This window comes from Crinia signifera, chromosome 9 (assembly GCF_055691185.1).
Source record: "Crinia signifera chromosome 9, ASM5569118v1, whole genome shotgun sequence".
Lineage (NCBI taxonomy): Eukaryota > Metazoa > Chordata > Amphibia > Anura > Myobatrachidae > Crinia > Crinia signifera.
The window spans coordinates 166038352-166102027 of NC_139225.1; the positions used below are offsets into that span (position 1 = coordinate 166038352).

At 52.4% G+C, this 63676-nt stretch overlaps 1 protein-coding gene across 2 annotated transcripts; it reads left to right on the forward strand.

The window, feature by feature from the left end:
• The first annotated feature begins 3655 nt into the window (after positions 1-3655).
• GNG8 (G protein subunit gamma 8) lies at positions 3656-41650 on the forward strand. 2 transcript variants are annotated; one of them, XM_083160399.1, is made up of 4 exons: positions 3656-3852; positions 24147-24242; positions 27524-27608; positions 41441-41650. In XM_083160399.1, the coding sequence occupies exons 1-4, from the start codon at positions 3824-3826 to the stop codon at positions 41567-41569; spliced, it is 339 nt and encodes a 112-aa protein (XP_083016525.1). In that variant the 5' UTR covers positions 3656-3823; the 3' UTR covers positions 41570-41650. The 2 variants fall into 2 exon arrangements, with proteins under 2 accessions (XP_083016525.1, XP_083016526.1); XM_083160400.1 differs by having other exon boundaries at positions 3656-3848.
• The last annotated feature ends 22026 nt before the right edge of the window (positions 41651-63676 follow it).

Here is a 63676-nt window from a genome sequence, read left to right on the forward strand (position 1 = left end):
TGCTCTGCACTGCTACATGGGGCTCTGCACACAGATGGTGATGTCACTGACATGCTCTGCAGTGCACACAGATGGTGATGTCACTGACATGCTCTGCACTGCTACATGGGGCTCTGCACACAGATGGTGATGTCACTGTCATGCTCTGCGCTGCTACATTGGGGCTCTGCACACAGATGGTGATGTCCCTGACATGCTCTGCGCTGCTACATGGGGTTTTGCACACAGATGGTGATGTCACTGACATACTCTGCGCTGCTACATTGGGGCTCTGCACACAGATGGTGATGTCACTGACATGCTCTGCACTGCTATGCGGGGGCTCTGCACACAGATGGTGATGTCACTGACATGCTCTGCTACATTGGGGCTCTGCACACAGATGGTGATGTCACTGATATGCTCTGCACTGCTACATTGGGGCTCTGCACAGTGGTGGTGATGTCATTGACATGCTCTGCAGTGCTACATTGGGACTCTGCATACAGACGGTGATGTTACTGACCTGCTCTGCGCTGCTACATTGGGGCTCTGCACACAGACGGTGATGTCACTGACATGCTCTGCGCTGCTACGCAGGGGTTCTGCACACATATGGTGATGTCACTGACATGCTCTGCACTGCTACGCAGGGGTTCTGCACACAGATGGTGATGTCACTGATATGCTCTGCACTGCTACGCAGGGGTTCTGCACACAGATGGTGATGTCACTGACATGCTCTGCACTGCTACATGGGGCTCTGCACACAGATGGTGATGTCACTGACCTGCTCTGCACACAGATGGTGATGTCACTGACATGCTCTGCACTGCTACATTGGGGCTCTGCACACAGATGGTGATGTCACTGACATGCTCTGCACTGCTATGCGGGGGCTCTGCACACAGATGGTGATGTCACTGACATGCTCTGCACTGTTTCATGGGGCTCTGCACACAGATGGTGATGTCATTGACATGCTCCCATATCCCACAGTATAGAAGTCACCCACACATCTCTGTCTTGCACAGTAAAGTGGTCACACACACACACGTCTGTCTTGCACAGTATAGTGGTCACACACACACGTCTGTCTCGCACAGTATAGTGGTCACACACGTCTGTCTCGCACAGTATAGTGGTCACACACGTCTGTCTCGCACAGTATAGTGGTCACACACACGTCTGTCTTGCACAGTATAGTGGTCACACACACACGTCTGTCTTGCACAGTATAGTGGTCGCACACACATCTGTCTTGCACAGTATAGTGGTCGCACACACGTCTGTCTTGCACAGTAAAGTGGTCACACACACGTCTGTCTTGCACAGTATAGTGGTCACACACGTCTGACTTGCACAGTAAAGTGGTCACACACACGTCTGTCTTGCACAGTAAAGTGGTCACACACACGTCTGTCTTGCACAGTAAAGTGGTCACACACACGTCTGTCTTGCACAGTATAGTGGTCACACACACGTCTGTCTTGCACAGTATCAGTATAGTGGTCACACACACGTCTGTCTTGCACAGTATAGTGGTCACACACGTCTGTCTCGCACAGTAAAGTGGTCACACACGTCTGTCTCGCACAGTATAGTGGTCACACACGTCTGTCTCGCACAGTATAGTGGTCACACACGTCTGTCTCGCACAGTATAGTGGTCACACACACACGTCTGTCTTGCACAGTATAGTGGTCGCACACACATCTGTCTTGCACAGTAAAGTGGTCGCACACACACACGTCTGTCTTGCACAGTATAGTGGTCACACACACACGTCTGTCTCGCACAGTATAGTGGTCACACACGTCTGTCTCGCACAGTATAGTGGTCACACACGTCTGTCTCGCACAGTATAGTGGTCACACACACGTCTGTCTTGCACAGTATAGTGGTCACACACACACGTCTGTCTTGCACAGTATAGTGGTCGCACACACATCTGTCTTGCACAGTATAGTGGTCGCACACACGTCTGTCTTGCACAGTAAAGTGGTCACACACACGTCTGTCTTGCACAGTATAGTGGTCACACACGTCTGACTTGCACAGTAAAGTGGTCACACACACGTCTGTCTTGCACAGTAAAGTGGTCACACACACGTCTGTCTTGCACAGTAAAGTGGTCACACACACGTCTGTCTTGCACAGTATAGTGGTCACACACACGTCTGTCTTGCACAGTATCAGTATAGTGGTCACACACACGTCTGTCTTGCACAGTATAGTGGTCACACACGTCTGTCTCGCACAGTAAAGTGGTCACACACGTCTGTCTCGCACAGTATAGTGGTCACACACGTCTGTCTCGCACAGTATAGTGGTCACACACGTCTGTCTCGCACAGTATAGTGGTCACACACGTCTGTCTCGCACAGTATAGTGGTCACACACGTCTGACTTGCACAGTATAGTGGTCACACACGTCTGTCTCGCACAGTATAGTGGTCACACATGTCTGTCTCGCACAGTATAGTGGTCACACATGTCTGTCTCGCACAGTATAGTGGTCACACATGTCTGTCTCGCACAGTATAGTGGTCACACATGTCTGTCTCGCACAGTATAGTGGTCACACATGTCTGTCTCGCACAGTATAGTGGTCACACACGTCTGTCTCGCACAGTATAGTGGTCACACACGCCTGTCTCGCACAGTATAGTGGTCACACACGTCTGTCTCGCACAGTATAGTGGTCACACACGTCTGTCTCGCACAGTAAAGTGGTCACACACGTCTGTCTCGCACAGTATAGCGGTCACACACACACATGTCTGTCTCGCACAGTATAGTGGTCACACATGTCTGTCTCGCACAGTATAGTGGTCACACACGTCTGTCTCGCACAGTATAGTGGTCACACACGTCTGACTTGCACAGTATAGTGGTCACACACGTCTGTCTCGCACAGTATAGTGGTCACACACGTCTGACTCGCACAGTATAGTGGTCACACACGTCTGACTCGCACAGTATAGTGGTCACACACGTCTGACTCGCACAGTATAGTGGTCACACACGTCTGACTCGCACAGTATAGTGGTCACACACGTCTGACTCGCACAGTATAGTGGTCACACACGTCTGTCTCGCACAGTATAGTGGTCACACACGTCTGTCTCGCACAGTATAGCGGTCACACACACACGTCTGTCCCGCACAGTATAGTGGTCACACACGTCTGTCTCGCACAGTATAGTGGTCACACACGTCTGACTCGCACAGTATAGTGGTCACACACGTCTGTCTCGCACAGTATGGCGGTGACACACACACACATCTGTCTTACACAGTAAAGCAGACTCACACACACACAGACATCTGTCTTGCACAGTATAGCAGACTCACACACACAGACATCTGTCTCGCACAGTATATCGTCACACACAGTGCTATTTTTCAGCAGGAACAAGCAGGAACTCAGTTCCTGAACCTCTAATTAAATATGACATCATCAGGAACTAAAAATCTACTTTTCATAAGATAAGTTTTATTTTAAAGCCACCTGTGAGTGTCTTTGTTTCTAAATACAATATATACATCTATCTCTCTCTCCCTCCCTCCCTTTCTCTATTATATATGTTTTTTATTTATTTAATTGTTCCCCCCTCAGACCTGGAGTTCCTGGACCTATTTTTCCAGAAAAATAGTACTGGTCACACACATCTATGTCGCACAGTATAGCATCACACACATCTCTCACTGCTGGCCTATACCACACGGTATAACAGTCTCGCACAGTCTCACAGCTCATTCCCTCTGTCTCTTTTTATTCCCTTGTCGTCATGGAAACTAAAGAAAGATTCCTGTCCAAATATAGCACAGAACGTGATTCATGTTCAGGGGGAGCGGGAGTACAGGTGGGTGAGTGACCCCCTAATCTCAGAGTTAAAGCAGGCTGCACTGTGGGGGGCAGCTGTGGGGAAGGGTCTGTATATACCCTGTGGGGGGCACTCGTATCTGCGGTATACGCTAGCACGACGTGTGCACCCAGCGATGTAACCATGCTCCCTGCACAATGTGCACTGTGGGGGGCAGCTGTAGGGAAGGGTCTGTATATACCCCGGGGGGGGGGGACACTCGTATCTGCGGTACACGCTAGCATGACGCGTGTACCCAGCGATGTAACCACGCTCCCTGCACAATGTGCACTATTTCATTACCCACTGCATTGCCAATGCGTACCATCACTCCCAAGTTCATCCCATGTAGTGTGGGGCATGCCCGACTAACTGACCCATGAGAGTGCGTGATTGCGGGTTCACGCTGAGTGACGTGGCCGATATATCGGTCTAATTATGTATTGCACTGATATATCATCCTGTCAAAGGTGTAGCTAGGTGACATGGTGCCGGGAACAAGGGTATGTTTGTTTGTAATAGTAATGCCCCTATACCACACACAGTAATGCCCATTACACAATATGCCACACCCCGTAATGCCCATTACACAATATGCCACACCCTGTAATGCCCATTACACATTATGCCACACCCTGTAATGCCCATTACGCCAAACCCCGTAATGCTCATTACACATTATGCCACACCCTGTAATGCCCATTACACATTATGCCACACCCTGTAATGCCCATTATGCCACACCCTGTAATGCCCAATATGCCACACCCCGTAATGCCCATTACACATTATGCCACACCCTGTAATGCTCATTACACATAATGCCACACCCTGTTATGCCCAATAAACATTATGCCACACCCCGTAATGCCTATTACACATTGTCACACCCGCACTGGGTGATGCTGTATACTCACTGTTTCCTGAGCACCGGATGATGCTGTATACTCTGTGTACCCCGGGCACCAGGTGATGATGTGTACCCTGGGCACCAGATGATGCTGTATACTCTGTGTACCCTGGGCACCAGATGATGCTGTATACTCTGTGTACCCTGGGCACCGGGTGATGCTGTATACTCTGTGTACCCTGGGCACCGGATGATGCTGTATACTCTGTGTACCCTGGGCACCGGGTGATGCTGTATACTCTGTGTACCCCGGGCACCGGGTGATGCTGTATACTCTGTGTACCCCATGCACCGGGTGATGCTGTATACTCTGTGTACCCCGGGCACCGGGTGATGCTGTATACTCTGTGTACCCTGGGCACCGGATGATGCTGTATACTCTGTGTACCCTGGGCACCGGGTGATGCTGTATACTCTGTGTAACCTGGGCACCAGATGATGCTATATACTCTGTGTACCCTGGGCACCGGGTGATGCTGTATACTTTGTGTACCCTGGGCACCGGGTGATGCTGTATACTCTGTGTACCCCGTGCACCGGGTGATGCTGTATACTCTGTGTACCCTGGGCACCGGTGATGCTTTATACTCTGTGTACCCTGTGCACCGGGTAATGCTGTATACTCTGTGTACCCTGGCACCGGGTGATGCTGTATACTCTGTGTACCCTGGGCACCGGGTAATGCTGTATACTCTGTGTACCCCGGGCACCGGGTGATGCTGTATACTCTGTGTACCCCAGGCACCTGGTGATGCTGTATACTCTGTGTACCCCAGGCACCGGGTGATGCTGTATACTCTGTGTACAGCGGGCACGGGTAATGCTGTATACTGTGTACCCCGGGCACCGGGTGATGCAGTATTCTCTGTGTACCCCGGGCACCGGGTGAGGCTGTATACTCTGTGGGCACCGGGTGAGGCTGTATACTCTGTGTACCCCGTGCACCGGGTGATGCTGTATACTCTGTGTACCCCGTGCACCGGGTGATGCTGTATACTCTGTACCCCTGGCACCAGGTGAGGCTGTATACTCTGTGTACCAAGAAGTTTGTATAGGTCCACAGAGATGGCGCAGGAGCAGCACAGCTGATATAAATAATCTGGACCCTTGAAGGGATAGTTAATTAACCAGAAGAATTTTATTGTACATATACGGTATACCAGGGGTTCCCAATCTTTTTTGAATCACGGCACCCTAGAGTATCAAAAATTTTTCACGGCACCCCTAGGCCAAAAATAAATTTATTAGATTGGGTTTATATGTGATTCTTTGGGTCAGGTATGTGGTAAAGGACAGGATTTGCTTCTGTTTGTACACATTTTATTAATGGCAGCCACCAGCATTGCTTTTGCTTATAAATAATTAACCATTAATAGTTTGAGTTGGTCCTGGACTACCAACCCAGGGCACCCCTGCATGTGTCCCGAGGCACCCCAGGGAGCCACGGCACACAGTTTGGGAACCACTGCGGTATACACAATTTTAAAAGTGCAGTTGCATCAAAAATTCATACGAATAAGGTATAACAATAAATACCACAAAATACAGTTCATATGAAATGAGATAAAATAACAGTTTCGGTACCATATATGGCGACGGGGGTGGATGACAAATTTATTGATCTCACCGTTTGTGGTGGGTGCGGTGGGCTTGGTGCTTGTAAATTGATGGTAAGTCCCGGGGAAGCAACGGGTCTGCACCACCGCACAGGCTTAATCAATAACGATCCCAGTTGGATAGTCTCCCGTCAGTGTATTGGCATCCAGCGTGACATGTTTCGGAGGTAACTCCTTCTTCAGACGTGGATGCCAATACTCTGAAGCGTCTGGCTTTTAAGCCCTTACAATTAGGTTCCATCTCCTTCACGTGTGCGGCACTTCCGCATTCAGCGTGAGGACGGAAATTATGTTTTTAGATGTGTCTCCGTTTAAGTCTTCCTCGTCCAATGGTATCTGTATTCGGACGCGGTGTTTCCGGGTACTGCACACCGGACGTGACGTTTGCGTTCCGGTGCGTCTATTCTCATGCGTTCCAGTGTTTTTATTTCCACAATAGGACACCGGCCAGACTTGGTTGTTTAATTCCCCGTGATTCACCCTTTGTTTCAGCACGGTAAGCCTTCAAGATGGATGCTTATTTCTGTGCCTATACGCCTTATGATATTTTTCACTCATTCTTTTATATCTGGCATATGAAGCACGGTCCGCCATCTTTGAAAAGGGCACATATGGATTGTCTTCATTTTTCACAGCAAATTTTCATATTTTCATGTAGAGAACCTAACATATAGGATGTCACATCTAAAAACTAAGCCCTACTTTATGTTCAGGCTATGTCCATCCCTATATGTGACATCCTTTTTCCCATGTCCATTAGCTCTTATATAAAAATATAAAAGAGAAATAAAAATTGCATTAATAACAAGAATAAAAGGATATTAAAACAGAGTGTAATATGATAAATGATTATTCTAAAAACCATTTGAGTTCAAACTCAATGTTAAACCCATTTGGAACCAAAGTGTCTAGTGCAAATATCCAACGCATCTCACTTTGGGCCAAGCGTTTTTCCATATTTCTGTCTTTCCAATTACCCTTTATAGTCTGAATCCCTAAGAATCTTTTTTTATACATTTTTCCTTACTGCCATGTTTTGTTTTAAAGTGCTCTGACACTGAGTGACTGCTGAGGCCTTTTCTTATGTTATAGATGTGCTCAGCTAGTCTCACTTTCAGACTTCTTGATGTTTTACCAACATAAATGTATCCACAATTACATTCAAGAAAGAAAATCACATTTCGCGTGTTACATGTTATGAAGTCTTTTATTTTATAGTTTTTTCCTTTAATTTTAAATTCTGTGCTTTTTCTTTCAATTTCAGGTTTTGTTGTTGTTTTGCACATAAGGCATTCTCCACATCTGTGGAAGCCAAATTCCTAGTGCTGGGTATTTTCTCTTGTAGAGCACTTTTGACTAGTTTGTTCTTCAGGGAATTTGCTCTCCTATAAATGAAGGAAGGTTGTGGAGGTTTAATTTGCCTATAACGGGGTGATCTCTTAAAATATTCCAATTTTTGTGTATTGCATATTCTAATTTTTTATGATGACTCCCTTATTGGCTTATATAAGACCACTCATGCCTCTTACTGTCATTTACAGTTTTTTCTCTCTCTAAGTAAATGATCTCTTTCTACTTTCTCCAACTCTATAATGGCGTTATTTAAGTCATATTCTTTATATCCCTTTTGTTGGAAACAACCTTTCATATTTTCCAGTTCTTCTTTCAAGATGGCTGGATCAGCACAGTTCCTTTTTAATCTCTTGAACTGGCCCAGAGGAATATTATTCAACCATCTCTTATGATGTTCACTTTGGACATCTATGTATGAATTCGAGTCTGTGGGTTTTTTGTATGTTCTTGTGCATATCTCGTTTTCTTTTATATATATCACAAGATCTAAAAAATTGACTTCAACTTGACTAATATTAAAAAGTTAAATTAATATTAAAATCATTTTTATTTATAGTTTCACAGAACATATTCAGACTCGTATCATTTCCTCCCATCATTTGGGACGGCAAAGGAAACCTTTAAGAATGAATGGGATACCATTTTAAAGAAATGCTCCCACAGTCTGATCGATCTCATTATTCGAGAAAGAGGATCAGAAGCAGTAGCGATTAATCTAGAAATAGAGAATCTTAGAAAACTTTTTGAACCTGTGATGGAATTAGAAGATGTCAAGGAAAAAGAAAAACTGATTATTTCTAAACTAGAAAAGGAGTCTAGAATATTAAGAATAAAAAAAAAAAAAAAAAAAAAAAGAGACTCCCCATCCATCCATTGAGAACCAAGAGAAGGAGGAGCCAATATTAGTGGTAAATACACCCACCCCAAACCCCAGGAATAAACAGTCAAAAAAATTCCAAAGAAGGAAAATAATTGGGAACAACCTAAATTTCATAAAAGGAGATATAATAAAAATAAACAAGATTATAATCAGAGAAATAATAGACCGTACCCTCCACAAAAAACCTATCTACATAACAACAGGAATGATTATGTATACCAGCGCCAACCAGAATGGCGAAATAGAAATCCACATAATGTGGAGGAAAGTCAAAACAGATGGGAAAGTAGAAATCCTTTACCATTAAGAAATAAATTTGACCCCTTAAGAAAGTCCATTAATGTTGACAGATCTTTTTTTAGAACAAAAATACAGGACACCACAAAGACCAAAGTAGGGAACTCATGCAGAATATCCCCCTTGACACACAAAAAAATCCACAGAGGGAAAAGAGGGGGTGCACAAAAAAGAAGAAATCCGATAAAAAGTTTAACTGTACAAAAAGACAATGCACATAATCCAAGAGAAATTGAAAATTTTTTCAATTTAAGTGAACATAAACTCACAGAAACTGAAAATAAGGTGCTTCAAAAAGGGTTAAAATTCGCGCCCACATCACAGGTGATCCCTTTTGAACTCTACGTAGATTTACAGAAATTTATTAGAAAAATGACAGTAAATTTTTTTTTCGAAGCTAAAAAGGGAGAAGAGATAGAACCACAAAATACAGGGGATATAAATATAAAATTCAAAAGAAGATCCAAGTTCTATCCGAAACATGTGAAAGGCAATCAGATAGAAAGTTTTAACTCAATTGTCACAAAAGAAATAAAGAAAATCACTACTAGTAAAAAGAAAAATATTACTAGAAAGGAAGAACTTGCAATCGAATCACTCCAAAAAGACCCAGATCTTGTTATAAAACCCGCCGATAAAGGCGCGGGGGGGTGGGGGGGTGGTTCTCCTTAGTAAAGAAAAATATATTGCCGAAATAAATAGGCAGTTAGAGGATCACACTACATACAAAAAACTAAGAAGTGATCCTCTAATTAATATGACCAAAGCCCTACAGGAGTTATCAAAAAAGGAAATGGATAATGGAGCAATAACACAAACAGAAATGGAGTATTTAAATCTAGAATCTCCTTCCACTCCAACAATATACATTCTCCCAAAAATGCACAAGCACCTTACTAACCCGCCTGGAAGGCCCATCATTACTGGAACTAATAGCCTCACCTCCAACCTATCAGCAATGATATATTTTTATTTACAACCCTTGGTGAATAAAACCATATCACACCTGAAGGATACTGGAGATGTCCTTCGCAAACTTAAATTATGTAAATGGGAATCTTCAAACTTTTTAGCCACTGCGGATGTGAGCACTTTATATACCATCATAGAAAATGACAAAGGCCTCCAGGCCATTAGATGTTTTTTAGAAAAAAGTGAATATTCTGTTGGTCTTAAAGAATTTTTATTGGAGGGAATAAAATTTATTTTAACCAATAATTATTTCTATTTTAATGGGACCTTTTATCTCCAAATCAGAGGAACCGCCATGGGTACCAGGTTCGCCCTGAGCTATGCAAATCTGTTCATGTCCTATTGGGAGATGATCACCATCGATGAACATAGGACATGCGGGGCGAGCCTGGTGTGCTGGTGGCGGTTCATAGATGACATCTTTTTTATCTGGGGAGGAAATGATACGAATATGTAATATGAAATACTGGAGGTTTCCAAGGCGCAAAGGAAACAGAAAAGCAGCTCAATATAACCTAGAACTTGTTCAACCAAAACAAGTAAAACAATGGTAAATAAAACAGGGGTAAGGATATATTCAAGCGCTGTCTGTATGTGTTCTCTTCACTTCTCCCGTCCTCGTGAGTCGATATGCGGAAAAAGAAAAAAGAACACAATGTGTGGGACTGTATTTTTACTTTAAAACATACAAGGGAAATGGAAGTAGAACGTACCACACTCACAAAGGGAGTGTGTATTTCAAATACGTAAAGGTATCTTTTTTTCAACGATAGTATAGCCTTCACCAAGTCCACCCTGGTGTCCAATGGAAATAGATTGGGCGTACGTTTTCACTCACAAGATAAAGATGTTCTAATACATATAAAGGTTTCTTTTCAAGGCAAGCGTACCAATAACTCACAATTGGCAGGAATTTGCAAAGCACATCTGGGTTTCTTTAGCTTGAAAAAATTTATTTATAATGCCAAAAAATTATTAAAATACACTTAGACCATAGGTACACTGTAAAAAATCCAAAGGTGGGTGATGGATGTTGATTGAGACTCAAACTAAATATACACCAAAAAACTCTCCAGATAAGCTTAGAGATGTCGGTGAGTGAACACCCGGTACCTTTGTTTCAATGTCCAGCATAGAATGGTCCGAAGTTTAAAAAGGGGGGTTGTGCAGATCCAGAAAGCCATCCAACGCGTTTCGATTTAGAATCTTTTTCAAGGCTTCAAGAAGCCTTGAAAAAGATTCTAAATCGAAACGCGTTGGCTCGCTTTCTGGATCTGCACAACCCTCCTTTTTAAACTTCGTGTAGAAACCCAGATGTGCTTTGCAAATTCCTGCCAATTGTGAGTTATTGGTACGCTTGCCTTGAAAAGAAACCTTTATATGTATTATAACATCTTTATCTTGTGAGTGAAAACGTACGCCCAATCTATTTCCATTGGACACCAGGGTGGACTTGGTGAAGGCTATACTATCGTTGAAAAAAAGATACCTTTACGTATTTGAAATACACACTCCCTTTGTGAGTGTGGTACGTTCTACTTCCATTTCCCTTGTATGTTTTAAAGTAAAAATACAGTCCCACACATTGTGTTCTTTTTTCTTTTTCCGCATATCGACTCACGAGGACGGGAGAAGTGAAGAGAACACATACAGACAGCGCTTGAATATATCCTTACCCCTGTTTTATTTACCAGGAAATGATACGAGTCTGAATATGTTCTGTGAAACTATAAATAAAAATGATTTTAATATTAATTTAACTTTTAATATTAGTCAAGTTGAAGTCAATTTTTTAGGTCTTGTGATATATATAAAAGAAAACGAGATATGCACAAGAACATACAAAAAACCCACAGACTCAAATTCATACATAGATGTCCAAAGTGAACATCATAAGAGATGGTTGAATAATATTCCTCTGGGCCAGTTCAAGAGATTAAAAAGGAACTGTGCTGATCCAGCCATCTTGAAAGAAGAACTGGAAAATATGAAAGGTTGTTTCCAACAAAAGGGATATAAAGAATATGACTTAAATAACGCCATTATAGAGTTGGAGAAAGTAGAAAGAGATCATTTACTTACAGAGAGAGAAAAAACTGTAAATGACAGTAAGAGGCATGAGTGGTCTTATATAAGCCAATACGGGAGTCATCATAAAAAATTAGAATATGCCACACACAAAAATTGGAATATTTTAAGAGATGACCCCGTTATAGGAAAAATTATACCTTCAAAACCTTCCTTCATTTATAGAAGGGCCAATTCCCTGAAGAACAAACTAGTCAAAAGTGCTCTACAAGAGAAAATACCTAGCACTAGGAATTTGGCTTCCACAGATGTGGAGAATGCCTTATGTGCAAAACAACAACAAAACCTGAAATTGAAAGAAAAAGCACAGAATTTAAAATTAAAGGAAAAAAACTATACAGTAAAAGACTTTCTTGAATGTAATTGTGGATACATTTATGTTGGTAAAACATCAAGAAGTCTGAAAGTGAGACTAGCTGAGCACATCTATAACATAAGAAAAGGCCTCAGCAGTCACTCAGTGTCAGAGCACTTTAAAACAAAACATGACAGTAAGGAAAAATGTTTAAAAAGATTCTTAGGGATTCAGACTATAAAGGGTAATTGGAGAGACAGAAATATGGAAAAACGCTTGGCCCAAAGTGAGATGCGTTGGATATTTGCACTAGACACTTTGGTTCCAAATGGGTTTAACATTGAGTTTGAACTCAAATGGTTTTTAGAATAATCACCTAGCATGTATCATATTACACTCTGTTTTAATATCTTTTTATTCTTGTTATTAACCCCTTCCCGACATTTGACGTACATTTACGTCATGGTCGGGAAGTACTTCCCGACACATGGCGTAAATGTACGTCATGACTTCAAACTGTCACTGCGTCTAGAGACGCAGTGACAGAGGGACGATGTCTGCTGTCCCTGACAGCAGACATGTCCCTGCATGCCCAGGGGGGGCTGCGATGCCGCCCCCCCGTCGGCGATCGCTGTGATTGGCTGTTCAGTGTGAACAGCCATTCACAGCGTTTTCTGTGTCACCGGCGAATAACGTTCGCCGGTGACACGGGATCGGAGGTGATTGGTGCTGTAAAGTACAGCACCAATCACTGCGGGGTGTAAGGGTGACACTGGTGTCACCCCACCTCACCCCGCCCGCCCCCAAAGGCCGTGATTGGTTCGTCGGACCGACGGACCAATCACAGCCATGGAGGGGGGTTTAAACTAACGGTGACTGCACTGCAGACGCCATTCCGGTCTGGAATTGCGTGCAGTGCGGTCACCGTGCCCAGCTGCAGCCATATACTGACCAGAACCTTGCTAAATACTTACCTGATCACTGCCTGGATCTTGCTTCTTCTTGTGACATCCTGTGCTGTGTTGTGCTGCTGCGAGTTATTAGATAGAGAGATAGAGAGAGAGAGATAGAGAGGCCTAGTGACAGAGAGTGCTATATTTTGTGCTGCTGCAGTGTAATAGAGTTATAGATAGAGAGATAGAGAGAGATAGAGAGAGAGAGATAGAGAGATAGTGACAGATTGTGCTATATATTTTTTATATAACTGACTGCTGCCCCCCCTTTTGTGCTGATCAGTATAAATTAACTGATCAGCAACTTTTTGGGGGCGCAGGTTTTTTTTATATATATATATTTACCTGTCAGTGCTGCTGCTGCAGTGTCATAGAGTGATAGATAGTGAGAGATAGAGAGATAGAGAGAGATAGTGACAGAGAGTGATAGAGACTGCTATATTTTGTGTCTGCTGCCCCCCTTTTGTGCACCCCCAGCAACTTTTTGGGGGTGCAGGGGTTATTTTTCATATATATAACTGTCAGTGCTGCTGCTGCAGTGTCAGAGTGATAGATAGTGAGAGATAGAGAGATAGAGAGAGATAGTGACAGAGAGTGATAGAGAGTGCTAAATTTTGTGTCTGCTGCCCCCGCCTTTTGTGCTGATCACTATATCTGAGGTGATCAGCAACTTTTTGGGGGTGCAGAGGTTTTTTTTTTATATATACCTGTCAGTTGCTGCCAGTTGCACTGTCAGTTGCACCAAAGGTTGTGCACCTGCTGCCCCTCACTGGTAATCAGTGTTGCATCACTGATCACCTTTTTTTTTTGTGGGTGCTGTGGGGTCTTTTTTTAATTTTTTTTTTTACACACACTGTGATTTTGTGGGTGTCCTGTGGCCACTGTGCGCTGATCAGTGACGTACATAACTGATCAGCTTTTTCGGCACAGGGTTGATCTATTTTTTTTTTTTTTTTGATCAAATTCCTGTTGCCTTTGAGCGCTGTTCAGTGACGGACGTTACTGACCAACATCTGTGCTCAATTTTTGGCGCAGGACCTTTTTTTTTTTTTTTTTAACCCCTTCAATTTTTTTTTTTTAACCCCTTCAATTTTTATTTTTTTTAACCCCTTCAATTTTTTTTTTTTGTATAAAGTATTTTTTTTTTCTGCACTACATACACACTACACACTACATACCCCCCGGGTTGAAATAAAGTTTGTACCCCCCCCTACACTATACACGTGTTGAAACATTTCACTACCAGTAACACAAAAATAAAAATGGCATCCCAAATGTCATCCCAAATGTCATCCCAGTCATCCAGAAGAATGTATTCAGCGGAGGAGGCATATGCCATGCTTGCCTCTGACTCTGACACAGCCAGTGATGCAAGCGGGGAATTTGAAGGATTCGTCTTAAGCTCCTCTTCCTTCTCTGGTGATGAGGGACCCCCTCAAAGACGCCCCCGTAGAGCAGCTGAGACCCCCCCCCAATAATTGATCTCGTATGGACCCCACCACCAGACAATTTTGAGCCCCAGGTTCCTGAGTTTTTGGCCATGCCAGGAATCCAATTTGATTCCACAGGTCTCAGAGAAATTGACTTTTTCAAATTATTTTTCTCTGATGATTTTATAAATTTAATGGTGGACCAAACTAATTTATATGCCCAGCAGTTTATTGCTCAAAACCCCACGTCATCATTTGCTAGGTGGACCCCTGTAGATGCAGTAGAGATGATGACGTTTTGGGGTCTGGTGTTTCATATGGGCATAGTAAAAAAGCCAGAAATTAGGCAATATTGGAGTACAGATGTTCTGTACAGCACCCCACTTTACCGTATGGCCATGCCCCGGGCTCGATTTGAGACGATCCTTAAATTTTTGCATTACAACGATAATGCACAGTGCCCACCCAGAGATGATCCCACCTTTGACCGGCTATTCAAAGTCAGGCCGGTCATTGATCATTTCAGTGCCAAATTTGAAGAGATGTACATCCCAGATAAATTCATTTGCATAGACGAGTCCCTTATACATTTTAAAGGAAGGGTTAAATTCCGCCAGTACCTTCCCAGTAAGAGGGCAAGGTATGGCATAAAAATGTATAAGCTGTGTGAAAGCACCTCAGGGTACACCCACAGGTTTAGGGTATATGAAGGGAAGGATTCAAGAATTTAACCGCCAGAATGCCCTTCCTCCCTCGTAGGTGTTAGTGGAAAAATTGTCTGGGATTTAGTGCACCCCTTCCTGGATAAAGGTTATCACCTCTATGTGGATAACTTTTACACCAGCATCCCCCTGTTTAAGGCCCTTGGTTCAAGAGGTACAGCAGCTTGCGGTACTGTGCGCAAGAACCAAAGAGGCCTCCCAAAAACGCACATTGCCCAAGTAATGAGAAGGGGTGAAAGCAGGGGAATATGCACCGAAAATATGTTGTTGGTCAAATATAAGGACAAGAGGGATGTCCTTATACTGACAACAATTCACGGAGACAGTACCACCTGTACGAGGTACCAGTACCCACACCTCAAAACCTAATTGTATCCTGGATTACAATAGGTACATGGGCGGAGTGGATCTTTCAGATCAGGTACTGAAGCCGTACAGTGCCCTGCGGAAAACAAAAATCTGGTACAAGAAGCTGGCCGTGTATATCATCCAGATGGCACTGTATAACGCTTACGTGCTATTCCGTTCTACCAGCCAGAGGGGGACATTTATGCACTTTCAAGAGGAAGTCATAAAGGGCCTAATATTTGGGAACCAGCAGGCAGAGGGCCCCAGTACTTCTAGTACTGGCCCCCGTATTGTACCAGGGCAGCATTTTCCTGATGAAATCCCCTCCACTGGAAAAAAGGGCAGGACACAAAAAAGGTGCAAAGTTTGCTATAAAAAGGGAATAAGAAAGCAAACTATTTTCCAGTGTGACACTTGCCCCGACAAACCCGGCCTATGTATAAAGGAGTGTTTTAAAATATACCACACATCTATGGATTTTTAGGTTCATCATTTCACCGTGCTTCGGGGGTCTTGCTAATGCCACATAGCACCCACCATTCATTCCACCAGAATCTGAGCCGCAAAATCCCAAAATCACTCCTTCCCTTCTGAGTCCTGCCATGCACCCAACTGGTATTTTTTGGTCACATGTGAGGCATTGCCGTACTCGGGAGAAATTGGGGCACAGATTTTGGGGTGCTTTTTCTCCTTCATACCTTATGAAAATGAAAAATTTTGAGCCAGAACTGCATTTTTGTGTAAAAAAATGTAATTTTTCATTTTCACTGCCCAGTTGTATCAAAATTGGTGAAACCCCTGGGGGTTTGAAATGTACACTATACCCCTAGATGAATTCCCTGAGGGGTGTAGTTTGCAAAATGGGGTCACTTGTGGGGGGGTTCCACTGTATTGGTGCTTCGGGGGTCTTGCTAATGCGACATAGCACCCACCAAAATTCCACCAGAATCTGAGCTGCAAAATCCAAATATCACTCCTTCCCTTCTGAGTCCTGCCATTTTTTGGTCACACATGAAGCATTGCCGTACTCGGGAGAAATTGGGGCACAGATTTTGGGGTACTTTTTCTCCTTCATACCTTCTGAAAATGAAAAATTTTGAGCCAGAACTGCATTTTTGTGTAAAAAATTTAATTTTTCATTTTCACTGCCCAGTTGTACCACAATTGGTGAAACCCCTGGGGGTTTGAAATGTACATTATACCCCTAGATGAATTCCCAGAGGGGTGTAGTTTGCAAAATGGGGTCACTTGTGGGGGGCTTCCACTGTATTGGTGCTTCGGGGGTCTTGCTAATGCGACATAGCACCCACCAACATTCCACCAGAATCTGAGCTGCAAAATCCAAAAATCACTCCTTCCCTTCTGAGTCCTGCCATGCACCCAACTGGTATTTTTTGGTCACATGTGAGGCATTGCCGTACTCGGGAGAAATTGGGGCACAGATTTTGGGGTGCTTTTTCTCCTTCATTCCTTGTTAAAATGACAAATTTGGAGCCAGAACTGCATTTTTGTGTAAAAAAATGTAATTTTTCATTTTCACTGCCCAGTTGTATCAAAATTGGTGAAACCCCTGGGGGTTTGAAATGTACACTATACCCCTAGATGAATTCCCTGAGGGGTGTAGTTTGCAAAATGGGGTCACTTGTGGGGGGGGTTCCACTGTATTGGTGCTTTGGGGGTCTTGCTAATGCGACATAGCACCCACCAACATTCCACCACCAAAAATCACTCCTTCCCTTCTGAGTCCTGCCATGCACCCAACTGGTATTTTTTGGTCACATATGAGGCATTGCCATACTCGGGAGAAATTGGGGCACAGATTTTGGGGTGCTTTTTCTCCTTCATACCTTATGAAAATGAAAAATTTTGAGCCAGAACTGCATTTTTGTGTAAAAAAATGTAATTTTTCATTTTCACTGCCCAGTTGTATCAAAATTGGTGAAACCCCTGGGGGTTTGAAATGTACACTATACCCCTATATGAATTCCCTGAGGGGTGTAGTTTGCAAAATGGGGTCACTTGTGGGGGGGTTCCACTGTATAATGCGACATAGCACCCACCAACATTCCACCAGAATCTGTGCTGCAAAATCCAAATATCACTCCTTCCCTTCTGAGTCCTGCCATGCACCCAACTGGTATTTTTTGGTCACATGTGAGGCATTGCCATACTCGGGAGAAATTGGGGCACAGATTTTGGGGTGCTTTGTCACCTTCATTCCTTGTGAAAATGAAAAATTTTGAGCCAGAACTGCATTTTTGTGTAAAAATTTTAATTTTTCATTTGCACAGCCCAGTTGTATCAAAATTGGTGAAACCCCTGGGGGTTTGAAATGTACACTATACCCCTAGATGAATTCCCTGAGGGGTGTAGTTTGCAAAATGGGGTCACTTGTGGGGGGGTTCCACTGTATTGGTGCTTCAGGGTTCTTGCTAATGCGACATAGCACCCACCAACATTCCACCAGAATCTGAGCTGCAAAATCCAAATATCACTCCTTCCCTTCTGAGTCCTGCCATGCACCCAACTGGTATTTTTTGGTCACATGTGAGGCATTGCCATACTCGGGAGAAATTGGGGCACAGATTTTGGGGTGCTTTGTCACCTTCATTCCTTGTGAAAATGACAAATTTGGAGCCAGAACTGCATTTTTGTGTAAAAAATTTAATTTTTCATTTTCACTGCCCAGTTGTACCACAATTGGTGAAACCCCTGGGGGTTTGAAATGTACACTATACCCTTAGATGAATTCCCTGAGGGGTGTAGTTTGCAAAATGGGGTCACTTGTGGGGGGGTTCCTAACTTTTAGCATCTTATGGTGCCTAGAAACCTACATGGTGCCTAAAAAATAATCTCATAAAAAGGAGGCTCCAAAATCAAGTAGGTGCTCCTTCTATTATGAAGCCTGTGGTTTGGTCAACGTGCACACTAGGGCCACATATAGGATATTTATGAAAACAAAAGAATTGGGGGAATCAATTTTTAGTCACATTTCTCTAGTAAAATGTACTGTGTTCCTTAGAAAAATGTATTAAAATTGCAAATCTGCAAAAAAAATGAAATTTTGAAATTTCACCTACACTTTGTTTTAATTCCTGTGAAACACCTAAAGGGTTAACAAACTTCCAAAATGCTGTTTTGAATACTGTGAGGGGTGCAGTTTTTGAAATGGCATCATTTATGGGGGTGTCTCACATACAAGTCCCTCAAAGTCACATCAGAACTGAACTGGTCCCTAAAAAAATCAGTGTTTGAAATTTTCTTGAAAATTTGAAAATTTGCTTTTCATATTGTAAGCCTCCTAGTGTCCAAAAAAATTAAAAGGAAGTTGAAATAATGATGGAAACATAAAGTAGACATATGGTCTATGTTAGTTATTAACTATTTTGAGTGGTATGATTATTTGTCTCACAAGCAGAAAATTTAACATTTTGCAAATTGCTAAATTTTCCATTTTTTTCCGACATTTTGGTATTTTTCACAAAAAAACACAGACTGTATCGACGAAAATTTACCACTAACTTGAAGTACAATGTGTCACGAAAAAACAATCTCAAAATCACTGGGATAAGTAAAAGCAAAAAAAAGTTATCCCCACTTAAGTGATACATGTCAGATTTGAAAAAAAGGGCTCTGTCAGGAAGGCAAAAACATGCTGTGTCAGGAAGGGGTTAATGCAATTTTTATTTCTCTTTTATATTTTTATATAAGGGCTAATGGACATGGGAAAAAGGATGTCACATATAGGGATGGACATAGCCTGAACATAAAGTAGGGCTTAGTTTTTAGATGTGACATCCTATATGTTAGGTTCTCTACATGAAAATATGAAAATTTGCAGTGAAAAATGAAGACAATCCATATGTGCCCTTTTCAAAGATGGCGGACCGTGCTTCATATGCCAGATATAAAAGAATGAGTGAAAAATATAAGGCTTATAGGCACAGAAATAAGCATCCATCTTGAAGGCTTACCGTGCTGAAACAAAGGGTGAATCACGGGGAATTAAACAACCAAGTCTGGCCGGTGTCCAATTGTGGAAATAAAAACACTGGAACGCATGAGAATAGACGCACCGGAACGCAAACGTCACGTCCGGTGTGCAGTACCCGGAAACACCGCGTCCGAATACAGATACCATTGGACGAGGAAGACTTAAACGGAGACACATCTAAAAACATCATTTCCGTCCTCACGCTGAATGCGGAAGTGCCGCACACGTGAAGGAGATGGAACCTAATTGTAAGGGCTTAAAAGCCAGAAACGCTTCAGAGTATTGGCATCCACGTCTGAAGAAGGAGTTACCTCCGAAACATGTCACGCTGGATGCCAATACACTGACGGGAGACTATCCAACTGGGATCGTTATTGATTAAGCCTGTGCGGTGGTGCAGACCCGTTGCTTCCCCGGGACTTACCATCAATTTACAAGCACCGCACCCACCACAAACGGTGAGATCAATAAATTTGTCATCCACCCCCGTCGCCATATATGGTACCGAAACTGTTATTTTATCTCATTTCATATGAACTGTATTTTGTGGTATTTATTGTTATACCTTATTCGTATGAATTTTTGATGCAACTGCACTTTATTGCACTTGCACTTTTAAAATTGTGTATACCGTATATGTACAATAAAATTCTTCTGGTTAATTAACTATCCCTTCACGGGTCCAGATTATTTATATCAGCTGTGCTGCTCCTGCGCCATCTCTGTGGACCTATACAAACTTCTTGGTCCTTTCTATAAGAGTCAGTGTTGCTCTTTTTTTTTGGTCAACAGAGGGCAGCAGAGTATCACACAGCTTAAATAGTGCGCAGACATAGTCACCTTAACCCCCTTCCAGGTATACTCTGTGTACCCCGGGCACCGGGTGAGGCTGCATACTCTCTGTACCCCGGGCCCCGGGTGAGGCTGTATACTCTGTGTACCCCGTGCACCGGGTGATGCTGTATACTCTCTGTACCCCGGGTGATGCTGTATACTCTGTGTACCCTGGGCACCGGGTGAGGCTTTATACTCTGTGTACCCCGGGCACCGGGTGAGGCTGTATACTCTGTGTACCCCGGGCACCGGGTGAGGCTGCATACTCTCTGTACCCCGGGTGATGCTGTATACTCTGTGTACCCCGTGCACCGGGTAATGCTGTATTCTCTGTGTACCCTGGCACCAGGTGATGCTGTGTACCCCGTGCACCGGGTGATGCTGTATACTCTGTGTACCCCGGGCACCGGGTGAGGCTGCATACTCTCTGTACCCCGGGCCCCGGGTGATGCTGTATACTCTGTGTACCCTGGGCACCGCGGTGATGCTGTATACTCTGTGTACCCCGTGCACCGGGTAATGCTGTATTCTCTGTGTACCCTGGCACCGGGTGATGCTGTATACTCTGTGTACCCTGGGCACCGGTGATGCTGTATACTCTGTGTACCCCGTGCACCGGGTAATGCTGTATTCTCTGTGTACCCTGGCACCGGGTGATGCTGTATACTCTGTGTACCCTGGGCACCGGGTGAGGCTTTATACTCTGTGTACCCCGGGCACCGGGTGAGGCTGTATACTCTGTGTACCCCGGGCACCGGGTGAGGCTGTATACTCTGTGTACCCCAGGCACCGGGTGAGGCTGTATACTCTGTGTACCCCGGGCACTGGGTGAGGCTGTATACTCTGTGTACCCTGGGCACCGGTGATGCTGTATACTCTGTGTACCCCGTGCACCGGGTAATGCTGTATTCTCTGTGTACCCTGGCACCGGGTGATGCTGTATACTCTGTGTACCCTGGGCATCGGGTGAGGCTTTATACTCTGTGTACCCCGGGCACCGGGTGAGGCTGTATACTCTGTGTACCCCGGGCACCGGGTGAGGCTGTATACTCTGTGTACCCCAGGCACTGGGTGAGGCTGTATACTCTGTGTACCCCGGGCACTGGGTGAGGCTGTATACTCTGTGTACCCCAGGCACAGGATGAGGCTGTATACTCTGTGTACCCCGGGCACCGGGTGAGGCTGTATACGCTGTGTACCCCGTGCACTGGGTGAGGCTGTATACTCTGTGTACCCCAGGCACAGGATGAGGCTGTATACTCTGTGTACCCCGGGCACCGGTTGATGCTGTATACTCTGTGTACCCCGGGCACCGGGTGATGCTGTATACTCTGTGTACCCCGGGCACCGGGTGATGCTGTATACTCTGTGTACCCCGGGCACCGGGTGATTCTGTATACTCTGTGCACAGCGGGTACGGGTAATGCTGTATACTCTTTGTACCCTGGGCACGAGGTGATGCTGTATACTCTGTTTACAGGGGGCACGGGTAATGCTGTGTATTACGGGCACCGGGTGATGCTCTATTCTCTGTATACCCTGGCACCGGATGATGCTGTATACTCTGTGTACCCCGTGCACCGGGTAATGCTGTATTCTCTGTGTACCCTGGCACCGGGTGATGCTGTATACTCTGTGTACCCTGGGCACCGGTGATGCTGTATACTCTGTGTACCCCGTGCACCGGGTAATGCTGTATTCTCTGTGTACCCTGGCACCGGGTGATGCTGTATACTCTGTGTACCCTGGGCACCGGGTGAGGCTTTATACTCTGTGTACCCCGGGCACCGGGTGAGGCTGTATACTCTGTGTACCCCGGGCACCGGGTGAGGCTGTATACTCTGTGTACCCCAGGCACCGGGTGAGGCTGTATACTCTGTGTACCCCGGGCACTGGGTGAGGCTGTATACTCTGTGTACCCTGGGCACCGGTGATGCTGTATACTCTGTGTACCCCGTGCACCGGGTAATGCTGTATTCTCTGTGTACCCTGGCACCGGGTGATGCTGTATACTCTGTGTACCCTGGGCACCGGGTGAGGCTTTATACTCTGTGTACCCCGGGCACCGGGTGAGGCTGTATACTCTGTGTACCCCGGGCACCGGGTGAGGCTGTATACTCTGTGTACCCCGGGCACCGGGTGAGGCTGTATACTCTGTGTACCCCGGGCACTGGGTGAGGCTGTATACTCTGTGTACCCCGGGCACAGGGTGAGGCTGTATACTCTGTGTACCCCGGGCACCGGGTGAGGCTGTATACGCTGTGTACCCCAGGCACCGGGTGAGGCTGTATACTCTGTGTACCCCGTGCACTGGGTGAGGCTGTATACTCTGTGTACCCCAGGCACAGGATGAGGCTGTATACTCTGTGTACCCCGTGCACAGGGTGATGCTGTATACTCTGTGTACCCCGGGCACAGGGTGATGCTGTATACTCTGTGTACCCCGGGCACCGGGTGAGGCTGTATACTCTGTGTACAGCGGGCACGGGTAATGCTGTATACTCTGTGTACCCCGGGCACCGGTTGATGCTGTATACTCTGTGTACCCCGGGCACCGGGTGATGCTGTATACTCTGTGTACCCCGGGCACCGGGTGATGCTGTATACTCTGTGTACCCCGGGCACCGGGTGATTCTGTATACTCTGTGCACAGCGGGTACGGGTAATGCTGTATACTCTTTGTACCCTGGGCACGAGGTGATGCTGTATACTCTGTTTACAGGGGGCACGGGTAATGCTGTGTATTACGGGCACCGGGTGATGCTCTATTCTCTGTATACCCTGGCACCGGATGATGCTGTATACTCTGTGTACCTCGTGCACTGGGTGATGCTGTATACTCTGTGTACCACGGGAACCGGGTGATGCTCTATACCAGGCATGTCCAACGTTGGCCCTCCAGATGTTGTGAAACTACACATCCCATCATGCTTTGCCACAGTTTTGCTATTAAAGAATGCTAAAACTATTGCAACGCATGCTGGGATGTGTAGTTTCAAAACATCTGGAGGGCCAACGTTGGACATGCCTGCTCTATACTCTGTGTGCACCGGGCACCGGGTGATGTTGTATACTCTGTGTACCCCGGGCACCAGGTGTGGCTGTGTACCCTGTGTACCCCGGGCACCGGGTGATGCTGTATACTTTGTGTACCCCGGGCACCGGGTGATGCTGTATACTTTGTGTACCCCGGGCACTGGGTGATGCTGTATACTCTGTGGACCACGGGCACCGGGTGATGCTGTATACTCTGTGTACCCCGGGCACCGGGTGATGCTGTATACTTTGAGGACCCCGGGCACCAGGTGATGCTGTATACTCTGTGTACCATGGACACCGGGTGAGGCTGTATACTCTATGTACCCCGGGCACCGGGTGATGCTGTATACTCTGTGTACTCCGGGCACCGGGTGATGCTGTATACTCTGTGGACCACGGGCTCCGGGTGATGCTGTATACTCTGTATACCCCGGGCTCCGTGTGATGCTGTATACTCTGTGGACCACGGGCACCGGTTGATGTAATATTGCGGCTGGGTGGTGTTAGGCACTGTGTGTATGTCTCGGAGTGGTCACAGCTGTCTCTTCACCTCCTCCTGTGTCTCAGGGGATGCTGTGTAATAGGAGCTGTCACATCTGTTCTACCTGGAGAAGTAGCTCGGAGTCAGCGCCTGTCTCTTCTCTCTGCCCTCGGTGTGTACAGGTGAGTAGTGCGGATGGGGCCACAGGGTGGGTGATGGAGACACCTGACTGCTGGTAGCCGGACAGGACATCTGTCTGTATTGTAATGAGGGGATGACAGATGAGATGTTGGGTGGAGAGGATTGTAGCTCTGTACAGGCCGAGGAAGGGTTCCGGACTTATTATATACATACAGGCTATATACTGCCGGCCTTATTATATACGTACAGGCTATATACTGACGGACTTATTATATACGTACAGGCTATATACTGCCGGCCTTATTATATACGTACAGGCTATATACTGCCAGACTTATTATATACGTACAGGCTATATACTGCCGGCCTTATTATATACGTACAGGCTATATACTGCCGGCCTTATTATATACGTACAGGCTATATACTGCCGGCCTTATTATATACGTACAGGCTATATACTGCCGGCCTTATCATATACGTACAGGCTATATACTGCCGGCCTTATTATATACGTACAGGCTATATACTGCCGGACTTATTATATACGTACAGGCTATATACTGCCGGCCTTATTATATACATACAGGCTATATACTGCCGGCCTTATTATATACGTACAGGCTATATACTGCCGGCCTTATTATATACGTACAGGCTATATACTGCCGGCCTTATTATATACGTACAGGCTATATACTGCCGGCCTTATCATATACGTACAGGCTATATACTGCCGGACTTATCATATACGTACAGGCTATATACTGCCAGACTTATTATATACATACAGGCTATATACTGCCGGCCTTATTATATACGTACAGGCTATATACTGCCGGCCTTATTATATACGTACAGGCTATATACTGCCGGCCTTATTATATACGTACAGGCTATATACTGCCGGCCTTATTATATACGTACAGGCTATATACTGCCGGACTTATTATATACGTACAGGCTATATACTGCCGGCCTTATTATATACGTACAGGCTATATACTGCCGGCCTTATTATATACGTACAGGCTATATACTGCCGGACTTATTATATACGTACAGGCTATATACTGCCGGCCTTATTATACGTACAGGCTATATACTGCCGGCCTTATCATATACGTACAGGCTATATACTGCCGGCCTTATTATATACATACAGGCTATATACTGCCGGACTTATTATATACATACAGGCTATATACTGCCGGCCTTATTATATACGTACAGGCTATATACTGCCGGACTTATTATATACGTACAGGCTATATACTGCCGGCCTTATTATATACGTACAGGCTATATACTGCCGGACTTATTATATACGTACAGGCTATATACTGCCGGCCTTATTATATACGTACAGGCTATATACTGCCGGACTTATTATATACGTACAGGCTATATACTGCCGGCCTTATTATATACGTACAGGCTATATACTGCCGGACTTATTATATACGTACAGGCTATATACTGCCGGCCTTATCATATACGTACAGGCTATATACTGCCGGACTTATCATATACGTACAGGCTATATACTGCCAGACTTATCATATACGTACAGGCTATATACTGCCAGACTTATTATATACATACAGGCTATATACTGCCAGCCTTATTATATACGTACAGGCTATATACTGCCGGCCTTATTATATACGTACAGGCTATATACTGCCGGCCTTATTATATACGTACAGGCTATATACTGCCGGACTTATTATATACGTACAGGCTATATACTGCCGGCCTTATTATATACGTACAGGCTATATACTGCCGGACTTATTATATACGTACAGGCTATATACTGCCGGCCTTATTATATACGTACAGGCTATATACTGCCGGCCTTATTATATACGTACAGGCTATATACTGCCGGCCTTATTATATACGTACAGGCTATATACTGCCGGACTTATTATATACATACAGGCTATATACTGCCGGCCTTATTATATACGTACAGGCTATATACTGCCGGCCTTATTATATACGTACAGGCTATATACTGCCGGACTTATCATATACGTACAGGCTATATACTGCCGGACTTATTATATACATACAGGCTATATACTGCCGGCCTTATTATATACGTACAGGCTATATACTGCCGGCCTTATTATATACATACAGGTTATATACTGCCGGCCTTATTATATACATACAGGCTATATACTTCCGGACACCTAAACACTGCACCTAAACACTGCACCTAAACACTGCACCTAAACACTGCACCTAAACACTGCACCTAAACACTGCACCTAAACACTGCACCTAAACACTGCACCTAAACACTGCACCTAAACACTGCACCTAAACACTGCACCTAAACACTGCACCTAAACACTGCACCTAAACACTGCACCTAAACACTGCACCTAAACACCGCATCTATACACCGCATCTATACACCTAAACACTGCACCTAAACACTGCACCTAAACACTGCACCTAAACACTGCACCTAAACACTGCACCTAAACACTGCACCTAAACACTGCACCTAAACACTGCACCTAAACACTGCACCTAAACACTGCACCTAAACACCGCATCTATACACCTAAACACTGCACCTAAACGCTGCACCTAAACACCGCATCTATACACCTAAACACTGCACCTAAACACCGCATCTATACACCTAAACACTGCACCTAAACACCGCATCTATACACCTAAACACTGCACCTAAACACCGCATCTATACACCTAAACACCAGAATAATTCTTCCCTATATATACTGTCCCGACTGCATGTATGCGGCCATCTACCCCCAGTCATCTGCAGCTTGGCACATCAAGTGTGAATCAGACCCATGTACTGGACACACTGCTACATGCGTGTCGAGGTGCGTACACACGTACAGATTCATCTGTCCAATCTATCTGGTGTGAACAAAAACCTGGAAATGTTTTGGAGCAAATGACTATAAAAAAATTCACCCAAATGCAGGAAACAAATAACTTTGATAAATTTGTTATATCTGAATGAATTAAAAAATTTGTCTGACTGATCACTGTCTATTTTCAAGCGTTTGGGAACAATTATTTGATTGTTATTTGCTCCCATACATTTCCCGGTTTCTGTTCCCACCAGATAGATCGGACAGATAAATCTGTACGTGTGTACGCACCTTCACATGTATGTCAGCTGTATCGCCATGGTTTCTGCAGGATTATAATTACCGTTCCAGATCTCACACGTTCCTGCTGTAATTAATATCCCCTCCTGGGTGTAATCAGCCCTTCCCCGGGGTAATCCCCGCATCTGCGCCTCACCTGCGTCTCTTCTCCTCAGGATGTCAAACAACTTGGCCAAAATCTCTGAGGCCAGGAAGGATGTGGAACAGCTGAAGATGGAGGTGAACATCGCCCGCATGAAGGTGAGCAGGGGGAGATTGTGCCGTGCATCGCGTGGGGGGGGGTCACGCGAATTGGGAGAGGGGGGGTTGCGGGGGTTCCGTGAATCGCGGGGGGGGGGGGGTTCGTGGGGGTCCTGCGAATCGGGGGAGGGGGGGGTCACGGGGGGTGCCGCAAATCGCAGATGGGAGGTGCGGAGTAATGGTGGATGGTGGGCGTGTACTGTAGCCCTGGCTGGGTTGGGGGAGGTGATGTCAAGGGGGTGGGGTGTGTAGAACGTTATACACATGGAACACTTTTTCCTAGGGGGGCAGGTTTGTGTATCCCGCTGGGTGGGAAGGTTATATACAGAGAGATGCACACACACACACACATATACACACACATATACACACATATATACACATATATTATACACACACATATACACACATATATTATACACACACATATACACACACACATATATTATATATATACACACATATACACACATAAACACACACACATATACACACATATATTATACACACATATATTACACACACACATATACACACATATATTATATATACACACACACACACACACATATATTATATATATACACACATATACACACATATATTATATATATATACACACATATATTATATATATATATATATACACACACACACACACACACACACACACATATATTATATATATACACACACATATACACACATATACACACATATATTATACACACATACACACAAACATATACAGACGTTACTCACTGATTCTGCTTTGTATAATCCTCCATCCGCAGCCTCGGGTGGGGGCAGAAATCATCCAATGGTCAGTGACCATCAAATTACTTCTTCAGCGCTGGCAGTTCTGAGACCCCTCTATGGTGAGACCTGCTGGCGACCTGTGGATCCGCTGACGTCAGCTGCCCCCCCCCCCACACACACACAGACTTTCACTCCACACCCCCCACCCAGCTTCTTCCCTGTAACACGTGGCCCACTCCACACCCCACACCCAGCTTCTTCCCTGTAACACGTGACCCACTCCACACCCCCCACCCAGCTTCTTCCCTGTAACACGTGACCCACTCCACACTCACCACCCAGCTTCTTCCCTGTAACACGTGGCCCACTCCACACCCCCCAACCAGCTTCTTCCCTGTAACACGTGGCCCACTCACACCCCCCACCAAGCTTCTTCCCTGTAACACGTGGCCCACTCCACACCCCCCAACCAGCTTCTTCCCTGTAACACGTGGCCCACTCACACTCACCACGCAGCTTCTTCCCTGTAACACGTGGCCCACTCCACACACCCCACCCAGCTTCTTCCCTGTAACACGTGGCCCACTCACACCCCCCACCCAGCTGCTTCCCTGTAACACGTGACCCACTCCACACCCCCCACCCAGCTTCTTCCCTGTAACACGTGGCCCACTCCACACCCCCCACCCAGACTTCTTCCCTGTAACACGTGGCCCACTCCACACACCCCACCCAGACTTCTTCCCTGTAACACGTGGCCCACTCCAGACACCCCACCCAGACTTCTTCCCTGTAACACGTGGCCCACTCCACACCCCCCACCCAGCTTCTTCCCTGTAACACGTGGCCCACTCCACACCCCCCACCCAGCTTCTTCCCTGTAACACGTGGCCCACTCCACACCCCCCACCCAGCTTCTTCCCTGTAACACGTGACCCACTCCACACCCCCCACCCAGCTTCTTCCCTGTAACACGTGACCCACTCCACACTCACCACCCAGCTTCTTCCCTGTAACACGTGGCCCACTCCACACCCCCCAACCAGCTTCTTCCCTGTAACACGTGGCCCACTCACACCCCCCACCAAGCTTCTTCCCTGTAACACGTGGCCCACTCCACACCCCACAACCAGCTTCTTCCCTGTAACACGTGGCCCACTCACACTCACCACGCAGCTTCTTCCCTGTAACACGTGGCCCACTCCACACACCCCACCCAGCTTCTTCCCTGTAACACGTGGCCCACTCACACCCCCCACCCAGCTTCTTCCCTGTAACACGTGACCCACTCCACACCCCCCACCCAGCTTCTTCCCTGTAACACGTGGCCCACTCCACACCCCCCACCCAGACTTCTTCCCTGTAACACGTGGCCCACTCCACACACCCCACCCAGACTTCTTCCCTGTAACACGTGGCCCACTCCAGACACCCCACCCAGACTTCTTCCCTGTAACACGTGGCCCACTCCACACCCCCCACCCAGCTTCTTCCCTGTAACACGTGACCCACTCACACGCACCACCCAGCTTCTTCCCTGTAACACGTGGACCACTCCACCCCCCCACCCAGCTTCTTCCCTGTAACACGTGGCCCACTCCACACCCCCCACCCAGCTTCTTCCCTGTAACACGTGACCCACTCCACACCCCCCACCCAGCTTCTTCCCTGTAACACGTGGCCCACTCCACACCCCCCACCCAGCTTCTTCCCTGTAACACGTGGCCCACTCACACTCACCACCCAGCTTCTTCCCTGTAACACGTGGCCCACTCCACACCCCCACCCAGCTTCTTCCCTGTAACACGTGGCCCACCCACACCCCCCATCCAGCTTCTTCCCTGTAACACGTGGCCCACTCACACACACCACCCAGACTTCTTCCCTGTAACACGTGGCCCACTCACACGCACTACCCAGCTTCTTCCCTGTAACACGTGGCCCACTCACACTCACCACCCAGCTTCTTCCCTGTAACATGTGGCCCACTCACACTCACCACCCAGCTTCTTCCCTGTAACACGTGGCCCACTCACACTCACCACCCAGCTTCTTCCCTGTAACACGTGGTCCACTCCACACCCCCCACCCAGCTTCTTCCCTGTAACACGTGGCCCACTCACACTCACCACCCAGCTTCTTCCCTGTAACACGTGGCCCACTCCACACCCCCCACCCAGCTTCTTCCCTGTAACACGTGACCCACTCACACGCACCACCCAGCTTCTTCCCTGTAACACGTGGCCCACTCCACCCCCCCACCCAGCTTCTTCCCTGTAACACGTGACCCACTCACACGCACCACCCAGCTTCTTCCCTGTAACACGTGGCCCACTCACACTCACCACCCAGCTTCTTCCCTGTAACACGTGGCCCACTCCACACACCCCACCCAGCTTCTTCCCTGTAACACGTGACCCACTCCACCCCCCCACCCAGCTTCTTCCCTGTAACACGTGGCCCACTCCACACCCCCCACCCAGCTTCTTCCCTGTAACACGTGGACCACTCCACACCCCCACCCAGCTTCTTCCCTGTAACACGTGGCCCACTCCACACCCCCCACCCAGCTTCTTCCCTGTAACACGTGACCCACTCCACACCCCCCACCCAGCTTCTTTCCTGTAACACGTGGCCCACTCCACACCCCCCACCCAGCTTCTTCCCTGTAACACCTGGCCCACCCACACCCCCCATCCAGCTTCTTCCCTGTAACACGTGGCCCACTCACACACACCACCCAGACTTCTTCCCTGTAACACGTGGCCCACTCACACGCACTACCCAGCTTCTTCCCTGTAACACGTGGCCCACTCACACTCACCACCCAGCTTCTTCCCTGTAACACGTGGCCCACTCACACTCACCACCCAGCTTCTTCCCTGTAACACGTGGCCCACTCCACCCCCCCCACCCAGCTTCTTCCCTGTAACACGTGGCCCACTCACACGCACCACCCAGCTTCTTCCCTGTAACACGTGGCCCACTCACACTCACCACCCAGACTTCTTCCCTGTAACACGTGGCCCACTCACACACACCACCCAGCTTCTTCCCTGTAACACGTGGCCCACTCACACTCACCACCCAGCTTCTTCCCTGTAACACGTGGCCCACTCACACGCACCACCCAGCTTCTTCCCTGTAACACGTGACCCACTCACACGCACCACCCAGCTTCTTCCCTGTAACACGTGGCCCACTCACACTCACCACCCAGCTTCTTCCCTGTAACACGTGGCCCACTCACACTCACCACCCAGCTTCTTCCCTGTAACACGTGGCCCACTCCACCCCCCCCACCCAGCTTCTTCCCTGTAACACGTGGCCCACTCACACGCACCACCCAGCTTCTTCCCTGTAACACGTGGCCCACTCACACTCACCACCCAGACTTCTTCCCTGTAACACGTGGCCCACTCACACACACCACCCAGCTTCTTCCCTGTAACACGTGGCCCACCCACACTCACCACCCAGCTTCTTCCCTGTAACACGTGGCCCACTCACACGCACCACCCAGCTTCTTCCCTGTAACACGTGACCCACTCACACGCACCACCCAGCTTCTTCCCTGTAACACGTGGCCCACTCACACTCACCACCCAGCTTCTTCCCTGTAACACGTGGCCCACTCACACTCACCACCCAGCTTCTTCCCTGTAACACGTGGCCCACTCCACACCCCCCACCCAGCTTCTTCCCTGTAACACGTGGCCCACACACACACACCACTCAGCTTCTTCCCTGTAACACGTGGCCCACTCACACTCACCACCCAGACTTCTTCCCTGTAACACGTGGCCCACTCACACACACTACCCAGACTTCTTCCCTGTAACACGTGGCCCACTCACACACACCACCCAGACTTCTTCCCTGTAACACGTGGCCCACTCACACGCACCACCCAGCTTCTTCCCTGTAACACGTGGCCCACTCACACTCACCACCCAGCTTCTTCCCTGTAACACGTGGACCACTCCACACCCCCACCCAGCTTCTTCCCTGTAACACGTGGCCCACTCCACACCCCCACCCAGATTCTTCCCTGTAACACGTGGCCCACCCACACTCACCACCCAGCTTCTTCCCTGTAACACGTGGCCCACTCACACTTACCACCCAGCTTCTTCCCTGTAACACGTGGACCACTCCACACCCCCCTCCCAGTTTCTTCCCTGTAACACGTGGCCCACTCCACACCCCCACCCAGCTTCTTCCCTGTAACACGTGGCCCACCCACACTCACCACCCAGCTTCTTCCCTGTAACACGTGGCCCACTCACACTTACCACCCAGCTTCTTCCCTGTAACACGTGGCCCACTCCACCCCCCCCAAACCAGCTTCTTCCCTGTAACACATGGCCCACTCCAAACCCCCCACCCAGACTTCTTCCCTGTAACACGTGGCCCACTCACACTCACCACCCAGCTTCTTCCCTGTAACACGTGGCCCACTCACACTCACCACCCAGCTTCTTCCCTGTAACACGTGGGCCACTCACTCGCACCACCCAGCTTCTTCCCTGTAACACGTGGCCCACCCACACGCACCACCCAGCTTCTTCCCTGTAACACGTGGCCCACTCACACGCACCACCCAGCTTCTTCCCTGTAACACGTGGCCCACTCACACGCACGACCCAGCTTCTTCCCTGTAATACGTGGCCCACTCACACTCACCACCCAGCTTCTTCCCTGTAACATGTGGCCTACTCCACACCCCCAACCCAGCTTCTTCACTAACACGTGGCCTACTCCACACCCCCCACCCAGCTTCTTCCCTGTAACACGTGGCCCACTCACACGCACCACCCAGATTCTTCCCTGTAACACGTGGCCCACTCACACGCACCACCCAGACTTCTTCCCTGTAACACGTGGCCCACTCACACGCACCACCCAGCTTCTTCCCTGTAACACGTGGCCCACTCACACGCACCACCCAGACTTCTTCCCTGTAACACTTGGCCCACTCACACTCACCACCCAGCTTCTTCCCTGTAACACGTGGCCCACTCCAAACCGCCCACCCAGACTTCTTCCCTGTAACACGTGGCCCACTCACACTCACCACTCAGCTTCTTCCCTGTAACACGTGGCCCACTCAGAAGCACTACCCAGCTTCTTCCCTGTAACACGTCGCCCACTCACACTCACCCGCTAGCTTGTTCCCTGTAACACGTGGCCCACTCACACTCACCCGCTAGCTTGTTCACTGTAACACGTGGCCCACTCACACTCACCACCCAGCTTCTTCCCTGTAACACGTGGCCCACTCACACTCACCACCCAGCTTCTTCCCTGTAACACGTGGCCCACTCCACACCCCCCACCCAGCTTCTTCCCTGTAACACGTGGCCCACTCACTCACCACCCAGCTTCTTCCCTGTAACACGTGGCCCACTCCACACCCCCCACCCAGCTTCTTCCCTGTAACACGTGACCCACTCACACGCACCACCCAGCTTCTTCCCTGTAACACGTGGCCCACTCACACTCACCACCCAGCTTCTTCCCTGTAACACGTGGCCCACTCCACCCCCCCCCACCCAGCTTCTTCCCTGTAACACGTGACCCACTCACACGCACCACCCAGCTTCTTCCCTGTAACACGTGGCCCACTCACACTCACCACCCAGCTTCTTCCCTGTAACACGTGGCCCACTCCACCCCCCCCAGCTTCTTCCCTGTAACACGTGACCCACTCCACCCCCCCACCCAGCTTCTTCCCTGTAAAACGTGGCCCACTCCACACCCCCACCCAGCTTCTTCCCTGTAACACGTGGACCACTCCACCCCCCCACCCAGCTTCTTCCCTGTAACACGTGGCCCACTCCACACCCCCCACCAAGCTTCTTCCCTGTAACACGTGACCCACTCCACACCCCCCACCCAGCTTCTTCCCTGTAACACGTGGCCCACTCCACACCCCCCACCCAGCTTCTTCCCTGTAACACGTGGCCCACTCACACTCACCACCCAGCTTCTTCCCTGTAACACGTGGCCCACTCCACACCCCCCACCCAGCTTCTTCCCTGTAACACGTGGCCCACCCACACCCCCCATCCAGCTTCTTCCCTGTAACACGTGGCCCACTCACACGCACCACCCAGACTTCTTCCCTGTAACACGTGGCCCACTCACACGCACTACCCAGCTTCTTCCCTGTAACACGTGGCCCACTCACACTCACCACCCAGCTTCTTCCCTGTAACACGTGGCCCACTCACACTCACCACCCAGCTTCTTCCCTGTAACACGTGGCCCACTCACACTCACCACCCAGCTTCTTCCCTGTAACACGTGGCGCACTCACACCCCCCACCCAGCTTCTTCCCTGTAACATGTGGCCCACTCACACACACCACCCAGACTTCTTCCCTGTAACACGTGGCCCACCCACACTCACCACCCAGCTTCTTCCCTGTAACACGTGGCCCACTCACACGCACCACCCAGCTTCTTCCCTGTAACACGTGACCCACTCACACGCACCACCCAGCTTTTTCCCTGTAACACGTGGCCCACTTACACTCACCACCCAGCTTCTTCCCTGTAACACGTGGCCCACTCACACTCACCACCCAGCTTCTTCCCTGTAACACGTGGCCCACTCCACACCCCCCACCCAGCTTCTTCCCTGTAACACGTGGCCCACTCACACACACCACCCAGACTTCTTCCCTGTAACACGTGGCCCACTCACACACACCACCCAGACTTCTTCCCTGTAACACGTGGCCCACTCACACTCACCACCCAGACTTCTTCCCTGTAACTCGTGGCCCACTCACACACACCACCCAGACTTCTTCCCTGTAACACGTGGCCCACTCACACACACCACCCAGACTTCTTCCCTGTAACACGTGGCCCACTCACACGCACCACCCAGCTTCTTCCCTGTAACACGTGGCCCACTCACACTCACCACCCAGCTTCTTCCCTGTAACACGTGGACCACTCCACACTCACCACCCAGCTTCTTCCCTGTAACACGTGGACCACTCCACACCCCCACCCAGCTTCTTCCCTGTAACACGTGGCCCACTCCACACCCCCACCCAGATTCTTCCCTGTAACACGTGGCCCACCCACACTCACCACCCAGCTTCTTCCCTGTAACACGTGGCCCACTCACACTTACCACCCAGCTTCTTCCCTGTAACACGTGGCCCACTCCACACCCCCACCCAGCTTCTTCCCTGTAACACGTGGCCCACCCACACTCACCACCCAGCTTCTTCCCTGTAACACGTGGCTCACTCACACTTACCACCCAGCTTCTTCCCTGTAACACGTGGCCCACTCCACCCCCCCCCAAACCAGCTTCTTCCCTGTAACACGTGGCCCACTCCAAACCCCCCACCCAGACTTCTTCCCTGTAACACGTGGCCCACTCACACTCACCACCCAGCTTCTTCCCTGTAACACGTGGCCCACTCACACTCACCACCCAGCTTCTTCCCTGTAACACGTGGGCCACTCACTCGCACACCCAGCTTCTTCCCTGTAACACGTGGCCCACCCACACTCACCACCCAGCTTCTTCCCTTTAACACGTGGCCCACTCACACGCACCACCCAGCTTCTTCCCTTTAACACGTGGCCCACTCACACGCACCACCCAGCTTCTTCCCTGTAACACGTGGCCCACCCACACTCACCAACCAGCTTCTTCCCTGTAACACGTGGCCCACTCACACGCACCAACCAGCTTCTTCCCTGTAACACGTGGACCACCCACACGCACCACCCAGCTTCTTCCCTGTAACACTTGGCCCACTCACACTCACCACCCAGCTTCTTACCTGTAACACGTGGCCCACCCACACTCACCACCCAGCTTTTTCCCTGTAACACGTGGCCCACTCACACGCACGACCCAGTTTCTTCCCTGTAACACATGGCCCACTCACACTCACCACCCAGCTTCTTCCCTGTAACATGTGGCCTACTCCACACCCCCCACCCAGCTTCTTCACTAACATGTGGCCTACTCCACACCCCCCACCCAGCTTCTTCCCTGTAACACGTGGCCCACTCACACGCACCACCCAGCTTCTTCCCTGTAACACGTGGCCCATTCACACGCACCACCCAGACTTCTTCCCTGTAACACGTGGCCCACTCACACGCACCACCCAGCTTCTTCCCTGTAACACGTGGCCCACTCACACGCACCACCCAGACTTCTTCCCTGTAACACTTGGCCCACTCACACTCACCACCCAGCTTCTTCCCTGTAACACGTGGCCCACTCCATACCCCCCACCCAGCTTCTTCCCTGTAACACGTGGCCCACTCCAAACCCCCCACCCAGACTTCTTCCCTGTAACACGTGGCCCACTCACACTCACCACTCAGCTTCTTCCCTGTAACACGTGGCCCACTCACACGCACTACCCAGCTTCTTCCCTGTAACACGTCGCCCACTCACACTCACCCGCTAGCTTGTTCCCTGTAACACGTGGCCCACTCACACTCACCCGCTAGCTTGTTCACTGTAACACGTGGCCCACTCACACTCACCACCCAGCTTCTTCCCTGTAACACGTAGCCCACTCACACTCACGAGCCAGCTTCTTCCCTGTAACACGTGGCCCACTCACACTCACCAGCCAGCTTCTTCCCTGTAACACGTGGCCCACTCACACGCACCACCCAGCTTCTTCCCTGTAACACGTGGCCCACTCACACGCACCACCCAGACTTCTTCCCTGTAACACGTGGCCCACTCACACGCACCAACCAGCTTCTTCCCTGTAACACGTGGCCCACTCACACGCACCACCCAGACTTCTTCCCTGTAACACTTGGCCCACTCACACTCACCACCCAGCTTCTTCCCTGTAACACGTGGCCCACTCCATACCCCCCACCCAGCTTCTTCCCTGTAACACGTGGCCCACTCCAAACCCCCCACCCAGACTTCTTCCCTGTAACACGTGGCCCACTCACACTCACCACTCAGCTTCTTCCCTGTAACACGTGGCCCACTCACACGCACTACCCAGCTTCTTCCCTGTAACACGTCGCCCACTCACACTCACCCGCTAGCTTGTTCCCTGTAACACGTGGCCCACTCACACTCACCCGCTAGCTTGTTCACTGTAACACGTGGCCCACTCACACTCACCACCCAGCTTCTTCCCTGTAACACGTAGCCCACTCACACTCACGAGCCAGCTTCTTCCCTGTAACACGTGGCCCACTCACACTCACCAGCCAGCTTCTTCCCTGTAACACGTGGCCCACTCACACGCACAACCCAGACTTCTTCCCTGTAACACGTGGCTCACTCACACGCACCACCCAGCTTCTTCCCTGTAACACGTGGCCCACTCACACGCACCATCCAGCTTCTTCCCTGTAACACGTGGCCCACTCACACTTACCACCCAGCTTTCTTCCCTGTAACACGTGGCCCACTCCACCCCCCCAACCAGCTTCTTCCCTGTAACACGTGGCACACTCCAAACCCCTACCCAGACTTCTTCCCTGTAACACGTGGCCCACTCACACTCACCACCCAGCTTCTTCCCTGTAACACGTGGCCCACTCACACTCACCACCCAGCTTCTTCCCTGTAACACGTGGGCCACTCACACGCACCACCCAGCTTCTTCCCTGTAACACATGGCCCACTCACACGCACCACCCAGACTTCTTTCCTGTAACACTTGGCCCACTCACACTCACCACCCAGCTTCTTCCCTGTAACACGTGGCCCACTCCATACCCCCCACCCAGCTTCTTCCCTGTAACACGTGGCCCACTCCAAACCCCCCACCCAGACTTCTTCCCTGTAACACGTGGCCCACTCACACTCACCACTCAGCTTCTTCCCTGTAACACGTGGCCCACTCACACGCACTACCCAGCTTCTTCCCTGTAACACGTCGCCCACTCACACTCACCCGCTAGCTTGTTCCCTGTAACACGTGGCCCACTCACACTCACCCGCTAGCTTGTTCACTGTAACACGTGGCCCACTCACACTCACCACCCAGCTTCTTCCCTGTAACACGTAGCCCACTCACACTCACCAGCCAGCTTCTTCCCTGTAACACGTGGCCCACTCACACTCACCAGCCAGCTTCTTCCCTGTAACACGTGGCCCACTCACACGCACCACCCAGACTTCTTCCCTGTAACACGTGGCTCACTCACACGCACCACCCAGCTTCTTCCCTGTAACACGTGGCCCACTCCACACCCCCCACCCAGAGTTCTTCCCTTTAACACGTGGCCCACTCACACGCACCATCCAGCTTCTTCCCTGTAACACGTGGCCCACTCACACTTACCACCCAGCTTTCTTCCCTGTAACACGTGGCCCACTCCACCCCCCCAACCAGCTTCTTCCCTGTAACACGTGGCACACTCCAAACCCCTACCCAGACTTCTTCCCTGTAACACGTGGCCCACTCACACTCACCACCCAGCTTCTTCCCTGTAACACGTGGGCCACCCACACTCACCACCCACCTTCTTCCCTGTAACACGTGGCCCACCCACACTCACCACCCAGCTTCTTCCCTTTAACACGTGGCCCACTCACACTCACCAGCCAGCTTCTTCCCTGTAACACGTGGCCCACTCACACGCACCACCCAGCTTCTTCCCTGTAACACGTGGCCCACCCACACGCACCACCCAGCTTCTTCCCTGTAACACAGTGTTTTTCAACCACTGTGCCGTGGCACACTAGTGTGCCTTGAGCTATTATCAAGTGTGCCCCCAGATCTAGAGATGCCCAAACCAGTTTACAGCCACCAGCAGTTCAAGTGTTATTTACTGGTCTTTTCTTTTCATTTAAAGGGCCAATGTATTTTATTTGTGTTACCTGTGGGGACCAGTGTGATTGTTTTTTATATGGGTTCTAATAGGTTTGTTTTTTTTCCTGTGGTGGCCAATGTGTTTTGCCCTGTGGGGATCTCATGGTGTGCCTTGCCAATTTTAAAATCTTATTTAGTGTGCCGCAAGGTAAAAAGGTTGAAAATCACTGCTGTAACACTTGGCCCACTCACACTCACCACCCAGCTTCTTACCTGTAACACGTGGCCCACCCACACTCACCACCCAGCTTCTTCCCTGTAACACGTGGCCCACTCACACTCTCCACCCAGCTTCTTCCTTGTAACACGTGGCCCACTCACACGCACCACCCAGCTTCTTCCCTGTAACAGGTGGCCCACTCACACGCACCACCCAGACTTCTTCCCTGTAACACGTGGCTCACTCACACTCTTCACACAGCTTCTTCCCTGTAACACGTGGCCCACTCACATGCACCACCCAGACTTCTTCCCTGTAACACGTGGCCCACTCACACTCACCACCCAGCTTCTTCCCTGTAACACGTGGCCCACTCCATACCCACCACCCAGCTTCTTCCCTGTAACACGTGGCCCACTCTAAACCCCCCACCCAGACTTCTTCCCTGTAACACGTGGCCCACTCACACTCACCACTCAGCTTCTTCCCTGTAACACGTGGCCCACTCACACGCACTACCCAGCTTCTTCCCTGTAACACGTCGCCCACTCACACTCACCCGCTAGCTTGTTCCCTGTAACACGTGGCCCACTCACACTCACCACCCAGCTTCTTCCCTGTAACACGTAGCCCACTCACACTCACCAGCCAGCTTCTTCCCTGTAACACGTGGCCCACTCACACTCACCAGCCAGCTTCTTCCCTGTAACACGTGGCCCACTCACACATACCACCCAGCTTCTTCCCTGTAACACGTGGCCCACTCACACGCACCACCCAGACTTCTTCCCTGTAACACGTGGCTCACTCACATGCACCACCAAGCTTCTTCCCTGTAACACGTGGCCCACTCCACACCCCCCAACCAGCTTCTTCCCTGTAACACGTGGCCCACTCCAAACCCCCTACCCAGACTTCTTCCCTGTAACACGTGGCCCACTCACACGCACCACCCAGCTTCTTCCCTGTAACACGTGGCCCACCCACACGCACCTCCCAGCTTCTTCCCTGTAACACTTGGCCCACTCACACTCACCACCCAGCTTCTTACCTGTAACACGTGGCCCACCCACACTCACCACCCAGCTTCTTCCCTGTAACACGTGGCCCACTCACCTGGAAGAAGCTGGGTGGAGAGTGTGAGTGTGCCACGTGTTACAGGGAAGAAGCTGGGTGGTGAGTGTGGGTGGGCCACGTGTTACAGGTAAGAAGCTTGGTGGTGAGTGTGAGTGGGCCAAGTGTTACAGGGAAGAAGCTGGGTGGTGCGTGTGGGTGGGCCACGTGTTACAGGGAAGAAGCTGGGTGGTGCGTGTGAGTGGGCCACGTGTTACAGGGAAGAAGCTGGGTGGTGCGTGTGAGTGGGCCACGTGTTACAGGGAAGAAGCTGGGTGGAGAGTGTAACACGTGGCCCACTCACACGCACCACCCAGCTTCTTTCCTGTAACACGTGGCCCACTCACACTCACCACCCAGCTTCTTCCCTGTAACACGTGGCCCACTCACACTCTTCACACAGCTTCTTCCCTGTAACACGTGGCCCACTCACATGCACCACCCAGCTTCTTCCCTGTAACACGTGGCCCACTCACACTCTCCACCCAGCTTCTTCCCTGTAACACGTGGCCCACTCACACGCACCACCCAGCTTCTTCCCTGTAACACGTGGCCCACTCACACGCACCACCCAGCTTCTTCCCTGTAACACGTGGCCCACTCACACGCACCACCCAGCTTCTTCCCTGTAACACGTGACCCACTCACACTCACCACCCAGCGTCTTCCCTGTAACACGTGGCCCACTTACACGCACCACCCAGCTTCTTCCCTGTAACACGTATATATACTGTATGTTCTGTTACTGGGGTTGCCCTGTGTTACTCCCACTTCTTCCCTTATAGAATGTAAGCTCCTACATGCAGGGCCCTCCGTCCTCCGTACTCACTAGCAGCCAGTTGGTATACAGTGTAACGATGCTATGTGTATATATGCTGTGCTCGCCCTGTGTATGGAGGTCTCTTGTGCTGCTCCACAGATAAATAATACCTTGTTCCTTGTCTGTCTCTCAGGTGTCCGTGGTGGTCTCGGAGATGCTCTCCTTCTGCCAGTCTCATTCTGTCTCCGACCCGCTGGTCTCTCCGGTCCCAGCTGCTGAGAATCCGTTCCGGGAGAAGCGACTGGTCTGCGTTCTCCTATGACCGGACATTAGCTGACCCTCTCTACCCTCCTATCCTCTGTAGAATGTTACATGTTCATTAAAAGTGAACAATTAATCTTCATCTCTGGTTGTCAGTGTGTCTATATATAACTGCTATATATCCACAGAGGTTCCATTACTGGATGTGACGGGAAATAGATCCATACACACTGCGTGACTATGCCCGGTGTGTATGGACAGCGATGACTGCTGCCATCGCTGGGGTGCATAGACTGCGGGGGGGAGGGGGGGGCGGCTCTGCCTAGCGCAGCGCTACGCAAAGCCGTCCTGAAAGCTGCTTTCCCAGCGATGATGCGGGAGCGTGCAGCGGTGCTCACCGATCATCGTCAGGGCGCTCAAACATGCTGTTTTCAGTGGCTTTCAGCTCAGTCGCCCAGTGTGTATGGGCCTTTACTGTCTATTATGGTGACAACATTCTAATGATCACAGCACCACCCAGTGGGCACAGATGGTACTACAGTGTTATAGTATTTAAAACATTATTTATTATTATTATGAGCCAATTAGCCTACCAGTATATCTTTGGATTGTGGGAAGAAACCGGAGTACCCAGAGGAAACCCATGCAAGTACGGGGAGAATATACAAACTCTGCACAGTTAGGGCCATGGTGGGGTTCAAACCCATGACCTCAGCGCTGTGAGGCAGTAATGCTAACCATTACACCATCCGTTCTGCCCCGTATATAGAACACATGGTGGGAATAGAACCCATGACCTTAGTGCTGTGAGGCAGTAATGTAACCATTACACTGTCCGTACTGCCCTGTATATATATAACACATGGTGGGGATAGAACCTATGACCTCAGTGCTGTGAGGCAGTAATGTAACCATTACACCGTCCGTACTGCCCCGTATATATAACACATGGTGGGGATAGAACCCATGACCTCAGTGCTGTGAGGCAGTAATGTAACCATTACACCGTCCGTACTGCCCCGTATATATAACACATGGTGGGGATAGAACCCATGACCTCAGTGCTGTGAGGCAGTAATGTAACCATTACACCGTCCTTACTGCCCCGTATATATAACACATGGTGGGGATAGAACCCATGACCTCAGCACTGTGAGGCAGTAATGCTAACCATTACACCGTCCGTACTGCCCCGTATATATAACACATGGTGGGGATAGAACCCATGACCTCAGTGCTGTGAGGCAGTAATGTAACCATTACACAGTCTGTACTTCCCCGTATATATAACACATGGTGGAATAGAACCCATGACCTCAGTGCTGTGAGGCAGTAATATAACCATTACACCATCCGTACTGCCCTGTATATATAACACATGGTGGGAATAGAACCCATGACCTCAGTGCTGTGAGGCAGTAATGTAACCATTACACCGTCCGTACTGCCCCGTATATATAACACATGGTGGGGATCGAACCCATGACCTCAGTGCTGTGAGGCAGTAATACTAACCATTACACCATCCGTACTGCCCCGTATATATAACACATGGTGGGGATGGTACCCATGACCTCAGTGCTGTGAGGCAGTAATGTAACCATTACACCATCCGTACTGCCCCGTAAATATAACACATGGTGGGGATAGAACCCATGATCTCAGTGCTGTGAGGCAGTAATGTAACCATTACACCGTCCATACTGCCCTGTATATATAACACATGGTGGGGATAGAACCCATGACCTCAGCGCTGTGAGGCAGTAATGTAACCATTACATCGTCCGTACTGCCCCGTATATATAACACATGGTGGGGATAGAACCCATGACCTCAGTGCTGTGAGGCAGTAATGTAACCATTACACCGTCCGTACTGCCCTGTATATATAACACATGGTGGGGATAGAACCCATGACCTCAGCGCTGTGAGGCAGTAATGTAACCATTACATCGTCCGTACTGCCCCGTATATATAACACATGGTGGGGATAGAACCCATGACCTCAGCGCTGTGAGGCAGTAATGTAACCATTACATCGTCCGTACTGCCCCGTATATATAACACATGGTTGGGATAGAACCCATGACCTCAGTGCTGTGAGGCAGTAATGTAACCATTACACCATCCGTACTGCCCTGTATATATAACACATGGTGGGGATAGAACCCATGACCTCAGCGCTGTGAGGCAGTAATGCTAACCATTACACCATCCGTACTGCCCCGTATATATAACACATGGTGGGGATAGGACCCATGACCTCAGTGCTGTGAGGCAGTAATGTAACCATTACACCATCCGTACTGCCCCGTATATATAACACATGGTGGGGATAGAACCCATGACCTCGGCGCTGTGAGGCAGTAATGTAACCATTACACCATCCGTACTGCCCCGTATATATAACACATGGTGGGGATAGAACCCATGACCTCAGCGCTGTGAGGCAGTAATGCTATAACCATTATACCATCCGTACTGCCCCGTATATATAACACATGGTGGGGATAGAACCCATGACCTCAGCGCTGTGAGGCAGTAATGCTATAACCATTATACCGTCCGTACTGCCCCGTATATATAACACATGGTGGGGATAGAACCCATGAACTCAGTGCTGTGAGGCAGTAATGTAACCATTACACCGTCCGTACTGCCCCGTATATATAACACATGGTGGGGATAGAACCCATGACCTCAGTGCTGTGAGGCAGTAATGCTAACCATTACACCGTCCGTACTGCCCCGTTTATATAACACATGGTGGGAATAGAACCCATGACCTCAGCGCTGTGAGGCAGTAATGTAACCATTACACCATCCGTACTGCCCCATATATATAACACATGGTGGGGATAGAACCCATGACCTCAGTGCTGTGAGGCAGTAATGCTAACCATTACACCATCCGTACTGCCCCGTATACAGGGCCGGTGCAAGGCACCGGAGCGCCCCAGGCGAGTCGGGGTGGGGGCGCCCCGGTGCCGGGCGGGGGGGGGGGGGGTCTTGGTTGGTACCTGCGTAAAAAAAACTTCTGTCCCCGGCGTCCCTGCTGAGTGCTGGTGTAGGGGTGTCCGTGCCGCCGGGGGAGCCTGCGGCGCTGTTATCGTGTATACGCTTGTCGCGCCCGGCGGGGTCCCTACAGTGCATAGAAAATAACTAGCGCTATGCGCGCGGCGTTATTTTCTATGCTCTGTAGGGACCCCGCCGGGCGCGACAAGCGTATACACGATAACAGCGCCGCAGGCTCCCCCGGCGGCACGGACACCCCTACACCAGCACTCAGCAGGGACGCCGGGGACAGAAGTTTTTTTTACGCAGGTACCACAGTGCAGGGGGTGAGGGGCGAACTGCCGCCCTCCAGGTGCCGGCGCCCTAGGCAAATGCCTAGAGCTGCCTAGTGGTGGCGCCGGCCCTGCCCGTATATATAACACATGGTGGGGATAGAACCCATGACCTCAGTGCTGTGAGGCAGTAATGTAACCATTACACCGTCCGTACTGCCCCGTATATATAACACATGGTGGGGATAGAACCCATGACCTCAGTGCTGTGAGGCAGTAATGTAACCATTACACCGTCCGTACTGCCCCGTATATATAACACATGGTGGGGATAGAACCCATGACCTCAGTGCTGTGAGGCAGTAATGTAACCATTACACCGTCCGTGCTGTCCTGTATATATAACACATGGTGGGGATAAAACCCATGACCTCAGCGCTGTGAGGCAGTAATGCTATAACCATTACACCGTCCATACTGCCCCGTATATATAACACATGGTGGGGATAGAACCCATGACATCAGTGCTGTGAGGCAGTAATGCTATAACCATTACACCGTCCGTGCTTCCCCCATTGTGCTTCATACTTACCTAATTTCTGTCTGCCCTTTCCGGGGCGCCGGGATTGAAAAGGGGTGGTGGGGGGGCACATGATTGGCAACTTGTTCAGGGGTGTGGGCAGAACGATTGTGATGTTTTAGCAGCACCCCTGACGTGTGATTATTTACAGTGCTGTTTTTGAGGCTAAAATGGCGCAATTCGCATCATTTGACCTGTGGACAAACCCCCCTGGTGAGGGGGGTCGCAGTAGCTTGGTGGCTCTCCGGGAGGGTTGCCCCTCTTTCCGGGGGTCCAGGAGGGGGATCCGATTTCCCGGACCCTCCCGGCCTTTCCGGGAGGGTAGGCAACCCTTCTTTGAATACTAGTCTCTACAGGTATATAGATATAAGCACCTGGCTGTCACACCTATACACCCGGTTTATGAGAATAATCACAGCAGATAAATGTGTGTAATACAGTGTGTTTCCCTCTTCTGTCACTTGGTGGCGCTGTTTTTGCATCTTAGGAAGTTATTTCTGTAGTTTGATAGTTTAACCCCGATCATTAGAATTTCTTATCACTGATATTTGCAGCCATACGAAATTCTCATTTGCCTAGAATTCCTAGAAGTCCCTTTCTGGGCCGGATTCTCTTTGTATTGAGAAGCTGGGGCCATTGTGCATGTTCCTAGCTGGGCATCAGACCACGCACATGAGGTGCCCTCTCCCAGCGATGTGTACACTAGGGTAGGTATGGCGATATCTGCGTCATCTGCGGTCCATCCTTCATACATCGGGGGGACGCAATGCAAAGTATCAAACTGGATCTCTCTCCACTCAATCACTTTTTAAACAGCCAACCAATCAGACCCTACCTGTCATTTTTAAAACCCAGCCTGTTATATGGCAGTTAGGAGCTGATCGGCTGGTTGTTTACATCTGTCACGTGGAGATATATTTCCTATTCCTCTATGAATATATATATTACTGCAATATCAATATCATAATAAATAGGCCTAGGTGTAATAATAAGGGACCCCCCCCCCCATAAGTATATATCTATATATGACAGTTGGAACATATATGAGTACGGCCACATTCTCACAATGGCGTGATGAATGTAGTTATATGCCCCAGTGCAGGGACAGCTCCCCTCCTCGCAGCACCGGAGCAGCAGCGGCAACAGGGGGAAATGGAGCTGTGTCAGCTGTCTGATCCCTGTGCCTTCAGTCCGTGCAGCGAGGTTTAAACATTGGCGCCATTCAGGAGCCAACCACGGCTCCTGAATCCGAAGCCAATAGGAAATGGCCAAACTCGGCCCGCCCCCGGCGTCTGACATCAGATGCCGCCGGGAGGCAAAGGAGGAGGCCGGAAGCCCGCAAGCGCTCTGGAAGACGCCAGAAGCCGCTGGAGGATGGCGCAGAAGACAGCCATGGCAGGAAGAGTTCCGGCGGCCGCGGAAGAGGCCAGAAGACGCCAGGACCCCTGAAGAGGACCTCCGACGCCATCTGGCAGAAGGGAAGCGGCTCTGCCACTTTCCAGGACGGACCAGCGGCAGAAAAAAAGAAGATGGTGGACGGACCCGGGGAGGGCAGCGGGGGTGGAAAGCACTAGAGCTGACAAAGGTCCCCCACGCGGCCTCTCCCAACGCCAGGTCGGCAGCCCCACTACCACCTACCGCTTAGACCACCAGGTGTTCGGGCACTAGGCCCGTGGGCAGTCAGGCCCCCTTGGCATGTGGGAACTGTAGTTGGGCCCTCTCGGCCTGTGGGTATATTTAGCGGGTCCCTAGGCCCTGATTCATATTAGTTGGGCCCTTCAGGCCCGTGGCCCTCTCCCCCTGAGCCCCTGATAGGTCAGGCATTAGGCTCGCGTGCCCTCAATAGTCGGGCACAAGGCCCGGGGGCCACATCAGTATCGGGCCCTCCTGGCCCATAGGTAAATTAGGTGGGTCACTTGGCCCAAGACCCCAAATTCAGGCACTAGGCCCATGGGTTTAATAAGCCAGGCATTAAGCCTGAGGCCCCAGTAGTCCGGCTCAGTGCCTTTGGGCTCTATTATCAGGCACTAGGCCTGGGAGTAGATAGGAGGACTTTAAGTGACTTTGGCGCTAGGCCAGAGTCACCTGTGCGATCTAGTGACAGGCGCTGTATCCCGGAGGGTGTAGACCAGGCGCTAGGGCAGAGTCACCGGTGCGATCTAGTGACAGGCGCTGTATCCCGGAGGGTGTAGACCAGGCGCTAGGCCAGAGTCACCGGTGCGATCTAGTGACAGGCGCTGTATCCCGGAGGGTGTAGACCAGGCGCTAGGCCAGAGTCACCGGTGCGATCTAGTGACAGGCGCTGTATCCCGGAGGGTGTAGACCAGGCGCTAGGCCAGAGTCACCGGTGCGATCTAGTGACAGGCGCTGTATCCCGGAGGGTGTAGACCAGGCGCTAGGCCAGAGTCACCGGTGTGATCTAGTGACAGGCGCTGTATCCCGGAGGGTGTAGACCAGGCGCTAGGGCAGAGTCACCGGTGCGATCTAGTGACAGGCGCTGTATCCCGGAGGGTGTAGACCAGGCGCTAGGGCAGAGTCACCGGTGCGATCTAGTGACAGGCGCTGTATCCCGGAGGGTGTAGACCAGGCGCTAGGCCAGAGTCACCGGTGCGATCTAGTGACAGGCGCTGTATCCTGGAGGGTGTAGACCAGGCGCTAGGGCAGAGTCACCGGTGCGATCTAGTGACAGGCGCTGTATCCCGGAGGGTGTAGACCAGGCGCTAGGCCAGAGTCACCGGTGCGATCTAGTGACAGGCGCTGTATCCTGGAGGGTGTAGACCAGGCGCTAGGCCAGAGTCACCGGTGCGATCTAGTGACAGGCGCTGTATCCCGGAGGGTGTAGACCAGGCGCTAGGCCAGAGTCACCGGTGTGATCTAGTGACAGGCGCTGTATCCCGGAGGGTGTAGACCAGGCGCTAGGGCAGAGTCACCGGTGCGATCTAGTGACAGGCGCTGTATCCCGGAGGGTGTAGACCAGGCGCTAGGGCAGAGTCACCGGTGTGATCTAGTGACAGGCGCTGTATCCCGGAGGGTGCAGACCAGGCGCTAGGGCAGAGTCACCGGTGTGATCTAGTGACAGGCGCTGTATCCCGGAGGGTGTAGACCAGGCGCTAGGCCAGAGTCACCGGTGCGATCTAGTGACAGGCGCTGTATCCCGGAGGGTGTAGACCAGGCGCTAGGGCAGAGTCACCGGTGCGATCTAGTGACAGGCGCTGTATCCCGGAGGGTGTAGACCAGGCGCTAGGCCAGAGTCACCGGTGCGATCTAGTGACAGGCGCTGTATCCCGGAGGGTGTAGACCAGGCGCTAGGGCAGAGTCACCGGTGCGATCTAGTGACAGGCGCTGTATCCCCGAGGGTGTAGACCAGGCGCTAGGCCAGAGTCACCGGTGCGATCTAGTGACAGGCGCTGTATCCCGGAGGGTGTAGACCAGGCGCTAGGGCAGAGTCACCGGTGCGATCTAGTGACAGGCGCTGTATCCCCGAGGGTGTAGACCAGGCGCTAGGGCAGAGTCACCGGTGCGATCTAGTGACAGGCGCTGTTACTGTATCCCGGAGGGTGTAGACCAGGCGCTAGGGCAGAGTCACCTGTGCGATCTAGTGACAGGCGTTGTATCCCGGAGGGTGTAGACCAGGCGCTAGGCCAGAGTCACCGGTGCGATCTAGTGACAGGCGCTGTATCCCGGAGGGTGTAGACCAGGCGCTAGGGCAGAGTCACCGGTGTGATCTAGTGACAGGCGCTGTATCCCAGGGGGTGTAGACCAGGCGCTAGGGCAGAGTCACCGGTGCGATCTAGTGACAGGCGCTGTATCCCGGAGGGTGTAGACCAGGCGCTAGGCCAGAGTCACCGGTGTGATCTAGTGACAGGCGCTGTATCCCGGAGGGTGTAGACCAGGCGCTAGGGCAGAGTCACCGGTGTGATCTAGTGACAGGCGCTGTATCGCGGAGGGTGTAGACCAGGCGCTAGGGCAAAGTCACCGGTGCGATCTAGTGACAGGCGCTGTATCCCGGAGGGTGTAGACCAGGCGCTAGGGCAGAGTCACCGGTGTGATCTAGTGACAGGCGCTGTATCCCGGAGGGTGTAGACCAGGCGCTAGGGCAAAGTCACCGGTGCGATCTAGTGACAGGCGCTGTATCCCGGAGGGTGTAGACCAGGCGCTAGGGCAGAGTCACCGGTGCGATCTAGTGACAGGCGCTGTATCCCCGAGGGTGTAGACCAGGCGCTAGGCCAGAGTCACCGGTGTGATCTAGTGACAGGCGCTGTGTCCCGGAGGGTGTAGACCAGGCGCTAGGCCAGAGTCACCGGTGCGATCTAGTGACAGGCGCTGTATCCCGGAGGGTGTAGACCAGGCGCTAGGCCAGAGTCACCGGTGTGATCTAGTGACAGGCGCTGTATCCCGGAGGGTGTAGACCAGGCGCTAGGCCAGAGTCACCGGTGCGATCTAGTGACAGGCGCTGTATCCCGGAGGGTGTAGACCAGGCGCTAGGGCAGAGTCACCGGTGCGATCTAGTGACAGGCGCTGTCTCCCGGAGGGTGTAGACCAGGCGCTAGGGCAGAGTCACCGGTGTGATCTAGTGACAGGCGCTGTATCCCGGAGGGTGTAGACAAGGCGCTAGGCCAGAGTCACCGGTGTGATCTAGTGACAGGCGCTGTATCCCGGAGGGTGTAGACCAGGCGCTAGGCCAGAGTCACCGGTGCGATCTAGTGACAGGCGCTGTATCCCGGAGGGTGTAGACCAGGCGCTAGGGCAGAGTCACCGGTGCGATCTAGTGACAGGCGCTGTCTCCCGGAGGGTGTAGACCAGGCGCTAGGGCAGAGTCACCGGTGTGATCTAGTGACAGGCGCTGTATCCCCGAGGGTGTAGACCAGGCGCTAGGCCAGAGTCACCGGTGCGATCTAGTGACAGGCGCTGTATCCCGGAGGGTGTAGACCAGGCGCTAGGGCAGAGTCACCGGTGCGATCTAGTGACAGGCGCTGTCTCCCGGAGGGTGTAGACCAGGCGCTAGGCCAGAGTCACAGGTGCGATCTAGTGACAGGCGCTGTATCCCGGAGGGTGTAGACCAGGCGCTAGGGCAGAGTCACCGGTGTGATCTAGTGACAGGCGCTGTATCCCAGGGGGTGTAGACCAGGCGCTAGGGCAGAGTCACCGGTGCGATCTAGTGACAGGCGCTGTATCCCGGAGGGTGTAGACCAGGCGCTAGGCCAGAGTCACCGGTGTGATCTAGTGACAGGCGCTGTATCCCGGAGGGTGTAGACCAGGCGCTAGGGCAGAGTCACCGGTGTGATCTAGTGACAGGCGCTGTATCCCGGAGGGTGTAGACCAGGCGCTAGGGCAAAGTCACCGGTGCGATCTAGTGACAGGCGCTGTATCCCGGAGGGTGTAGACCAGGCGCTAGGGCAGAGTCACCGGTGCGATCAAGTGACAGGCGCTGTATCCCGGAGGGTGTAGACCAGGCGCTAGGCCAGAGTCACCGGTGCGATCTAGTGACAGGCGCTGTATCCCGGAGGGTGTAGACCAGGCGCTAGGGCAGAGTCACCGGTGTGATCTAGTGACAGGCGCTGTATCCCGGAGGGTGTAGACCAGGCGCTAGGCCAGAGTCACCGGTGTGATCTAGTGACAGGCGCTGTATCCCGGAGGGTGTAGACCAGGCGCTAGGGCAGAGTCACCAGTGCGATCAAGTGACAGGCGCTGTATCCCGGAGGGTGTAGACCAGGCGCTAGGGCATAGTCACCGGTGCGATCTAGTGATAGGCGCTGTATCCCGGAGGGTGTAGACCAGGCGCTAGGGCAGAGTCACCGGTGCGATCTAGTGACAGGCGCTGTATCCCGGAGGGTGTAGACCAGGCGCTAGGGCAGAGTCACCGGTGTGATCTAGTGACAGGCGCTGTATCCCGGAGGGTGCAGACCAGGCGCTAGGCCAGAGTCACCGGTGTGATCTAGTGACAGGCGCTGTATCCCGGAGGGTGTAGACCAGGCGCTAGGGCAGAGTCACCGGTGTGATCTAGTGACAGGCGCTGTATCCCGGAGGGTGCAGACCAGGCGCTAGGGCAGAGTCACCGGTGTGATCTAGTGACAGGCGCTGTATCCCGGAGCGTGTAGACCAGGCGCTAGGGCAGAGTCACCGGTGTGATCTAGTGACAGGCGCTGTATCCCGGAGTGTGTAGACCAGGCGCTAGGGCAGAGTCACCGGTGTGATCTAGTGACAGGCGCTGTATCCCGGAGGGTGTAGACCAGGCGCTAGGGCAGAGTCACCGGTGTGATCTAGTGACAGGCGCTGTATCCCGGAGGGTGTAGACCAGGCGCTAGGGCAGAGTCACCGGTGTGATCTAGTGACAGGCGCTGTATCCCGGAGGGTGTAGACCAGGCGCTAGGGCAGAGTCACCGGTGTGATCTAGTGATAGGCGCTGTATCCTGGAGGGTGTAGACCAGGCTCTAGGCCAGAGTCACCGGTGTGATCTAGTGACAGGCGCTGTATCCCGGAGGGTGTAGACCAGGCGCTAGGGCAGAGTCACCGGTGTGATCTAGTGACAGGCGCTGTATCCCGGAGGGTGTAGACCAGGCGCTAGGCCAGAGTCACCGGTGCGATCTAGTGACAGGCGCTGTATCCCGGAGGGTGTAGACCAGGCGCTAGGCCAGAGTCACCGGTGTGATCTAGTGACAGGCGCTGTATCCCGGAGGGTGTAGACCAGGCGCTAGGCCAGAGTCACCGGTGCGATCTAGTGACAGGCGCTGTATCCCAGAGGGTGTAGACCAGGCGCTAGGGCAGAGTCACCGGTGTGATCTAGTGACAGGCGCTGTATCCCGGAGGGTGTAGACAAGGCGCTAGGCCAGAGTCACCGGTGTGATCTAGTGACAGGCGCTGTATCCCGGAGGGTGTAGACCAGGCGCTAGGCCAGAGTCACCGTTGCGATCTAGTGACAGGCGCTGTATAATGGAGGGTGTAGACCAGGCGCTAGGCCAGAGTCACCGGTGCGATCTAGTGACAGGCGCTGTATCCCGGAGGGTGTAGACCAGGCCCTAGGGCAGAGTCACCGGTGCGATCTAGTGACAGGCGGTGTATCCCGGAGGGTGTTGACCAGGCGCTAGGGCAGAGTCACCGGTGTGATCTAGTGACAGGCGCTGTATCCCGGAGGGTGTTGACCAGGCGCTAGGGCAGAGTCACCGGTGTGATCTAGTGACAGGCGCTGTATCCCGGAGGGTGTAGACCAGGCGCTAGGGCAGAGTCACCGGTGTGATCTAGTGACAGGCGCTGTATCCCGGAGGGTGTTGACCAGGCGCTAGGGCAGAGTCACCGGTGTGATCTAGTGACAGGCGCTGTATCCCGGAGGGTGTAGACCAGGCGCTAGGGCAGAGTCACCGGTGTGATCTAGTGACAGGCGCTGAATCCCGGAGGGTGTAGACCAGGCGCTAGGGCAGAGTCACCGGTGCGATCTAGTGACAGGCGCTGTATCCCGGAGGGTGTAGACCAGGCGCTAGGGCAGAGTCACCGGTGTGATCTAGTGACAGGCGCTGTATCCCGGAGGGTGTAGACCAGGCGCTAGGCCAGAGTCACCGGTGTGATCTAGTGACAGGCGCTGTATCCCGGAGGGTGTAGACCAGGCGCTAGGGCAGAGTCACCGGTGCGATCTAGTGACAGGCGCTGTATCCCCGAGGGTGTAGACCAGGCGCTAGGCCAGTGTCACCGGTGCGATCTAGTGACAGGTGCTGTATCCCGGAGGGTGTAGACCAGGCGCTAGGCCAGAGTCACCGGTGCGATCTAGTGACAGGCGCTGTATCCCGGAGGGTGTAGACCAGGCGCTAGGCCAGAGTCACCGGTGCGATCTAGTGACAGGTGCTGTATCCCGGAGGGTGTAGACCAGGCGCTAGGGCAGAGTCACCGGTGTGATCTAGTGACAGGCGCTGTATCCCGGAGGGTGTAGACAAGGCGCTAGGCCAGAGTCACCTGTGTGATCTAGTGACAGGCGCTGTATCCCGGAGGGTGTAGACCAGGCGCTAGGGCAGAATCACCGGTGTGATCTAGTGACAGGCGCTGTATCCCGGAGGGTGTAGACCAGGCGCTAGGCCAGAGTCACCGGTGTGATCTAGTGACAGGCGCTGTATCCCGGAGGGTGTACAACAGGCGCTAGGGCAGAGTCACCGGTGTGATCTAGTGACAGCCGCTGTATCCCGGAGGGTGTAGACCAGGCGTTAGGCCAGAGTCACCGGTGTGATCTAGTGACAGGCGCTGTATCCCGGAGGGTGTAGACAAGGCGCAGGGGCAGAGTCACCGGTGTGATCTAGTGACAGGCGCTGTATCCCGGAGGGTGTAGACCAGGCGCTAGGGCAGAGTCACCGGTGTGATCTAGTGACAGGCGCTGTATCCCGGAGGGTGTAGACCGGGCGCTAGGGCAGAGTCACCGGTGTGATCTAGTGACAGGCGCTGTATCCCAGAGGGTGTAGACCAGGTGCTAGGCCAGAGTCACCGGTGTGATCTAGTGACAGGCGCTGTATCCCAGAGGGTGTAGACCAGGCGCTAGGCCAGAGTCACCGGTGTGATCTAGTGACAGGCGCTGTATCCCGGAGGGTGTAGACCAGGCGCTAGGCCAGAGTCACCGGTGTGATCTAGTGACAGGCGCTAGGGCAGAGTCACCGGTGTTATCTAATGACAGGCGCTGTATCACAGGGGGTGTAGACCAGGCGCTAGGCCAGAGTCACCGGTGTGATCTAGTGACAGGTGCTGTATCCCGGAGGGTGCAAACCAGGCGCTAGGGCAGAGTCACCGGTGTGATCTAGTGACAGGCGCTGTATCCCGGAGGGTGTAGACCAGGCGCTAGGGCAGAGTCACCGGTGTGATCTAGTGACAGGCGCTGTATCCCGGAGGGTGTAGACCAGGCACTAGGGCAGAGTCACCGGTGTGATCTAGTGACAGGTGCTGTATCCCGGAGGGTGTAGACCAGGCGCTAGGGCAGAGTCACCGGTGCGATCTAGTGACAGGCGCTGTATCCCGGAGGGTGTAGACCAGGCACTAGGGCAGAGTCACCGGTGTGATCTAGTGACAGGCGCTGTATCCCGGAGGGTGTACACCAGGCGCTAGGCCAGAGTCACCGGTGTGATCTAGTGACAGGCGCTGTATCCCGGAGGGTGTAGACCAGGCGCTAGGCCAGAGTCACCGGTGTGATCTAGTGACAGGCGCTGTATCCCAGAGGGTGTAGACCAGGAGCTAGGCCAGAGTCACCGGTTTGATCTAGTGACAGGCGCTGTATCCCGGAGGGTGTACACCAGGAGCTAGGCCAGAGTCACCGGTGTGATCTAGTTACATGCGCTGTATCCTGGAGGGTGTACACCAAGCGCTAGGGCAGAGTCACCCGTGTAATCTAGTGACATGCGCTGTATCCCGGAGGGTGCAGACCAGGCGCTTGGGCAGAGTCACCGGTGTGATCTAGTGACAGGCGCTGTATCCCAGAGGGTGTACACCAGGCGTTAGGCCAGAGTCACCGGTGTGATCTAGTGATAGGCGCTGTATCCTGGAGGGTGTAGACCAGGCTCTAGGCCAGAGTCACCGGTGTGATCTAGTGACAGGCGCTGTATCCCGGAGGGTGTAGACCAGGTGCTAGGGCAGAGTCACCGGTGTGATCTAGTGACAGGCGCTGTATTCCGGAGGGTGTACACCAGGCGTTAGGCCAGAGTCACCGGTGTGATCTAGTGATAGGCGCTGTATCCTGGAGGGTGTAGACCAGGCTCTAGGCCAGAGTCACCGGTGTGATCTAGTGACAGGCGCTGTATCCCGGAGGGTGTAGACCAGGTGCTAGGGCAGAGTCACCGGTGTGATCTAGTGACAGGCGCTGTATCCCGGAGGGTGAAAACCAGGCTCTAGGCCAGAGTCACCGGTGTGATCTAGTGACAGGCGCTGTATCCCGGAGGGTGTAGACCAGGCGCTAGGCCAGAGTCACCGGTGCGATCTAGTGACAGGCGCTGTATCCCGGAGGGTGTAGACCAGGCGCTAGGCCAGAGTCACCGGTGCGATCTAGTGACAGGCGCTGTATCCCGGAGGGTGTAGACCAGGCGCTAGGGCAGAGTCACTGGTGTGATCTAGTGACAGGCGCTGTATCCCGGAGGGTGTTGACCAGGCGCTAGGGCAGAGTCACCGGTGTGATCTAGTGACAGGCGCTGTATCCCGGAGGGTGTAGACCAGGCACTAGGGCAGAGTCACCGGTGTGATCTAGTGACAGGTGCTGTATCCCGGAGGGTGTAGACCAGGCGATAGGGCAGAGTCACCGGTGCGATCTAGTGACAGGCGCTGTATCCCGGAGGGTGTAGACCAGGCGCTAGGGCAGAGTCACCGGTGGGATCTAGTGACAGGCGCTGTATCCCGGAGGGTGTAGACCAGGCGCTAGGCCAGAGTCACCGGTGTGATCTAGTGACAGGCGCTGTATCCCGGAGGGTGTAGACCAGGCGCTAGGGCAGAGTCACCGGTGTGATCTAGTGACAGGCGCTGTATCCCGGAGGGTGTAGACCAGGCGCTAGGCCAGAGTCACCGGTGTGATCTAGTGACAGGCGCTGTATCCCTGAGGGTGTAGACCGGGCGCTAGGGCAGAGTCCCCGGTGTGATCTAGTGACAGGCGCTGTATCCCGGAGGGTGTAGACCAGGCGCTAGGGCAGAGTCACTGGTGTGATCTAGTGACAGGCGCTGTATCCCGGAGGGTGTTGACCAGGCGCTAGGGCAGAGTCACCGGTGTGATCTAGTGACAGGCGCTGTATCCCGGAGGGTGTAGACCAGGCGCTAGGGCAGAGTCACCGGTGCGATCTAGTGACAGGCGCTGTATCCCGGAGGGTGTAGACCAGGTGCTAGGGCAGAGTCACCGGTGGGATCTAGTGACAGGCGCTGTATCCCGGAGGGTGTAGACCAGGCGCTAGGCCAGAGTCACCGGTGCGATCTAGTGACAGGCGCTGTATCCCGGAGGGTGTAGACCAGGCGCTAGGCCAGAGTCACCGGTGTGATCTAGTGACAGGCGCTAGGGCAGAGTCACCGGTGCGATCTAGTGACAGGCGCTGTATCCCGGAGGGTGTAGACCAGGCGCTAGGCCAGAGTCACCGGTGTGATCTAGTGACAGGCGCTGTATCCCGGAGGGTGTAGACCAGGCGCTAGGGCAGAGTCACCGGTGCGATCTAGTGACAGGCGCTGTATCCCGGAGGGTGTAGACCAGGCGCTATGGCAGAGTCAGCGGTGCGATCTAGTGACAGGCGCTGTATCCTGGAGGGTGTAGACCAGGCGCTAGGCCAGAGTCACCGGTGTGATCTAGTGACAGGCGCTGTTTCCCGGAGGGTGTAGACCAGGCGCTAGGCCAGAGTCACCGGTGTGATCTAGTGACAGGCGCTGTATCCCGGAGGGTGTAGACCAGGCGCTAGGCCAGAGTCACCGGTGTGATCTAGTGACAGGCGCTGTATCCCGGAGGGTGTAGACCAGGCGCTAGGCCAGAGTCACCGGTGTGATCTAGTGACAGGCGCTGTATCCCGGAGGGTGTAGACCAGGCGCTAGGCCAGAGTCACCGGTGCGATCTAGTGACAGGCGCTGTATCCCGGAGGGTGTAGACCAGGCGCTAGGGCAGAGTCACCGGTGCAATCTAGTGACAGGCGCTGTATCCCGGAGGGTGTAGACCAGGCGCTAGGCCAGAGTCACCGGTGCGATCTAGTGACAGGCGCTGTATCCCAGAGGGTGTAGACCAGGCGCTAGGCCAGAGTCACCGGTGTGAACTAGTGACAGGCGCTGTATCCCGGAGGGTGTAGACCAGGCGCTAGGGCAGAGTCACCGGTGTATTCTAGTGACAGGCGCTGTATCCCGGAGGGTGTAGACCAGGTGTTAGGCCAGAGTCACCGGTGCGATCTAGTGACAGGCGCTGTATCCCGGAGGGTGTAGACCAGGCACTAGGGCAGAGTCACCGGTGTGATCTAGTGACAGGCGCTGTATCCCGGAGGGTGTAGACCAGGCGCTAGGGCAGAGTCACCGGTGTGATCTTGTGACAGGCGCTGTATCCCGGAGGGTGTAGACCAGGCGCTAGGGCAGAGTCACCGGTGCGATCTAGTGACAGGCGCTGTATCCCGGAGGGTGTAGACTAGGCGCTAGGGTAGAGTCACCGGTGTGATCTAGTGACAGGCGCTGTATCCCGGAGGGTGTAGACCAGGAGCTAGGCCAGAGTCACCGGTGTGATCTAGTGACAGGCGCTGTATCCCGGAGGGTGTAGACCAGGCGCTAGGGCAGAGTCACCGGTGTGATCTAGTGACAGGCGCTGTATCCCAGAGCGTGTAGACCAGGCGCTAGGGCAGAGTCACCGGTGTGATCTAGTGACAGGCGCTGTATCCCGGAGGGTGTAGACCAGGCGCTAGGCCAGAGTCACCGGTGTGATCTAGTGACAGGCGCTGTATCCCGGAGGGTGTAGACCAGGCGCTAGGGCAGAGTCACCGGTGTGATCTAGTGACAGGCGCTGTATCCCGGAGGGTGTAAACCAGGCGCTAGGGCAGAGTCACTGGTGTGATCTAGTGACAGGCGCTGTATCCCGGAGGGTGTTGACCAGGCGCTAGGGCAGAGTCACCGGTGTGATCTAGTGACAGGCGCTGTATCCCGGAGGGTGTAGACCAGGCACTAGGGCAGAGTCACCGGTGTGATCTAGTGACAGGTGCTGTATCCCGGAGGGTGTAGACCAGGCGCTAGGGCAGAGTCACCGGTGCGATCTAGTGACAGGCGCTGTATCCCGGAGGGTGTAGACCAGGCGCTAGGGCAGAGTCACCGGTGCGATCTAGTGACAGGCGCTGTATCCCGGAGGGTGTAGACCAGGTGCTAGGGCAGAGTCACCGGTGGGATCTAGTGACAGGCGCTGTATCCCGGAGGCTGTAGACCAGGCGCTAGGCCAGAGTCACCGGTGCGATCTAGTGACAGGCGCTGTATCCCGGAGGGTGTAGACCAGGCGCTAGGCCAGAGTCACCGGTGTGATCTAGTGACAGGCGCAGTATCCCGGAGGGTGTAGACCAGGCGCTAGGTCAGAGTCACCGGTGTGATCTAGTGACAGGCGCTAGGGCAGAGTCACCGGTGCGATCTAGTGACAGGCGCTGTATCCCGGAGGGTGTAGACCAGGCGCTAGGCCAGAGTCACCGGTGTGATCTAGTGACAGGCGCTGTATCCCGGAGGGTGTAGACCAGGCGCTAGGGCAGAGTCACCGGTGCGATCTAGTGACAGGCGCTGTATCCCGGAGGGTGTAGACAAGGCGCTATGGCAGAGTCACCGGTGCGATCTAGTGACAGGCGCTGTATCCTGGAGGGTGTAGACCAGGCGCTAGGCCAAAGTCACCGGTGTGATCTAGTGACAGGCGCTGTTTCCCGGAGGGTGTAGACCAGGCGCTAGGCCAGAGTCACCGGTGTGATCTAGTGACAGGCGCTGTATCCCGGAGGGTGTAGACCAGGCGCTAGGCCAGAGTCACCGGTGTGATCTAGTGACAGGCGCTGTATCCCGGAGGGTGTAGACCAGGCGCTAGGCCAGAGTCACCGGTGTGATCTAGTGACAGGCGCTGTATCCCGGAGGGTGTAGACCAGGCGCTAGGCCAGAGTCACCGGTGCGATCTAGTGACAGGCGCTGTATCCCGGAGGGTGTAGACCAGGCGCTAGGGCAGAGTCACCGGTGCGATCTAGTGACAGGTGCTGTATCCCGGAGGGTTGTAGACCAGGCGCTAGGCCAGAGTCACCGGTGTGATCTAGTGACAGGCGCTGTGTCCCAGAGGGTGTAGACCAGGCGCTAGGCCAGAGTCACCGGTGTGAACTAGTGACAGGCGCTGTATCCCGGAGGGTGTAGACCAGGCGATAGGGCAGAGTCACCGGTGTATTCTAGTGACAGGCGGCTGTATCCCGGAGGGTGTAGACCAGGTGTTAGGCCAGAGTCACCGGTGTGATCTAGTGACAGGCGCTGTATCCCGGAGGGTGTAGACCAGGCGCTAGGGCAGAGTCACCGGTGTGATCTAGTGACAGGCGCTGTATCCCGGAGCGTGTAGACCAGGCGCTAGGGCAGAGTCACCGGTGTGATCTAGTGACAGGCGCTGTATCCCGGAGGGTGTAGACCAGGCGCTAGGCCAGAGTCACCGGTGTGATCTAGTGACAGGCGCTGTATCCCGGAGGGTGTAGACCAGGCGCTAGGGCAGAGTCACCGGTGTGATCTAGTGACAGGCGCTGTATCCCGGAGGGTGTAAACCAGGCGCTAGGGCAGAGTCACTGGTGTGATCTAGTGACAGGCGCTGTATCCCGGAGGGTGTTGACCAGGCGCTAGGGCAGAGTCACCGGTGTGATCTAGTGACAGGCGCTGTATCCCGGAGGGTGTAGACAGGCACTAGGGCAGAGTCACCGGTGTGATCTAGTGACAGGTGCTGTATCCCGGAGGGTGTAGACCAGGCGCTAGGGCAGAGTCACCGGTGCGATCTAGTGACAGGCGCTGTATCCCGGAGGGTGTAGACCAGGCGCTAGGGCAGAGTCACCGGTGCGATCTAGTGACAGGCGCTGTATCCCGGAGGGTGTAGACCAGGTGCTAGGGCAGAGTCACCGGTGGGATCTAGTGACAGGCGCTGTATCCCGGAGGCTGTAGACCAGGCGCTAGGCCAGAGTCACCGGTGCGATCTAGTGACAGGCGCTGTATCCCGGAGGGTGTAGACCAGGCGCTAGGCCAGAGTCACCGGTGTGATCTAGTGACAGGCGCAGTATCCCGGAGGGTGTAGACCAGGCGCTAGGTCAGAGTCACCGGTGTGATCTAGTGACAGGCGCTAGGGCAGAGTCACCGGTGCGATCTAGTGACAGGCGCTGTATCCCGGAGGGTGTAGACCAGGCGCTAGGCCAGAGTCACCGGTGTGATCTAGTGACAGGCGCTGTATCCCGGAGGGTGTAGACCAGGCGCTAGGGCAGAGTCACCGGTGCGATCTAGTGACAGGCGCTGTATCCCGGAGGGTGTAGACAAGGCGCTATGGCAGAGTCACCGGTGCGATCTAGTGACAGGCGCTGTATCCTGGAGGGTGTAGACCAGGCGCTAGGCCAGAGTCACCGGTGTGATCTAGTGACAGGCGCTGTTTCCCGGAGGGTGTAGACCAGGCGCTAGGCCAGAGTCACCGGTGTGATCTAGTGACAGGCGCTGTATCCCGGAGGGTGTAGACCAGGCGCTAGGCCAGAGTCACCGGTGTGATCTAGTGACAGGCGCTGTATCCCGGAGGGTGTAGACCAGGCGCTAGGCCAGAGTCACCGGTGTGATCTAGTGACAGGCGCTGTATCCCGGAGGGTGTAGACCAGGCGCTAGGCCAGAGTCACCGGTGCGATCTAGTGACAGGCGCTGTATCCCGGAGGGTGTAGACCAGGCGCTAGGGCAGAGTCACCGGTGCGATCTAGTGACAGGTGCTGTATCCCGGGAGGGTGTAGACCAGGCGCTAGGCCAGAGTCACCGGTGTGATCTAGTGACAGGCGCTGTGTCCCAGAGGGTGTAGACCAGGCGCTAGGCCAGAGTCACCGGTGTGAACTAGTGACAGGCGCTGTATCCCCGGAGGGTGTAGACCAGGCGCTAGGGCAGAGTCACCGGTGTATTCTAGTGACAGGCGCTGTATCCCGGAGGGTGTAGACCAGGTGTTAGGCCAGAGTCACCGGTGTGATCTAGTGACAGGCGCTGTATCCCGGAGGGTGTAGACCAGGCGCTAGGGCAGAGTCACCGGTGTGATCTTGTGACAGGCGCTGTATCCCGGAGGGTGTAGACCAGGCGCTAGGGCAGAGTCACCGGTGCGATCTAGTGACAGGCGCTGTATCCCGGAGGGTGTAGACTAGGCGCTAGGGTAGAGTCACCGGTGTGATCTAGTGACAGGCGCTGTATCCCGGAGGGTGTAGACCAGGAGCTAGGCCAGAGTCACCGGTGTGATCTAGTGACAGGCGCTGTATCCCGGAGGGTGTAGACCAGGCGCTAGGGCAGAGTCACCGGTGTGATCTAGTGACAGGCGCTGTATCCCGGAGCGTGTAGACCAGGCGCTAGGGCAGAGTCACCGGTGTGATCTAGTGACAGGCGCTGTATCCCGGAGGGTGTAGACCAGGCGCTAGGCCAGAGTCACCGGTGTGATCTAGTGACAGGCGCTGTATCCCGGAGGGTGTAGACCAGGAGCTAGGCCAGAGTCACCGGTGTGATCTAGTGACAGGCGCTGTATCCCGGAGGGTGTAGACCAGGCGCTAGGGCAGAGTCACCGGTGTGATCTAGTGACAGGCGCTGTATCCCGGAGCGTGTAGACCAGGCGCTAGGGCAGAGTCACCGGTGTGATCTAGTGACAGGTGCTGTATCCCGGAGGGTGTAGACCAGGCGCTAGGGCAGAGTCACCGGTGCGATCTAGTGACAGGCGCTGTATCCCGGAGGGTGTAGACCAGGTGCTAGGGCAGAGTCACCGGTGGGATCTAGTGACAGGCGCTGTATCCCGGAGGGTGTAGACCAGGCGCTAGGCCAGAGTCACCGGTGCGATCTAGTGACAGGCGCTGTATCCCGGAGGGTGTAGACCAGGCGCTAGGCCAGAGTCACCGGTGTGATCTAGTGATAGGCGCTGTATCCCGGAGGGTGTAGACCAGGCGCTAGGGCAGAGTCACCGGTGTGATCTAGTGACAGGCGCTGTATCCCGGAGAGTGTAGACCAGGCGTTAGGCCAGAGTCACCGGTGTGATCTAGTGACAGGCGCTGTATCCCGGAGGGTGTAGACCAGGCGCTAGGCCAGAGTCACCGGTGTGATCTAGTGACAGGCGCTGTATCCCGGAGGGTGTAGACCAGGAGCTAGGGCAGAGTCACCGGTGTGATCTAGTGACAGGCGCTAGGGCAGAGTCACCGGTGTTATCTAATGACAGGCGCTGTATCACAGGGGGTGTAGACCAGGCGCTAGGCCAGAGTCACCGGTGTGATCTAGTGACAGGTGCTGTATCCCGGAGGGTGCACACCAGGCGCTAGGGCAGAGTCACCGGTGTGATCTAGTGACAGGCGCTGTATCCCAGAGGGTGTAGACCAGGCGCTAGGCCAGAGTCACTGGTGTGATATAGTGACAGGCGCTGTATCCCGGAGGGTGTAGACCAGGCGCTAGGGCAGAGTCACCGGTGTGATCTAGTGACAGGTGCTGTATCCCGGAGGGTGTAGACCAGGCTCTAGGCCAGAGTCACCGGTGTGATCTAGTGACAGGCGCTGTATCCCGGAGGGTGTAGACCAGGCGCTAGGGCAGAGTCACCGGTGTGATCTAGTGACAGGCGTTGTATCCCTGAGGGTGTAGACCAGGCGCTAGGGCAGAGTCACCGGTGCGATCTAGTGACAGGCGCTGTATCCCGGAGAGTGTAGACCAGGCGTTAGGCCAGAGTCACCAGTGTGATCTAGTGACAGGCGCTGTATCCCGGAGGGTGTAGACCAGGCTCTAGGCCAGAGTCACCGGTGTGATCTAGTGACAGGTGCTGTATCCCGGAGGGTGTAGACCAGGCGCTAGGGCAGAGTCACCGGTGTGATCTAGTGACAGGCGCTGTATCCCGGAGGGTGTAGACCAGGCGCTAGGGCAGAGTCACCGGTGTGATCTAGTGACAGGCGCTGTATCCTGGAGGGTGTAGACCAGGCGCTAGGGCAGAGTCACCGGTGTGATCTAGTGACAGGCGCTGTATCCCGGAGGGCGTAGACCAGGCGCTAGGGCAGAGTCACCGGTGTGATCTAGTGACAGGCGCTGTATCCCGGAGGGCGTAGACCAGGCTCTAGGCCAGAGTCACCGGTGTGATCTAGTGACAGGCGCTGTATCCCGGAGGGTGTAGACCAGGCGCTAGGGCAGAGTCACCGGTGTGATCTAGTGACAGGCGCTGTATGCCGGAGGGTGTAGACCAGGCGCTAGGGCAGAGTCACCGGTGCGATCTAGTGACAGGCGCTGTATCCAGGAGAGTGTAGACCAGGCGCTAGGCCAGAGTCACCGGTGTGATCTAGTGACAGGCGCTGTATCCTGGAGGGTGTACACCAGGTGCTAGGGCAGAGTCACCGGTGTGATCTAGTGATAGGTGCTGTATCCCGGAGGGTGTAGACCAGGCGCTAGGCCAGAGTCACCAGTGCGATCTAGTGACAGGCGCTGTATCCCGGAGGGTGTAGACCAGGCGCTAGGGCAGAGTCACCGGTGTGATCTAGTGATAGGCGCTAGGCCAGAGTCACCGGTGTGATCTAGTGACAGGCGCTGTATCCCGGAGGGTGTAGACCAGGCGCTAGGGCAGAGTCACCGGTGCGATCTAGTGACAGGCGCTGTATCCCGGAGAGTATAGACCAGGCGTTAGGCCAGA

What these genes read in the sequence shown, in the direction of transcription:
- GNG8 (XM_083160399.1), top strand. Translation starts at nt 3,824, where the DNA reads ATGTTCAGGGGGAGCGGGAGTACAGGTGG. An exon ending in GGGAGCGGGAGTACAGGTGG is followed by an intron (nt 3,853 to 24,146) that starts GTGAGTGACCCC and finishes CCTGTGTCTCAG; the next exon opens with GGGATGCTGTGTAATAGGAG. An exon ending in TGAACATCGCCCGCATGAAG is followed by an intron (nt 27,609 to 41,440) that starts GTGAGCAGGGGG and finishes TCTGTCTCTCAG; the next exon opens with GTGTCCGTGGTGGTCTCGGA.